Raw genomic sequence first — 69810 nt, 5'->3', positions numbered from 1 at the left:
AAACCCTAACTAAGACACAGTAAATCAAGCACCGCATATGGTTACCATCACAGGACCCAACACTGGGGCACAAGTCCACTTCCCCAGAATCAGAGTCCCAAAGTACCCACTTGTCCTCGGAGGCAGCACACAAACATGAAGAATGTTTTGATGAACTGGAAATTGCCAAAATGGGGCGTTTATCTGCCAGCACTTTTGGAGGCAGGATCATGGCAGCCAGAGGGGCCATCATATGTCCCAAGAGATGTGTGGGTGACTGAGCAGATGCAGTGGCATTTACCCGTGGTTCCTGCTAGTGAGGTTAAGGTGGGAGAATTATCTGAGCCTGGGGGTTGAATCCTAGGAAACGTAATGAAATCCTGTTCTAACCCACAAAATGAAGCCCAGGGTGAGCAAGGTTGGTAACACAACAAGAAAATGCCACCAAGGTGCTTGTGAGATGCTGTCCAGAGCCTGGGCCATCTTGGCTCATCAGGGAGGCTGATGTGAGGGATGGAGGGGACCTGCTAAGGTCAGAAGGTTGAGAGAGAGAAAGAGAGAGAGAGACTGACCGACCCTCAGGCCTCTGAAACCAAAGGAACCTACTTTCTCCTTAAACATTAAAAATATATATATATTTACTTATTGTAGTGATTTGAATATGCTTGGCCCAGGAAGTGGCACTGTTAGGAGGTATGGCGTTATTAGGGGGTGGGCTTTGAGACTCTCCTCCTAGCTACCTGGAAGACATACTGCTCTTGACTGCCTTTGGATCAAGATGTAGAACTCTTAGCTCTCCTGGACCATGCCTGCTCAGATACTGCCATGCTTCCTGCCATGATGATAAATGGGTTGAACCTTAGAATCAGTAAGGCAGCCCTAATTAAATGTTGTCCTTATAAGAGTTGCCTTGGTCATAGTGTCTCTTCACACTTAGTTAGGAAACCCTAAGACTCGTGTGTGTGTGTGCAGGTTCATCTGAGCCATAGCGTGCATGTGTAAGTGGAAATCAGGTGACAACTCTTGGGAGTGTCTCCTGGCACCTTGTATGATCTGGGATTAAACTCTGGTCACCTAGAGATATGTAGGGGACCTGTTCCAGCTCCTGCATGTTCCCTGGTTGGTAGCCTAGCCTCTCTGAGCCCCATGGTCCCAGGTTAGTTGACTCTGTGGGTCTTCTTGTGGTGTCCTTGACTCCTCCGAGTTGCTCAGTTCTATCCCCACTCTTCCACAAGACTGTCCAGATTCAGTAGGAAAGAATGTGCCTAGACCTGCTAGGACTAGATGCCCCAGGGTGGCATGGTACTTAAGGTAGGCCCCATTCTCTGAGGAAAAGGGGTGGGGGCAATGTGGGGAGGGTGGGACTGGGAAGAGAGGAGGGACAGGTGCTGTGACTGGGATGTAAAATGAATAAAAATGTTAAATAAAAAGAAAATAAGTTAATAACAACAATATAAACAAAAAAACCTCTGGTCATCAAGCTTCTGCTAGCTGGGCTATGTCATCCCAGGACCAGCTTTCTTGAGGCCCCATCTTAGTCAGAATTACTACTGCTATGATGAACACCACAACCAAACAAAGACAGGGAGGAAAGGGTTAACTTAGCTTACATGTTCACATCATAGTCCACCAGTAAAAGAAGTCAGACAGGAACTGGAGGCAGGAGCTGATCCAGAGGCCTGGAGGCTGCTCTTACTGCCTCGCTCCCCTTGCCTTGTTCAGCCTGCTTTCTTACAGAACCCAGGACCACCAGCCCAGGGATGGCGCCACCCACAAGGGGCAGGGTCCTCCCCTTAATGATCGCTAATTAAGAAAATGTTCTTCGGGCTTGCCTGCCGATGGATTTTCTAGAGACATTGACTCAACTGAAATTTCCTCCTTTAGGAAGACTATAGCTTGTGTAAAGCTGACATAAAAACTAAATATCACAGGCCAGGATGATGGAGGCAGTTCAGAGAGAGCAGCCAACTCTGGCTTCCCCCATCAGACAATCCCACAGGTATCAGAGAGACCCTGCATTTGACCTAATTCCTGCTGCCTCCGACTTTAAACCCTACGATTTAATCCTGACTTGTGTCCTGAGACTGGGGCAAGCTGGACGGACGGTAGGTGCTGAGCGGCAGAAGAGGCTCATGCTATACGTATATTCTCAGGGGAGGGTGGGTGGACTTCTTGGGCCCATGAGCCCAGGTCTGAGTACTCCTCTGTGGGTGCACAATGCGCCTGCTAATGAGTTTCTTTGTTCTCTCTCTAACCTGTCCGCTTTGCAGATCTTACCAAGGATGCTGGATGAATAGGCACGAAGGAAAACATTACCTTGCCTGCACAGGGATGTTCTAGCTAGGGATGGGAAACAGGAGCTTGTGCCCTAGTGACCAGCTGTCCACTGAACCACCTCAGGACAGATGACAGAGGGGAGAGGCAGGAGACAGCCACTCTCTTTTCCTTCCTCTGCTACCTGCCTCCCACAGCCTCCACAGGTCCTGCTTCATTAGCACACTGACTGAGGTTTCAGGGAAAGCTGACTCCTGCAAGCACCTTGAAACCACCGGGACATGGGGGCACTTGACACTTTCCCCAGTGGCACTGCTGACGCTGGGCTGTTCTCATCAAGAGAAGGAGACCAGGACGAGCCTCACAGACTGAGCCTTTCGCAGGCCCTCATGATGACAAGCCTAGGGTCACACTAAGCTGAGTTTATAAAGGTAAAACCAGAAGTTTGGAAGTTCCTGTTGATGTAGTCACAATGGCTGTTACCAAGCATGACAGGACATGACTGTTTTAATAAGGATAGGGCACAGGAGTTTCACACGGTGTTTGATCGGGGAATAGAAAGCCTTGTGGTTACAGGAGCAGAACGATGCAGGTTAGGAAAAGTTTCTATAAGAACTGCGTGTGCCCCAACATCAGGCTGAGCTCAGTTTTAGCCTGGGATTGGGTCAGGATTTAGCGACCTCAGTTGACTTGTAGCCTGGGGAGAAAGGTCCCCATCCTCTTCATCATTAGCCAGATGTGGGACCTTGGAAGCTGTATCGAGCCTTCCTGAGCTCTGGCTTCTTGTTCTAAAGATGGCACCAGTGCCGGCGCTGCCACCTCAGTGCAGAGTTGCAGCATCTGCACCAGGCATGCAGGCAACAAGGGCAGAGGACGCCCACTGTAGGCCGCTTATGCAATCTACCTCTAGCAGGAGCATTCCCTTCACACCTGCCCTGGTTTGAACTGTGACCTGTCCCCCACAGGTTCCTGTGTCAGAACATTTGATCCCCCTTCTGGTGGCACTGTTTCGAAAGCTTATGAAATCTTTGGGAGGCGAGGCCCGGCTGGAGGAAGTGGGTGGAGTTTTATAGACCAGCTTCCTGTTACTCTCTGCTTCCTGACTGAGGATGAGACCAGCTGTCGACGCTATGGTTCGGTCATCATGGTGGCTGGTAGCAGCAGGGAAAAGTCTCTAAGACAGCTCCTTAGAGAGGAGCGTCTCCAGCCAGATGAGAAGGAAAAGTCACATCCATGGTACCACCTGCGGTCACAGCAGAAGCACTAAGACCAACCAGGCCCTGGTTCCTACTGCCACACCATGGAAACCCCCAAGCTGGAGCCCGTGAGTTTGTTCAGGGCCTTGGGAGAACCGAGGGGAAGATGTCAAGCATCTGGGCTGCCGGCCATACCCCAAAGGTTGCAGAAGCAAGGCACAGGGAGTGCTCAGTGTCTGAGATTCCTGTTGGGCCGGTTGAGCTTGTCACCTGCCACCTCCTCCTCACCCCAGTCTCTCCAAGGATCAAGGTCATCCCAAGAATGAGAAACTTGACTCAGAACCCCACTGGGTGTTCTGGCCTGCGGAGATCAGCTCGGCCATGCCTCCAGGAAGTCAGCAGAGGGCACCCGGAAGACATCTTCCTGGCACCGGCTGGAACTGGATAGGTGATTTACTGCCATATCAGCACCAATGTGGCCAGGTGTGCCTTGACAGTGAGGCCACGCCTGGCTTTGTGTTCAACGCACACAAACTTCCTACAACTGGTTTCCTCCTGGCCATGCCTCTCTCTCCCTGTCACAGCTCACACTGGAGCCCGTGGGATGCCCTGCCCTCAAAGCCCATGACATACTGTCCTTGGGAAGTTTGCCGTTCTAATCTTTATTTGTTTAGATGTGTCCACACAAAACCATAGCTCTCATCTTAATGGAAATAAGAGTTTACTCAGGGGTCATTTTGAGTGGCTATGGGTCCCAGGAACACAGATTGAAGTCACCCCAAATTCCATGTCCCAGTGAGGAAGCAGTTTCAAAGTTTTACAGAACGAAGTCATAAATCAAGGCAAGTTTAAAATGGGTTGCTAGTTATTTCAGAAGCGGGTTCAGAAAGATGTGGGCAGACTTTATAGATCCGGGATACTACCTGAGCGCTTAGGTTAGTGGAAGCTAGGGATCTGCTAAGTTAATAGATTGATTTTTTTTCCTTTAGTTGCAAGATGTTAGTTCCAACTTTGAGGTGGGTAAGGGATAGTTCTGAGGGTTAGAACTAGCAGCTCTAATCAGTCCCCAGTGTGTGTGTAGACACCAGGGTGAACCCTGCAAGTATCTAGGCAGGGAAGTGAATCTCGAAGAGACGAGAACAAAATCCTGGTGCAGATTGACTTTGTCAACGTGGATCAGACTTGGGAGTCTGATGTCAGGTGTTTCACTGTCTGCATATTGAAAACATGGTGCAGTCAGTCTGGGAAAAGGTTTCTAGGCTACAATCATTCCTGTTCCAGAAGCAAGATAAAGCTTAAGGTGTGACCACATAGTGAGTCCTTTGGAAAGTACATGTGACCGTGACGGTGGAGCTATAGCTAAAAGGTCTAGAACCCAGTGTGGTCTCTGGTCAAGAGACTATAGAGGTCAGCAGGCTGTAGAATACTCGTGACATCTCTCCTAAGGATGGGCTCTGTTAACTGGGAGATAAAGGTGAGGGTAGGGAAAGAGAGTCTGGGATAGAGAGAGTTCCAGGGAATGGGTGAGGTCTGTCTCTATAGCAAAAGGTGGATGAGGCATTTATGCATCTAAAGAGAGTAAAAAGTCATCAGGTCATTAACAATATCCACTCCCAACCCTTTGGTTGGAAAATAGGTATTTTATCTCCTCCTTTGAGGAGGACCCTTGTATGTTTAACATTCCTGGTTCCCTAGTGCTCTCTGAGTGCAAGGACCTTTGTGTCCCCCGTAGACAAAAGAAGAGGTTTTGTGACATTTTCATACATGTTTTGTTGTGAGGTGGGTTTTTTTCCTAAGAATACTCAGACATGGGTATTCTTAGAAATAGAATACCAATAGAAAGTCTATTATCCAGCTAGTGACTATACTTGGTGTTTGGTATCCCAGTGTAGCCCCAGGCTTTTCTCGGGGTGAGCTATTAAGCACAGAAAAGGCTATTCTGAGATTACATATTTCAGTTAACAAGAACAGTTAGCCAGAAGCAGAACTACAGAAGCCAAAAGGCAAGGGTAGGACATTCAGACACTTCCCCACAACTACGGCTTTGATGAATAAGGTCTTTGTTTTTATTTTGGCATATGGTGTTATCTGCATGCTGAGTTTCATAGCCCGAATGGTGCTTCCATCGTGGAGTCAGTTCTATTAAGGTCTGGGAAATTGTTACAGTATGTAATAATCTTGCCCTGTGTAGCCCTCTCTCTGTTGCCCTTCCTGTTCTTCCCCAATGGTTGCACTCATGCTTTCCCATAGCCCTTATGTGATAGCTACTCCCTGGTTTTGCTTAATAGGATGATCTCCAAGTGCCATTCATTCTTCGCTGTGGTTTAAGGAAACTCCACTTGTAATAGGCCACATTTTCATTATCAACCGTTGCACTTCCATATCTAGGCTGCTTCTATAATTTGGCTACAGTGTAGCCAGTGAACAGTGTAGCAATAGACCCTGTGTGCAGGTGGCTCTACAAAAAGCAGACTTTGACTCCTGGGGTATAGACCCAGAAATGCAATACAATAGCTCAGGGTTAGTAGTTCAGACATTGGCACCTGCTCCCACAGTGGCTCCACTAATTTACCCTTACACCAGAGTGTTTATTGTCCCTTCCCTACATCCTCATTGATCTTTCGTTTTCTTGATGGTAGAGTCATTCCAACTGGGATGATAGCCTCTCGATAGATAACATTTGATTTCATTTTCCCAGTTTCTAAAGATGTTGGACCCCTTTGTGCATTGATTGCTTCTTCTGAAAAGTGTTTGCTTAGTTTATTTGACCATGTACTGGTGGAATGGTTTGTCTTTTTGGTAGTTATTTAGTTCCTTATGTAGTCTGGACATTAGGCACCCTCCGAGTGCACACACACATGAATTCTTCAGTTCTGTCGCCACCTCCTTACTCCAGTGTTTTGGCTCCTGTGCAGTCCCATAGCTGATGTCGTGATTTCTGTATCTGTTTATATCCTCCTCAGAAAGTCATGGCATATGCCAAGGTCTCTACCCCTTTCGTCTGCCTTCCTGCAGGGTTTGGTTTGGGTCTTACATGAAGTTGCTTGGTCCATTTTGAGTTGATGCTGTATAGGATGAGGACTGAGTCTCCATCTGAATCCAGCTTTCCCTCCCTGAACTTGAAGAAGCCATATCTACTCCAGCATCCACTTTTTGCCATCTTTGCCAAGAATCAGACAGCTGCCGCTCTGTAGATTTATTTCAGGGTCTTCTTTTCTACTCCATTGGTCTACACACCTGTCTTTGTGTCAGTACCATGCTGGTAGTTTTACTGTGGTTCTGTCATAGAATTTAAAGTCAGGAATTAAGTTGCCTTCAATAGCGCTGTGCGCACAGGATTGCTTTGTGTGTGCACTGGATTGCTTTGAGTGTGTACAGGATTGCTTTGTGTGTGCACAGGATTGCTTTATGTGCAAAGGATTGCTGTGTGTGCAAAGGATTGCTGTGTGTGCACAGGATTGCTTTGTGGACTATTTAGCATTGTTTGTGTTTTCATATGAACTTTAAGTTTGGATTTTTGTTGTTGTTTTGTTTTTCTAGTTTCCTGAAGCACGTCATTGGAATTCTGGTCAAGACTACATTGAAATTAAAGATGACTTTTTTTGTAGCGGAGCCATTTTCATGGTTAATTCTGCCAACCTGTGAGCATGAGAGGTCTTTGCATATTCTAGTATCTTCATTTTCTCTTCTTAGTGTTTTCCTTGTAGAGGCTTTCTGGTTCTTGGGCATGCTTGCTCCTAGGTTTTATTTTGATAATATTGTTAAAGGGATTGCTTTTCTGACGTTTCTAGTGATTTTCTTCTTCTTGTTGTTCTTCTTGTTTAGTTTTTCAAGACATGGTTTCTCTCTGTGTATCCTTGGCTGCCCCTTGGAGACCAGGCTGGCCTCAAACTCACAGAGATCCACCTGCCTCTGCCTCTGCTTCTGCCTCCTGAGTGCTGGGATTAAAGGCATGCACTGCTCCTGCCTGGCTTCTGATTTTTTAAATTGTGTATAAATAGATGATTTTTTTTCCAATTCTTGCTACTTTGCTGGCAGTGTTTATTAGATCTCAGAGTCTCTGACAAAGTCTCCATGGTCTTCAAAGTCTAAGATCAGTAAACAGATGACGTCTTAGTTTGGGATCATTGGTGTGAAGGGACAACAAAACCAAGGTCCTTCTTATAAAGACAAATGTTTAACTGGGGCTGGCTTACAGTGTCAGAGGTTCCATGCATCATCACCACGGTGGGGAGCATGGCAGCATCCAGGCTGACATGGTGCTGGAGGAGCCAAGAGTTCTATATCTCAACTGAAGGAAGCCAGGAGACTGTCTTCTGCAGGTAGCCAGGAGGAGGGTCGGGGTCACACTGGCCAGATTTGAGACTATATATGAAACCTCAAAGCCCTACCTCCACAGTGAAATCCTTCCTCTAACAAGGCTCTACATCCTCTAATAGGACCACGGCTCCTACTGGTGCCACTTCCCATGGGCCAAACATATTCAGACCACCACAGATGGTGGGATTTATCTTACTTGCATCTTTCTTATATTTCTTTCTCTTGATTTATGGATCTAGCTATGAATTCAAGCAATGTATTGAACAAAAGTGGAGATGGTGGACACCCTTGTCCCATTCCCAGTTTGGGAGGAAATGCTCCCACTCTCCCACTCAGTGTAATGTACTGTACATTTGTCATATGCCACCCTTGTTATGTTGAGGGGTGATCCTTCTGCTCCTAGATTCTCACAGGCTTTTGTCCAGTTCTGATGATGGTACCATGTTCCCTTTGCTTTTGAATGTTGTGCTCCTCTTTACTATTCAACTCATGAGTCATCTTCCTTTTGATTTGGACCCAAGTGGACTTCTCTGAGACTTGGGGAGAGATCAGCAAGAATTAGCCTGGGTACAGCAAGTTTGGGAAGAACATAGTATAGGCTTCAAACAACAGAACATTTCTTTATGTTACTAAAAGCAAGACTTGCCCTGGGCAGAAATATGGGTAGCTCTTGGGGCTGTTGATGTGAGAAGCTCTGCCCTGTCATATCCTGGTCAGCAGTGTAACCAAGTGCCTTACAGATAGATCTGTGCTTCCCACTGTTCTGGTGGCCAAGCTCTGGGCAGATACTCCTCCGGTTTGCAGATATCTGTCTTCTTGCTGTATCCTTACAGCACAAAGCGATCCCTCTGGGACCCCTTTTATAAGGGCATGGATCTCACCACGAAGCTCTCATCTACTCAACATAGTCCTTCCTGTGGTAGATTGGATGAGAACGGTCCCCAGAGGCTCACATATTTGAATGCTTGGTCACTGGGGAGAGGCACGATTTGAAACATTTAGGAGTTGTAGTCTTGTTGGAGGAAATGTGCCACTGGGGGATGGATTTTGAAGTTTAGAAATCCCAAGGCAAGCCTAGCACCTCCCACTTCCTGCTGCCTGCACATCTGGATCTAGAACTCTCAGCTGCTTCTCCAGCATCATGTCTTCCTGCATGTTGCCATATTCCCCCTCCATGATGAAAATGGGCTGAACCTATGAAAATATAAGCAAGCCCCAATTAAATGCTCTCTCTCTCTCTCTCTCTCTCTCTCTCTCTCTCTCTCTCTCTTTTAAATAAGAGTTGCTGTGGTTATGGCATCTCTTCACATCAATAGGTCACTGGCTAAGACACTCCCCTAAACCTGAACTTCCAAATAGCATTGACTTGGGGGTAATGACTTCAGCATGAATTTGAGGCACAGAAGCAGGCAAACTCAGGCTAGTAGTTTGACATTCTTTGGGCTTTACATCTTAACCAAAGCAGAATGGAGCAACTCTCCAGTCACTTGGAAGGGTGACTTGGAAGGGTGACTAGCAGGGAGGCAGATGCCACTCAGGAAGAGCTACAGCAGACAAGTGAACTCCCCCGAGATGTCCCACTGTCTTGCTCAGCCGCAGTGGGTGCAGCCCCAGGAGCCTTGCCTCAGCATTGCTTCTTGCTACTGATGTGTTTTCTCCTGCAGGTGACAGCCACACTCCTCCTTTATTTGACGTGGTGTGAATGGACACTGGGAGACCCTCACTGCCTAGAGTCTGGTGTGGTTGCTTCCTGGGTGATATCCCACTCCGTTTGGGCAAGTTTCCTGCAGATCAGCATGAAGATGAACGTTCTTGAGATGATGCTGTTCAGATGAATTAATGACTTCATGGAATTCTTGATTTGATTTAAGTAGGTTTTTTTTTAAGATTTACTTATTTCATGTATGTGAATACACTGTTGCTGTCTTCAGACACACCATAAGAGGGTACCAGATCCCCATTATAGATGGTTGTGAGTCACCATGTGGTTGCTGGGAATTGAACTCAGAACCTCTGGAAGAGCAGTCAGTGCTCTTAACCGCTAAGCCATCTCTCCAGCCCAGATTTAAGTAGTTTTAGGAAGTTAGCTTGAGTTAAGTAATTTGGGAAGTTAGGGTAGTTGATAGAAAATTTAGCTGGAATCAAGAATAGAATGTGCCCCTTCCTCATACAACGGCAAGAGCTGCATGAGTTACAGAGAGGAACACAGGGAGCGTTCATGCATTGCAAGCACATAATCTCCGTAGCAAGAAAAATAAGCTTGGGACAAGTTAATGATCTGAGGAAACATTCACTGCAGGTGGGGCCTGAGTTCCTTCATCTTGTAATCTAGGGATGAGGTAACAGATAAATGACCGAGTTACAATAAAGAGCATACAGCTCTCCGATGAGTATAAGAACAGAGAACAGATGATTACTCAGCCTAGCTGATCAAGACGTCAAAAATAAGACATAAGACAGATGACCTGTTCCTTAGCAAAGGCAAACTGTCCTCAGCAAACTACAAGAAGAAATGTACTTCTATAGACTTGCCCTGCTTAAACTTTGTTAACCTATAACAAGAGAATTATTGCCTTTGGGTTAAAATGAGCTTGGGGAAAGAAAGAGAGACAAGAATTGCTTAGTTAACATAAGTTCCAAAAAATAAATACATAATCAATAATCCTGTTGTAAAAGTAAGAGGGAACTTGTGTAATGGTTTTAATCTGTTCTCTAAAAATATTTTTTGTGGGGATTGTTTTTAGAAAATGTGTAACTTGTGGCTATGAGGTAATTGTCTTTCTAATAGAAAAACTTCAACTTAAGGGGTATAAAAAGGGATTGAAAGGAAAAAAAGGTGGAGTCTGCTTTTGCTTCAACTGAAAGACTCTGAGAGGAGCCCCTTGCTCAGGCCTCGGGACAATAGAGGACACCCAAGAACTCAAGACCAAACTTGATGTAAACCACATGAGGCTTTATTGGGGAAAGCCAGAGCTCTGGGGACGACTCATATCCCACACAGGGGTAGAGGAGTCGACCTCGAGGGGAAAGAGGTCCCAGTTTTTATAGGCCCTCAGTGGGGGGAAGAGAAGGGGAGAGTAGGGGATTTCCAGATCTAAGCAATGCCTATTCTCAAGAAATGGGTATGGGAGGGGTACAAGGAAAGAGTCTGGTGCAGGTGTAGCAACTCAGGATTGGCCGGGCTGTGGTTGCTGGGGAGATTTTCTGACTCTTTCTCAGCAACCAATATCACAAATACCTGGCAATGGGCTTCATCAGTGGGCACACACATGGGTTCAAGGAACGGTCAAAACATTGGCAGACACACAGGTTCAAGGAGTGGCCAGAGCATTGTGCACCTCTATTTTTCTAAGTCAGTGAAGCTAGTTCTGCTAACAGTGACATCTATCTTGCCAATTTCAGGGCTTCTGTGACCTTTTACATTCTGTCAGGATCTTTTACAACCACTGTGTGTGTGTGTGTGTGTGTGTGTGTGTGTGTGTGTGTGTGTGTGTGTGTGTGTGTGTGAAATGTAAGGTCAGTAGAAGCCAACAGTGTTTCAGGAAGCTGTGGTTTGGTTCAGTCTCAAGGTCCCCTTATATGGGAGTGTATGGGTGTCTGAAGTCCAGTTCAGAAGGTCAGCTGGAGCTGTTTGACGTCTTACCAGCAATGGCCTCTTGATTCCACCCATTTTAATCTATTCTGTTCTGTTCTGTGTTTGCTTTTTTTTCCTTGACAAATAAAAACATGAGCAGACCGGTGAAAGGCACATACTAGACGGTCAGGCTGTCACATGTGCTCACATGTCATTGCTCACATGTGTTCATGTGCTCACGTGTGCTCACGAGCTCTTTGCTGGTGCCGTCTCATTTCTGTAGTAGGTTGTGGTTTTCCCTTCTGGGTCAGGCAGTGGAGGGGGTGTTATGACCTCACATGGGGAATTTATACTGCTTGCTCAGGCCTATGGGGAGTGTATGAGTGTTCCAAGTTATGGTTAAATGGAAGGTTTTATTTGTAGATATGAGGGAGAGACCAGCCAGAGGCACCTGGAAGAGTGCAGAGCAGAGAGAGAAAGTAGACTGAACATGGCCAGTAGACTGGACTTGACCATGAGGGGAGAGAAAGAGAAGACCAGGGGAGAGGGGAAAGGCAGGAAGACAAAAATTAGAACCCAGCCAAAACAGCAGGGTCATAAGAAGGAGACGCTGTGGGGAGAGAAGCTTCTGGGCTGAAGAAGTTGAGAGTGGGAGGGGCTGCTGTGTGGAGCCAGGATGCCAGGATGGACTCTGAAATGTGTAACAGGCACTTGTGATTCCAAGGAAGCCTAGAGACCAACATACACTTTGGTATGTTAGTAGGCACCACGGACAGCCTTTTGTCCCCTCTGCCAGTAGTAAGAAGATGGCTCCTATGGTAGAGGGGAACCAGTGCCACAAATTCCTAAGGAATGCTGACTTTAGTCTAGCCACTAGAGTTTGACCACGACAGAGAGGAGCAGAGATCGCTCCCTTGTTAGGTCGTTTCAATTGTCACCAGTTCAAAATAACCCCATGTCAGAGTGCCAGATGCCAAGATGAGGTATTCCAGTCTCACAGTAACAGCAGGTTCCCACAGTGAGCACAGTGCTGTCGGTTCTCGCCGCAACACGCACGAGCAACTTAAGTATTCACCACAAGACCTTACTACCTTCTGAGAGTGAACCCAAAGTCAGGAGGCGAACAGCCAGAGTCGGTGCATGGCTCCCAGGTGTCACCAGGGACTAGGAATCCTCCCTCTTCTCTTGTTCCAGGATCCGGTCCATCTTAGCTTACAGTTGGGAAGAAGTGAAAGAACAAGTGTCAAAGGTCACAGGTCAAAAGTCACATCATCCTTCATAAGGCTTTCTGGGTTTATGGGCACAACTACCCTTGGCTGCGGGACAGCGGAGAACAGTGCAGTCTCGGGTAGGCTGCCTGCCTGCCTCAGTTCTGAATTTCGGCTGCTGTGGCTGGAGCTGCTCTCTGCGGAAAGAGAAGGGCCACAGTGAAAACGCAAGCCGCTCACACACGCTGCAGTGAGAACAGACACCGGGATTAGAGGATGATCATGGGCGAACACAGCAAGGCGTGGAACTCTGAGGGGAATAAGAGGCTCCGTAACTGGATGTGAGATAGCAAAGCTAAACAATGAAGACTGGGGCTCTGAGGCAGCAGCTCTACCCAACGCCTCTGAGGAATAGGTAAGGCATTTTTACATAGCCTTATGTCTCACACAGGTAAATGTAACAGACAGCTGTAGCTAAGGACGGCTTCTACCTATTCTACCTATTTCAGGAGAATCTTCTACCTATTTCAGGAGACCACCCAGACCACCTCAAATTATGCGGTAACCAAGAAAGATTGCAGCTACGTCTTGGTGGCTGTGTTAGAGTTAACTCTCTGCCATGGTGCAGGCTGCTCATGCAACTGTGAGAATGACCAGAGCTTAGTACAATTAGCAGCGCTTGAGACACTTGAGGCACTGAGTGACTAAACAGCAGATATTTGAGGTCAGCGGCTAACAAGTCACAAGGCAGGATGGACAGGGCTTCAACACCCCAACTAGGTGGGCCCAGAGAGTAACCAGCCTTTGTCCAGTTTCTGCCATAGTCCCACAAAAGTCCCCAGACAAGGAAGTTCATGGCTTTTCCTCTCTTAGAACCCCCTGCCCTCAGACTTTCTCTCACTTCCCCTAATTTTGTCTTTCCTCGGTTGTCCATTTTCCTGTAATAACTCTTGATGCAGCTTACTTCTGTTTTGCATACCACCACAAGACTACACCTTTAATCTTCTGTCTCAGCTCACCCTTTGGTAACTCTGAGTTCCTGCATGATCATGGGTCATCCACCAATAGATCTCAAAACCTCTGTGCCATTAGGGAGGGAGGGAGGGAGGGAGGGAGGGAGGGAGGGAGGGAGGGAGGGAGGGAGGGAGGGAGGAAGGACGGTGCTTTCCCTGCATACTCATGGGAAGGGTACTCTCACAATGACCACAGTGGCTGCTAGGCTCCAGCTCTTTCCAGGGGCAAACTTTACTGTGCCCTCATGGTGACAGTCCTAGGGTGTCTGAGTCATCCAGACCCTATGTGTCTGTGGAGCAGCCTTGTGTGCAGGGACCTGGGTGCTGCTCTTAAAAACTAAGGCCCACTCGAGGGAGGCACTATTTGGTCTCCCGTTTCTTCAGCCTTGCGCAGTAGCATTGGGCTTCCCATCTACTGGCAAAGGACCCAGGACTTGTTTGTCCTGGAACTCACTACTAGACAATTTGAAAGCAGCTCCTGTGCCCCCTCTACTCCCCGCGAGGCTCTGAGGCACAGCTTGTCCTGCCCTCCTATGCATTCGCAAGATTTTCTTAGAATACTATTGCAGGTGTTTCTGCTCCATTTCCAAGTTTCAGAAAGGGAGAAAAGAAAAATCCCGCTAGTGTCGGCTCTAGAATTTGGATTGTCAGCAATGGGGGAGAATTTTGAGTGCCCATGTCCAAGAAGAAAAGGACTGTGTGGCCACCAAGGAGTGACTGATGAGGGCTAGGGCTCCAGTTCATTAAAGGAGACACTGGAGGGAGGCTCTGTGTTGTGCCTTTGGTGGGAGACAGTGAATCACTCTGTCCCAGCGATAGTGCAAAGGCTTCCTGATGACCTTCAGAGCGGTCTTTGAACATTTGGATGACAAACCCTCCCCCCTCCCTCTCTCCCTCCCTCCCTCCTTCCCTCCCTCCCTCAATTCTTCTCCTTTCTTTTCTCCTTCTCTCCCCACCTCTCATTCTTTTTCCTGCTAAGGACTGAGTCCAGGGCGTTGTGCATGCTAGACAAAGGCTCTACCAGTGAACTATTTCCAAGCCCTTCTTTTAATCTTTCAAATTTGAGGCAGGATCGCACTAACTTGCTGAGACTGGCCTTGAACTCACTCTGTAGTGCAGGCTGGCCTTGGACTTTCCCAGTGTCCGGAACTGTGGGTGTGTACTGCCGCACCTCAGCCCTGTTTCTTTTCTGTATTGTATGCGAACAGAATTATACAACGGCCAATGGAAGTCCTATCCTCAGAGCTGTAACCTTCAGGAAAGCCGCCCTTGTGATTAGCAGAGGCTTTCTGTTTTGTTTTGGGTCAGACTGTTCCATTTTGTGAGAAAGGATCTTATATTGCTCTGACTGTACTAGAACTAACTCTCTATAGACAGGCTGGCCTCTAACTCACAGAGATCTGCAAGGCTCTCCTTCTCAAGTGCTAGGAGAAAACATGGTAGAAGTAGAAAAAAATCTCTTATGATGTCCTCTATGAATGAAAATTGTGAAAAGTTCCTGATTAGATAGAAACCTTTCCGTCTCCAAGAGAGAATACGCAGTTTAACTGTGGCTTCATAGAATGAACTGGGTAGTGTTCCTTCTGTTCCTATTTTCTGGAATAGCTTGAAGAGTATTGGTATTAGGTCTTCTTCAAAGGTCTGATAGTATTCTGCACTAAAACCATCTAGAAAATTGTGCATTTCATCCAGATTTTCCAGAATATCGGCTTTTGTAGGATCTGATGATTTTTTTAAAAAATTTCCTCAGTTTCTGTTGTTATGTCTCCCTTTTCCTTTCTGATTTTGTTAATTTGGATACTGTCTCTGTGCCCTCTGGTTAGCCTGGCTAAGAGTTTATCTATCTTGTTGATTTTCTCAAAGAACCAGCTCCTGGTTTGGTTGATTCTTTGTATAGTTCTTTTTGTTTCTACTTGGTTGATTTTAGTCCCAAGTTTGATTATTTTCTGCCGTCTACTCCTCTTGGGTGAATTTGCTTCTTTTTGTTCTAGAGCTTTCAGATATGCTGTCAAGCTGCTAGTGTAAGCTCTCTCCAGTTTCTTTTTGGAGGCACTCAGAGCTTTGAGTTTTCCTCTTAGCATTGCTTTCATTGTGTCCCATAAGTTTGAGTATGTTGTGCCTTCATTTTCATTAAATTCTAAAAGTCTTTAATGTCTTTATTTCTTCCTTCACCAAGTTACCATTGAGTAGGGCATTGTTCAGCTTTCATGTGTATGTGGGCTTTCTGTTGTTTTTGTTGCAATTGAAGACCAGCCTTAATCTGTGGTGATCTGATAGGATGCATGAGATTATTTCAGTCTTGTATTTGTTGAGGCCTGTTTTGTGACTGATTCTATGGTCAGTTTTGGAGAAAATACCATGATGTGCTGTGAAGAAGGTGTATTCTTCTGTTTTAGGATGAGATGTTCTATAGATATCTGTTAAATCCATTTGGTCCATGACTTCTGTTAGTTGCACTGTGTCTCTGTTTAGTTTGTGTTTCCAGGATCTGTCCATTGCTGAGAGTGGGGTGTTGCAGTCTCCCACTATTACTGTGTGAGGTGCAGTGTGTGCTTTGAGTTTTAGTAGAGTCTCTTTTATGAATGTGGGTGCCCTTGCGTTTGGAACGTAGATATTCAGAATTGAGTTCTTCTTGGTAGATTTTTCCTTTGATGAGTATGAAGTGTTCTTCCTTATCCTTTTTGATAACTTTTGGTTGAAAGTTGATTTTATTCAATATTAGAATGGCCACCCATTTACTTTACTCTGAGGTAGTGTCTGTCTTTGACACTGAGGTGCATTTCCTGTATGCAGCAAAATGCTGGGTCCTGTTTACATATCCAGTCTGTTATTCTTTGTCTTTTTATTGGGGAATTGAGTCCATTGCTATTAAGAGATATTAATGAATAGTGATTGTTGCTTCCTGTCATTTTTATGTTATTTCTATATTTATGTGTCTATCTTTTGGGGGGGTTGTTGAAAGAGGGTTATTTTCTTGCTTTTTCTAGGGTGTATTTCCCTCCTTGTGCTTGAGTTTTCCATCTATTATCCTTTGTAGTGCTGGATTAGTGGAAAGATATTGTGCAAATTTGGTTTTGTCATGGCATATCTTGGTTTCTCCATCTATTGTAAATGAGAGTTCTGCTGGGTGTAGTAGCCTAGGCTGGCATTTGTGTTCTCTTAGGGTCTATATAACATCTGTCCAGGATCTTCTGGCTTTCATAGTCTCTGGTGAGAAGTCTGGTGTAATTCTGATAGGTCTGCCTTCATATATTACCTGACCTTTTTCCCTTACTGCTTTTAATATTCTTTCTTGGTTTTGTGCATTTGGTGTTTTGACTATTATGTGAGGGGAGGGATTTCTTTTCTGGTCCAATATATTTGGAGTTCTGTAGGCCTCTTGGATGGTATGGGCATCTCTTTCTTTACGTTAGGGAAGTTTTCTTCTATTACTTTGTTGAAGATATTTACTTGCCCTTTAAGTTGGGAATCTTTACTCTCTTCTATACCTATTATCCTTAGGTTTGGTCATCTCATTGTGTCCTGGATTTCCTGGATGTTTTGGGTTAGGAGCTTTTTGCTTTTTACATTTTCTTTGACTGTTGTGTCAATGTTTTCTGTGGTATCTTCTGCACCTGAGATTCTCACTTCTATCTCTTGTATTCTGTTGGTGATGCTTGCATCTATGACTCCTGACTTCTTTCCTAGGTTTTCTATCTCCAAGGTTGTCTCCCTTTTTGATTTCTTTATTGTTTCTATTTCCATTTTTAGATCTTGGATGGTTTTGTTCAATTCCTTCACCTGTTTGGTTGTGTTTTCCTGTAATTCTTTAAGGGATTTTCGTGTTTCCTCTTTAAGGGCTTTAAGCTGTTTACCTGTGATCTCCTGTATTTCTTTAAGGGAGTTATTTATGTCCTTCTTAAAGTTCTCTATAACCATCATGAGATGTGATTTTAAATCAGAGTCTTGCTTTTCTGGTGTGTTGGGGTTTCCAGTGTTCGCTGTGGTGGGAGAACTGGGTTCTGGTGATGCCAAGGAGCCTTGGTTTCTATTGCTTATGTTCTTGCTCTTGCCTCTTGCTACCTGGATATCTCTAGTGTTAGTTGGTCTTGCAGTCTCTGACTGTGGCTTGTCCCTCCTGCAAGCCTGTGTGTCAGTACTCCTGGGAGACCAGTTCTCTCTTGGAGGAATTTGGGTATAGACATCTTTGGCACAGGGTCAGATCCGGGGTGCAGACAGAAACCAGAAGGATCCTGTCCCCGGCTGTTCCTTGGTTCCTGTGCCCTGATGGCTCTGGGTGGGTCCCTCTTGCGCCAGAAATTTGAGCAGAAGTGGTGGACTTACCTGTGCTCACAGGTGAGTCTGCACTCCTGGGACACCAGTTCTCTCCAGAAGGAATTTGGGAATGGACAGTTGTGGCACAGGATCAGCTCCGGGCGCAGACAGAAACAGTAAGGATCCTGTCTCAGGCCGCTCCTAGGTTCCTGTGACCTGAGGGCTCCGGGTGGGTCCCTCTGAGCAGAAGTGGTGGACTTACCTGTGCTCACAGGCTTGTCAACACTCCTGAGAAACCTGCTCTCTCCCAGTGGTATTTGGGTATAGAGCGCTGTGGCACAGGATCAGCCCTGTCTTAGTTTGTTATCTGTTGCTGTGATACAACCTTCTGACCTAAAGCAGCTTGGGGAAGACAGGGTTTATTTCAGCTCACACTGGTACCACAGCCCATCATTAAGAGAAGTCAGGGCAGGAACCACGGAGGGTCACTGACTTGCTCTCTAGATCATATTTATGTTCTCTCTCTGCTTCTCTCTGTCACTCTCCATCTCTGTGTGTCTCTGTCACTCTCTCTCCGTGTGTGTGTGTGCTCACCTGCTATCCTGGCATTCACAGGGATCCACCTGCTGCTACCCCCACCAGGCAACAATAAGACTACCACCACAATTTTTGAACCATATTTGCACAAGCTTTATTCAGTACTGGCCAGGATGATAGACACTGGCCAGATCCATTCCTGGGATGCCCAGAAAATGGCTGGAGATCATGTTAGTGAAGTGCTTATATAGGCATAGCCTATAAAGCTATAGACTTCCTCCATCCCTTTTCCAATGGGGGCAAGCATACAGCCTGAAATGCCTCCTGCCTGCATACCTCCCACCTACATTTGATCAAGCCCATCTTATGCAGTTGGGGCAACCAACATTATTTACATTTCTGTTTTGATCTCTTAAGCACAGTCATTTAGCCTTAAAGCATGACTTCAGCCCTCATACTGCCTCAGCTTTCAGAGTGCTGGTATTAAAGGTGTGTGCCACTGTGAGAAGTTTTCTGTTGTTATTGTTTATTTGTTTCTATTTTGTTGTAATTTTTTATTTCTATCAAAGGTAGCTAGCCCACCAGGGGGCCGCTATTGCATAATTTCACCCTGTAAAACTTTTATGCAGGTATTAAAATCTCCCCCAACTAAGAAGATGTTTTTGTATAAAGACCCCACTGCATTCCCAGAGCTTGGTGGTCCTACTCAGGCCATTCCAACCTTCCTTCATTTCTTTTGTACCATTCATTTGAAACTAGCAGCTGAGAAAGATTGTGAGGTCAGCTCACAGCCAATGGGGGAAAAGATAGTGTCACCACGTGGGCTAGAACCGAACCACTTGCGCTTCCTGTCCCACCCTCACCCATGCTTGCTGGTCCTGTTTGGTTTCTGCAGCACACTAGCACACTTGTTTTTTTGTTTGTTTGTTTGTTTGCTTGTTTTGTTTTTTTTGAGACAGGGTTTCTCTGTGTAGCCCTGGCTATCCTGGATTTCACTCTGTAGACCAGGCTGGCCTCGAACTCAGAACTCTGCTTGCCTCTACCTCCCGAGTGCTTTGGTTTAAATAAAGCACACTTCTTACAAAAAGAAATTGCCTTGCTGGGTTGCTTTAAGTGTGTGTGACCTTTGCTTCCAATGGCACTGTGCCCAGCACAGCTGCCTTACTCAGGCAGCCCAGGCCCACCTGCCAGGGAGCCAATTTATTGTTCTCAACATTATCTTTTTTGAGGTAGGGTCTTTCACTGAGCCTGGAGCTCACTGGCTAGGCTAGCTGGCTGGCAAGCCACAAGAATCCTGTCTGTGTCCCGAAGTGCTGGGATTACAGGCCAGCTTCTGTGCCAAGCTTTTTATACGATTTTTGGGGATCTGAACTCAGGTCCTCAAGATTGCATGGCGAGCACTTTATGCCCAGCCTTTCATGTCATGTGTTTTTGTTTTGTTTAGGTTTTTTTTTTACTTTATTTGATCAACATGAAATAATACAATAAGCTATGTCTTCTAACCAGCAGGCAGCCAGCCAGGAGCCATGCGTAGCAGTGTTAGAAGCTGCAGCAGGCATGTGGGTAATTGTGGGGAGCTTTTAGGAACAGCTAGGGAGCTGTGCGGAGCTGCAGAGATGCAGAGGAGCCTGGAGGAACAGACCAGTGCTGTGGGCTGGGAGGAGCCCCCCTCACAGGTACTTGCTCAGCGGCTCCACGACCATAAGCCTTGACTAAGTTACATGGACATTTTACAAATGGCACAGGATTGATTATGTCTGCTGCCAGAAGCCTCATGTCGATAAGGAGAGAGCTGGCCAAAAGGTAAAGTATGCTAGCTCCATACAGTGCAATAGCCACGTAGTCTCACAGAGAAAGAGGCAGGCCTGCATCATATCCAAATATGGCCAAGAATTTTATTAAATTAAAATGCAAACAGCAGAAAAGGTATAGAACAATCTGACTACTATTATAAACAGGCGAACCTGTCCATGAGTTAAGAGGCAAACAGCCCGTCAGACAGAGGTCAGTACCACAAAATACAGCCTTGGCCTTCGGCCTGTCTGCAAATGTCAGTGGAACACAAACTCTCCCTGCCTCCCAGGCTTCAGCCACAGGGTGCTGGCTGATTTTCTAGTCTCTCATCTGACACACCCTCACCACTACTGCCATCATCCAGGCTTGCTGGGAGTCCCAGGCTCTCTCAGATTGTTTCAGTGACTTGAAACATCCTTCAAGTTCAAACCTAGATACCAGTTCTCCAGACCAAGTCCAGATCCTTCTGCAGGAACAACCAAAGCTGTAAGCCTTGTGGTAAGGAGATGCAGACCACAGCACCGGCCCTGTTAACACTGCCTCCCATCAGTGGGAAGTCTGTGAAACCAAAGATCAAGACGATCCACATTTTGTCTCTGGCCTCTTGCCACAACACTGGCGCCTAATACCAATGTGTGCGCAAAGAAAGCATTCAGGGAAGAAGGCCAATGCAGGGAAACAAGGGTCCCACAGAGAAGCCCTCGCGACAGAAAGGAATTGCTGCAGCAGCTTGCGCCAGCATCCCTGGTAGAAGCCCAACACAGTACAGATTTTGTGTTTTATGGCTTTAAAATATATTCTGCAAACGTGACTCCAGTAGTACAAACTGGTTTCAGGTGATGGATGAACATGGGCTTCTGATCAAAGTCTGTGAACTGAGTGTGTGGTCTTTGAATGAGCTGAAAGATGTTATGGGCATACTGAGTGTGATAGAGTACTAAGTCTGGTGGGAGTAGTGAGTGTGATGGGGTACTGAGTGTGTGACAGTACTCAGTCTGGTGGGAGTACTGAGTGTATTGAGTATTGAGTGAGTATAATGGGAGTACTGTGTCTGGTGGGAGTACTGAGTATGATAGAGTACTAAGTGTATGGGAGTACTGAGTGGGATAAGAGTACTGAGTATGAGGAAGTACTGAGGAAGACAGAATCTGTTGATCATTACAGGCAGCCTTCTACATACCACAGATTTATGGAGTGAGTTAATACTGTGTTTTCAGAGTTTCCTGGCTCTCCCTTCCTCTGAGTGGCTAGTGACAATGGAGTAGACACAGTGGGCAGTCCCTCTGAGCTAGTGCACATAGTATGGCTCCTCTGGCAGGGGAAGCCTGACCCTTGGGTCCCACCTGGAAGGAGCTTGGCACGTTAGACTTTCCCCACCCTGCAGCCCCCATGGCTGGTACAGGCACCTTGCTCTCGCACATGTCAGGCCTGGCCTGTCCACAGGCACAGGTCTGGTGTTATGTGACTCTTCTCTGAACACCCTGCCTGGGGGGACTTTCCTCTGTGGCTGGATGTACGGCTCAGACTGACGCTCTTCTTCATCACTCCTTCCCTCCCAGAGTTTGGGAACGTTTTGTTTAAGGATAGAATTGGGGAGAGGGAAAGTAGACTTTGTTTTTTAGATTTGGTGGTGATTGGAAAGAAAGCTGGTCCTGGTGACACCTACCAGTGACTTAAGTCTGAACTTCCTGTCTTATCAACAGAAAGGAGAAACGCCTCTCCCCCACAGCACAGAACCATCATCAATGGAAACATGGCAGATTGGTTTCTCTGGGCTCAGTCCAGGAGCAATCAAGCTGCAGCCTGGAGCTTCCCACTGAAGATGACATTTTTGAAATTGCTTAGTCTTCTTCCGAGGAGCCTAGGGAGGTTGTTTCTCCAGAAGGAGCCCTGGAGGTCACACCCACCCTTAGAGCCTTCCCGTGAATGAAGCCCAGGGGCCATCCATGACCTCACTAGTCTTAGCCCTTATTAGCTCTTATTGCCTCAGTGTTATTGAGAGATACGACTGGCTAAACGTACTTTGGACAGCAGGCATTTGGCACCCAGCACCAGAACGAAGTCCCAGGGTGCTGTGTCCCTCCAAGGACATCAAAGGTGGGCTCTAGGGTCTGGAGGGAGGTATATAGAGGACCTGGGGCTCCACAAAACACTACAACCTTGTAGTTGCTGAGGGAGACGGGCAAGCCATGGTGTGACTGAAGTGGGGGCTGTCTAGGATACATAGAGACAGATTTCTGCTTCCCATGGGCAAGTGTTCTTTCCCAGCCAGGGCTGGACCTGACACACAGAAAGCAATAGTCTCCCTTCCTACTAAGACTTAGGAAGCTCACTGTCATTTCTCAGTCTCCTGTGAATGTGTGTGGGATATCACAGGCAAAACCAACCTGTCAGGTGATAACGGATCTGTTAGGGAGAAGCCTGAATGGCAATGGCCAGCATTGGTTGTGACCTCGCCTGGGCCCTCCGTGAGAAACAAAGGCTGTGGAGGGGTGAATCAGAGGTAGGGACATCAGGGACCTGGCTTTAGACCTTTAAAAGTCCACGGGATGGCAGACAGGCAGAGAGAGTAGGTTAGAGCTGGGGATGGCTCCATCTACATGCTGACCTGGAAGTGTTTTTCTCTAGGTCCTGGTACTTTCAGAGGTCAAACGGTTGTAATCTCAGCGGCCAACCCTGTGCGTGACTCCATCCCTAGTGAATCAGGGGCCACCTGTGATCTGAGGGTAGCAGAACACCTGGATATTAAACCTCACCTGAGCAGCATGGGGTGCGGCGGCATAGGCTGTGTAGGGGTGTGTAGTTGGTGGTGAGGCTGCTCTTTCAACACAAAAGGGGGAAGAGTTGAGACTGAGACAGCATATCCATCACTGTTTCCTTGGAGCCTGGGTGCAGCAGAAGTCAGCGGGGCAGTGAGGGAAAGCATAATCTTCATACATGTTCAAGGACAGCAGGCTTCCATCTCAGCTGTGGCTCTTCTTGTCTCTCAATTATCAGCAAAGGAGTGAATCTGGCACATGGAAGGAGAGGGTGAAAGGTAAGAGAATGAGGGCGGGTGGAAGACTTTCTGGAGCCACTGGGGGATGGACCAAACCCTGGGAACTCAACCCCTTCCTCCTTTGCACCGAGAGCTGTATGTGCAGGTACATGTAGAGATTCATAAGATCTATACACACACATGCACACAGACACACATAGACACACTCATACATGCACATACACACAGATGAACATGCACAGAGATACACAGATAAACACACAAGGACACAGGCACACAGACTAACACACAGTGGCTACTCAATCAAGAGAGGGGGCATGAGTTCAGAAGCTCAGCTCATACAACCTAAAAGACTTAAAGATCAGGGAAAGCTGGAAACATTTGAAACAGGCTGCGTATAGGTGAGGACTACATAGAGAGAAATGGCCGGTGCACGGGGCTGGTGGCCTCACTGTGATCTGAGCCCCGTTCTCATTCTGTTTCCCAAAGCTGACTTTCAATCTCTTCTTGGGAAGTGCAATAGCTTATTGTGCCACAGAGGCGGTCTTATCAATGCCAGCTATAAGCTAACCCCGCCCCCCCCGGGGGGGGGGGGTAAAAGTGCCATCTGGCTTACTTGAAGTCACATGACTGAGTCCACAATGTCCAACACATACCCAGGACTCCTGCCCAGTCCAGACACAGACTATCCAGGGCTGGTGTGAAGAATGATCCCTGACTCATCATAAACGCACTGGAGACCCAGACTACTCCAAGCCAGGGGGATTTACTTAGTTTTGGTTTCTCAGAAGTCATGACAAGAAGCAAAAATGTCTGGTGTACCAATTGGGCACAAACCCGTCTAACATAAACACATATCCTTGTTTGTCTAAATGCCTCATTGGCTGAATTCTTCATGGAGGAACAATCTCTCCTGTATTGCCAACAAAGCCCTCACCTCCCAAGCTCCCATTCTCCTGGGGCTTGGAATCCCTTTTCCTTTTTCTGCTGGGTGGGCCGAGCCACACAGCAGATTGTAATAGAGTTACAATGTAACACTAAGACAAACTAAAATGTGCCTAAACGAGCAGGTACCAGCTGCTGGCTCAGGAAGACAGGGGCCTAATATCTCCTACTTATTTGTGATTCTTTGGTGATACTGAAAATGGACCATAATGATTTAATTTCTACAGCTGTTTGAGAGCCCATGGGGTGTGTGTGTCTCATCTGGGGGCTCTGACATCACCTGTGGGGTGATGCACACCCTCTGTAGATGACATCCAGATGTGAAAGCCAGTCCCTCCCACAGCCCCTGCAGTGAGAGCAGAGCTCCTGCCTTCCCTTGTGACTCACAATCCTGCCTGCTCTCAATGCACAGCCTCAGCCTGACTTCTTCCTCAGCTGAGTTCAGTGTCCAGCCTGACTTTTTTCCTCCGCTGAGTGGATGCTCGCCTCCTTGTGCTGTCTCGGCCATCTCAGCCTTGGGAATCTGCTAGGCAGTACGACGAAAAGGGACAGAGTAAATGGGATGGGCAGGTATGGCCAGGTATGTGTTTGTTAGCCTTAGAGGAGGCAGTTGATGAGCTAGTCCTGCTGGCCACCCAAGCACAAGCCCCAAACCACAAGTTCAGGCTGGGAGGAGGGGTCTGGCTTGGTGGAAGTGGCAGACCATTTCCATATCTAAGGTACAGAATTCAGGAGACATTTGCTAACCAACAAAGCTGTCTACCAGAGTTCACCTGGGCTCCAGGAGGGACCTGGGGATCATGGTAAATAGCCCAACCAAAAGGTGTTTCCCATCCACCTGCCCCAAGCAGATAACCCAGGGCCTGCAGGAAGGAGAATTGGTAGAGGAGGCCCAGGCTGCACAAGCTGGCCCTTCCACTTCAGTGTTTCTGTACCTGGGCTGGTGCGTTCTTTCCCGGCATCTGGGTAAATCCCTGGGCGGTGGTGTGGACAGATGCCTTCGAGAATCAGGGCGAACATAGATCGTGAACGCAGGTGAGCCATAAAAATGAGGTAACTCCTCTGACTTGGCCTGTGTCTGATGGTTGGAAGGAGGCCAGACATGTGACCTAAGACAGGACCCTGGCCAATTCCCCACCGACCAGTGCAGAAGGGGACTGCTCACACTCAGGGGGCTGTCTCAGTTTATTTTGCAAAATTCTTCCTAAGAAAACTTACTTTTGAAGTATTGTCTCCTTAAGAACATTTTTCTTTGTAAAACTAGATGATCTTAGAGGATAGACTAGTATACAGCTCCATCAGACATAGACAAGTTTGCGCCTTTTCCTATGGAAGTTCAGCTGCTCAGAGGAGAACTTGATGAGTCAGACCTTAGAGCCACTGTATGTGGGTATGTGCACACAGTAGGTGGACACAGACATGTGCACCTATATAAAGTGAATATGCAATGCAATATGCTTTGCAGATGCATATATTTATAATATATCCATGTGTACATATGGAAATTAACTTTTCCCATGTTTTTCAAACCAGGTACTATTTATTTCCTTGTTAATTTTATGTGTATGGGTGTTTTGCCCTTATGTATATCTGTGTGTCATGTACATATGTAGAACCCTTGAGGCCAGAAGTGTGTATTGGATCCCCTGGAACTGGAGTTGCAGTCTGTCCCGAGCCATGGGTGCTGGGAATCAAGCCCTGATCCTCTGGAAGAGCAGCAAATGGTCTTAACCACTGACTATCTCCCCAGCCGTAGACACTACGTTTTAGTAGGAGCCTCTATAACTGGCCTTAACAACATTGGGTGGTTCCCCTGCCTGTCTCTGGAATCTGCCCCCAGAATCTTCCCCATGACTGGCTGATTCCGTAGCTCTGACCATGGCCAGCCAGGAGGCACCTTACAGACAGGCTTTGCTACTTGCTCATAGAAAAACAAGTGTTGCCCAACCCTGCTTTCCCAATGCACCCTGGCAAAAACACAACAGTTCTGAACAGTGCATTAGAGTTTTATCCTGGAAACCGCACTGACATCTGAAGATCAAAGTAGCCCTGTGCCAGGTAGTGACAGGAAGCAAGAAGGTCACAAAGGTAGGTAAGTAGACACAGGGTGACACTTATCTAGCACGGGGACGGAGTACCAGTTTTATGGGTGTGTGTGTGCGTGTGTGTGCTGTGGGAGCAATTCAAACTTGTCCTTTGAGCTCTTCCAGAATAACTTAATAGTACTTGGCTTTGCTTGTGGGGACAGAGCAATCAATTACATGCACATGCAGGACACACCAGCTCAATGACCGCTTGTGTGAACCTTGCCTGAGTGCTGTGGACACACGTGAAAGTGTTCCTCAGCTGTCCAGCTCTTGGCCTCTAATTGCGGGTTGTTAGACCACGGTGAGCTGCCCGCTTCACTGAACTGACAAGCTGTGGAGGCCACAGAACCAGGCTTTACTGTCCAGATGGCAGATGATCTTCCCCTGGGGCATTTATGAATAAGAGCTGCCATGGGTGGTGGGTTTACTCTGCTGCCCCGGTGGGGATGGATTTGTATGTGTGTTTTCTGCCCTAACTGAGTTTTGGTGCCTGCTCTGCCTTATAGTCATGTGAGTTTGCTTGATTGACTTCTGATTTTGCTTGGCTGTTTGGTTTGTATCTGTTTCCTCCCCTGGACCTTGGCCCATGAGCACAGGCTGCTGGCCACCCTGTCAGAGGTCAGCTCCAGCTTTGTAATAACATCCATTCCTGGTATCTGTGGCTAGATGAAGAGGAAGAGCTGTGTCTACAGCACTGGAGACATTTATGTGTGTCGGCACGTATGCATTTAGGTATATCCTAAAACAGAGCCTGGTGTCATTATGCTTTAGAGTGTGGGGGTGTGGCAGTGAGTGACTCCCTGAGCTCTGGTTACCTGGGCATTGCTACAGCAGCAGGGAGTATCAGGAAGGGCTGAGCCCCAGACTCCAATCTGGCCTCCTTCTGTACAGGGTGTCAGTACCTTAGCCAGACTGGATGCCATGGTCATTGGCTCTGCAGGCTGCGAAGTCAGGAGTGACTGGTTCATCAGGTCACTCAAATGTCAACAGTAGAAGGGTGTTCTAGAACCTCTGAAAGGCAGCAAGACCCAGATTCCCAGGTGATCATAGTCTCTGCTGACCTGGGGCTCCATAGGATTCATCAGTAGTAGGAGGGTGAGGGCAGTTTCTACTGTCTGTTGTAAGACGGGCTCTCTGGAAACTAGTGGAAAATAGCATGGATACAAATTGCTAAGGGGGGTTGAAGGGGAGGCATGGAATATGAGTATTCCTAGAACGTAAGAGTTCCAGAATTCCAAAAGGGAGTGGTAACCCCCAGTCTCTGAGTATGCGTGTTTTATTTCCCTGCAGAAAATTAGTAGAATCAATGCCCATTCACTTGGTGCTGCTTTTAGATTTCAGATGTAAATGCCAAGAAAACTAATAGTAGCTTGCTCACATGAGCATGTTTCCTAAAAGAGCAGGCTATTGCTTAAGCGTCTCAATGGGGGAGTTTACTGATTTATGTGACTGTGAATCTCAGAGTCCCTGCTTTGGGCAGTGGTAGAGCAGAGGTCCTCGGTGGCTGGTGAGTTACGTGATCCAGAGCCCTAAGGTTAAAGGACATTTCCCACCTGGGGTCCTTGTGAAGCACTCGGTCTTCATTTGCTCTCTGCTAAGTGGTCTCCTCTCTGAGCTCATGTGCAGGACCATGGCTTCTCTTTAGCCCCATGTGCGTGCTTTTCTGGTTGTTGTGGTTTTATTGGTTTATCAAGTTGACATAAACCAGAGTCACATGAGACAGGGGAATCTTAAATGAGGAGACACTGTCATAAGATTGGCCCGGAGGCAGGTCTGTGGGCTATCATCTTGATTGATGACCAACGTGGGAGTGCTCAGCCTACTGTGGTGTTGCCGCCACTGGAAAGTTGGTCCTGAGATGTACAAGAAAGCAAACTGAGCAAGTCAGAAGGAAAGTCAGTCTGCCAAGTGTTCCTCTATGGCTCTGCTTCAGCTCCTACCTCCAGGTTCCGGCACTGACTTCCCTCAGTGTCAGAATGTGACCTGAGAGCTGTAAGATTAACTAAATCATCTGTAGTCAGTGTTCCATGGCTGTGAAGAGACACCATGACCATGGCAGCATTTAATTGGGGGCTGGCTCACAGTTAGTCCATTATTCTCAAAGTGGGGAGCATGGAGGCATGCAGACAGACATATGCTGAAGAAGTAGCTGAAAAATTCCAGAGAGAGAGAGAATGAGAAAGAGAGAGAGAGAAAGAGAGAGAGAGAGAGAGAGAGAGAGAGAGAGAGAGAGAGAGAGAGATTGTGCCCTGGATTGGGTTTTTGAAAACTCAAAGCCCACCCCTAATGATACACCTCCTCCAACAAGGCCACACCTCCCCTAACAAGGCCACACCCACTAATCTTTATCAAGTAGTGCCACTCCCTGGTGACTAAGCATTAAAATATGTGAGTCTATGGGGGGGGGGGGGGCGTTCTTATTCAAAACACCAAATTTGAAGTTGCTTTTGGTCATGGTGTTTTATCATAACAATGGAAACCCCAAGACAGATGCTGAGAGTGTGGCATGATGACCAGTATGGTGTCTAAGTGCTTCAGCCTAGGAGCTTAGCCCTGGGTCGGGGTCTTGTTCACAGTCAGATCTGTTTCCAATACACAGCCTGGACTTCTCTCCTCTCATCCAAGTGCAGGTCTGCAGGGTGTGTCAGCCAGTGAGGGTAGCAGTCCGAATCTGGGACAGTAAGAGCACCCTTGATTCTGGCCTCAAGAAGACTGTACCTAAAACTCATCTCTTATAGACTTTGAACAATATTTCCCATTTCAAAATTCCCCCTTAACACAGATAAGGAGACTATCATCTAAAGCATCGCCCAAAAGATTCACTAAGTGAAGCTAAAATTTCATTAGCTGGTAGCAAGGTTAGTGTGTGAGCGTCTACGTGATGCTAAGTATTTCTCTCCTTCATATGTTCCTCCCGCTCACCCTGTCTTATTGGCATTTGCTGGGGATCACTGAGTTAGGGTGGTTCCACAGTTCTCTATGCTGTTAGCCTCTTGGTCTTTCACAGCCTCCAGTCAGAGCCAGAGGACAGCTTCAGGCATATTGTCTAATGCTTTTGAGACAGGCTGTCTCATTGGTTTGGAGTTCACTCGGACTGGCTGGCCAAGGAGTCCCAGGGACTCTCTCTCCTCTTTCCACCTCCCTATCCTTGGCATTATAACTACTCACCATACCTGGTATTTTAACATGGGCTGGGATCGAACTCAGGTCCCTATGCTTGTGACTTGAGTGCTTCACTGCCTGGACCATCTCCTCCTGCCCCCATTAGAATATCCTGCTAGTGTATAGTGTTGTTCTCATGTGCTTATCCGTGTAATAACCCATGTTTAGTAACTATGTAAACCAATGACTTCCACAAGGTTTGTCTTTTCACAGAAACTGACTAAGCTATAAGAGCCTTATCTCCATTATGGGAGGTCAGGCCAGTTACCAAGGCTGTACGGCTCACTTGCTTGGTCCACACTAAACAGAAATGACCAAAGACCCAGCACCTTGGGAACAGTCTAAGAACAGTTAGGTTTACTAACAACTGGATAGAAGGTTGCTGTTTGGAGACAAGGTCTCACTGTGTAGCCTTGCCTGGCCTGCAATTCTATGTGAACCAGGTTGGCCTCAAACTCATAGAGATTTGCCTGCCTCTGCCTTTATAGTGCTGGAATTATAAGCACTTACCAATATATCCAGCATGCAGTGTTTCTTCTTTTACTTATACTTGGTGTGCAGAACACTCTGACACTCTGGATCTGGCCTGTCCAACACTTGCCCACTTGAATATTTAATGTTAATCAACTAAATGCGATCCAAATTCAATTCCACAGTGAGTGCCAGCTATCCCTCAAGAACTCGGTGGCCACACATGATTGGCAGCTGCTGAGTTAACGGGCACAGCTCTGGGCTGAAATCCTGGGCTTTGCTGTCTTATGATGGGTCTACAATTTCAAATGCAAATTGCTACACATGAAATGGTACCTATAAAATTGCTCTCTGCATGTGATGAATTACCATGCCCTATCACTTGAAACATCATCGCAACATTGTGAAATCACCCGTCTTTGCACTTCTAAGGCCCTGCATAGTATCACATTAAATGTTTTTCAGAAGTTGGATGGGCATTCTAAAAGTTAGTGGTTTCTGCTTTGTTCTTCAGGACAGAAGAACATTCCATGTTCTGCACCACTGGCAACTTCTCTGGACATATGAGGTACTGTCAAATCAAATGTACAAGAGTGTGGCATTCCTCTCTGAAAGTAACATGGAGAAACATGCAGAGGAGCTGATAAGAGCCATAACCTTTCCTAGAGATCGAGCATAAGGTGGACTCTGGCTTGCAAAAGCTAGCGCACTATCTAATGGCCAACGTACTCCTAACTCAGAGATGATGCTTGGTACCTGTGCCATTTCCCATGCTCCAATTGGTTTCTCTTAGGGAGCTGGACGGGTACTCACTTTCTGACATCCACTGGTACTGACAATCCGTCTGCATAATGGAGAGGAGTCTGAAGAATGTTCTGGTGGTTTCTTGTGGCTTCCTCCTGCTCTTCACTGCCTACGGGGGCCTGCAGAATCTGCAGGTGAGATGCACCCCTCATGTTATCCAGTTCACACTACCATATCCCACACACTGGCACACAGCTCCCTGGAACAGTTTTCATTTTCAAATGAAGCCAAACAAGGTTTAGTCTTGCTCACATTCCTCCAGAGTGACTCCAGAGCTCCACAGCCCAGGAGTATGTGGCCCTGGGGCAAGAAGGAGGTTGCTGAGGGCTGACAGGACACTGCCTTGAGTGGCTTTGTGGTTGGGCAGATATGTGACCCTGTTGATCCTCACTTGACCTTACAAAAGCTTTAAGCGAATCATGAGCTTCGGCAAAATCGTCTGCATTTTGAACATTTATGGAATCCCTTCCAGCTCACGTCTGTGAGTCTGTGTGAAAACCAAGCAGTCATCTCCAAGAGGCGTGTGGTCATGAGCTTCTAGGTCATGTGGGCCTGGGGATGATCTGAAAGCTTTCCCTGTGTAATTACAGTAAAAGTAGATTAATCTCTTCCTCCTTCCCACCCTCCCTACCTCTCTCTCCTTTCCTCCCCCTCCCCTCTTCCTTCTTCTCTTTCTTTCTTTCTTTCTTTCTTTCTTTCTTTCTTTCTTTCTTTCTTTCTTTCTTTCTTTCTCTCTACAAGCTTTGTTTTTATTTTATTTTTAAGGATTTATTTGTTATTTATATGAGTACACTGCAGCTGCCTTCAGACACACCAGAAGAGTGTATCAGATCCCATGATAGATGGTTGTGAGTCACCATGTGGTTGCTGGGAATTGAACTCAGGACCTCTGGAAGAGCAGTCAGTGCTCTTAACCACTGAGTCATCTCTCCAGCCCCCCTTTCCCTCCCTCCCTCCCTTCCTCCTTTCCCCTCTCTTTTGTCTGTATCTCTCCGTCTCTTTCTCTGCCTCCCCCCTCCTCCCTTCCTCTCTGTCTCTGTCTTTCTGTTTTCGCTCCCCTGTTTCCTTCCTTCTTTCTTTTCTCTCTTTCAAGACAGGGTTTCATGCAGCACTGGTGTTCAGTGCTGCTGCCTGCTCTGTGTTTTCTGACAGCTCCTGTGAGTTCACCAGCTGAAGGTAGCAGGTGCTTTGACTTTTGTGCTAACGCAGCCCTGCGTGGCCCTCTAGTGGAAAGCACATCCCAGCCTTTCCCTGGCCAGATAGAAAGGCTATTGTAATGTTTATGTAATGAGGTCTAATAGTGCAACACCCATGTGCTTATTTGTATATGTATATTCCATGGGTGAACTTGTCTAGCATATGCTGGTCCAGGCACTTGAGCATAGGTATTCATGTGAAAAAAGTCATTAGCTTCTAAAATTCTGGCCCTATTTTAGATGTTGATGAGTGCCTGCATTTTCAGTGGTCTGCAGTCAGAAGCAATCATAAGTCACAAATTGTCCCTCCCCTAGTGTGGGTGGCAGAGATATCCCAAGATTGACAGGTACTGTCAGAATTTCACTAGAAATGCAAAGCAGGCAAGCTCACGGGTACAAGTGAAGCACCCAGGGCAAAAGTGCTTTTAAAAGGGCCAGGCTGCACAGTGCTTCTAGCTACTTGAAGTCTCCAGGTAACACTACTTTAGAGGAAGGTGATTGATTCAGATTCCATCTGTCAGGATTCCATTTGTAAGGATCTTAGGGACTGGCTGGAGTGTATGTTGGGTGCAGCTGACCCATTTGTGCACAGAACATGGGAGAGGACAGGTAGGATGATGCAGGGAGTGGAGGCAGCGCTTGTTTGTCCCCTCCTCCCTCCTCTCCTCCCTCACTGTGTAGTGAGGGCTCTGGCTGGTGAATGCTCTGTCTCTGCTTTGAGGCTTCCAGGCTTCCCTCCCACCTTCCCATAAACTCCTCCCACCTTCCCACTGGCTCCTCCCACCTTCCCACTGACTCCTCCCACCTTCCCATGGACTCCTCCCATACTGCCTCCTCCCTTCAGTCAGAAGCTGAAGCTGGTTTTATTTACCTTTACTGCACTGTCCTTGTGTGAGAAGGCCTAGTGGCTCAAGGGTTGAGGTGGCCCTGAGCCTGGGGCCAGCACTCAGACATATCTTGTCTCCTCACCCCACCCAGTTCCCTCAACTGTCCCCTCCTCTGATGGCTTGCCTTTCATCCACAGAGCAGCCTCTACAGTGAGCAGGGCCTGGGGGTGGCGACACTCAGCACACTCTATGCCTCTGTGCTGCTGTCCTCCATGTTCCTCCCACCTATCCTCATCAAGAAGTGTGGCTGCAAGTGGACCATCGTGGGCTCCATGTGCTGCTATGTGGTCTTCTCCCTGGGCAACTTCCATGCCAACTGGTACAGCCCCTCTAGCCGGCCCTTCCCAGTGTGTGTGCCTTCCTCTCTGGCTCCTGACCCTGGTGGTAACCCTTTCCTTGATTTGGGATCTCTCCTGGGGCCCTGCCCTCACACACACGGGTGTCTTCATGGCTATAGAGTATCTGATGTAGATGATGCTCAGGGAGATTCAGCCAGCAAGGGACCAACGACCCATTCCCTGTACCCTCAGTTTTTGAGAGTAGGACAGAGGGAATCACTGGCCTGGGTGGGTGCACACTGATCCCTTTCTCCATCTTTGCTGGGTCTTTCTGCAGGTACACCCTGATCCCTACCTCCATCTTGCTGGGCCTGGGTGCAGCCCCTCTGTGGTCGGCTCAGGGTACCTACCTCACCACCATGGGAAATCTGCAAGCGGAAAAGGTGGGGAAGCTTGGCAAAGATGTGGTGAACCAGTATTTTGGCATCTTTTTCCTGGTATTCCAATCTTCTGGAGTGTGGGGCAACCTGATTTCCTCACTGGTGTTCGGCAAGATGTCCATGCAAGGTAAAGGGTGAGGGCCGAATGGCCTTAGGAATAGCCAGGTTTCCATGGGAGCTACGTGCGGTCCCAATTCCATCTAAATGCCTGTCCTTACTGTGGAGGCAGGCGGCCCTGCACCTCTGGGGAGCAGCCAGGAGGCTGAGTAGTTGTCTTTTCCACAGGTACCCTGTGAAGGTTGGGAAACTCTTTGGGAAAGGGTGTGGTAGGGAACCTCAGAGTCACCTAAGACACCCCCCCAAACCATGCTCACAACACAAAGATTTGCCCCAGAAGGACAGACAGCAGGGATAAGGGACAAAGCGGTAGAGGGAGAAGGGGAAGAGAGCAAGGGAGAGGTGAGGAAAGAGGCAAGGGAGAGGGGAAGGGGTGTTTGTCCCAGAGTGAGGGATGTCACAAAGGCCTGACTCTAGATAGAGAGGAGACACATGTGGCCCATAGGCAAATGGCGGTTTATAAAGCTAAAATGGGAAACCCCATGTTAGGATGAGATGATTGGGCATGTTAACTGGGTGAGCCACAGGAGGCTTTTGGTTGCTGGACTTCAACACTTTGATAACTGGACCTTGGAAGTCAGCCTCAGTAGGAGGAAGTGGCCAAATAAGGGAATAGACCTTGGAGCCTATCTTTAAGAATGTGGTCTAATGTTTTTTTTTTTTTTTTTTTAGCAAGGTAGAAGGAATTGGGGAGAAGGGCAAGGCCTTCCAGAGACACGTTTGAGACCTGGCTAGAGTCCCTTTAGCTGTCATGGGGAAACTGAGCACTCCCAACTTCCACATAGGTAGTAGGGATACACAGAGTTGCTAAGAAGAATTTACCTGGCTCATCTTCCTATAAAACTGAGCCACAGGCCAATGTTATGTCCATCTGCCCAACTCCTTATCCCCTGACTTGGGGAAATGTTCCAGGCCAGTCTTCCCTCAACCCCACCCACCGGAGGCAGAGCCAGCATCTCCTTCATGCCACATTCTGGCTGGAGGATGTCAGCCTTTCATTCTTACAGCAGAACTTTCTGGAAGTGACAGGCTCTGGATCGGAATGATTTCCTCCCTCCACCCTGGTTCTGATGACAGGAAGCTCAGAAGTCACCCACCCACCTCCTTCCCTCAAGATGACCGAGTGTCCCAGGCAGGGAAGACACAAGGCATGTGGTCCTGTGCGTGATCACGGTCACTCAGCCAAACTGAGGACAAACCTAGTCTCTGTATCACATCAGGTGAAAGAAAGGCCACGGACTTCACTTAGATACAGCCAGGCCACCATGTCCCTCAGTAATGAGATAATCCCCCACTGGCATGCCCAGAGACTGCCCTAACCTAGACGATAGTCCCTCACTCCCCAGAGATGGGCCTACAGGCTTGTCTCTTACATGACTCTAGATCTTGAGAAGGGACAACCATTCATAGTAGCTCCAATTGTGTGTGTGTGTGTGTGTGTGTGTGTGTGTGTGTGTGTGTGTTTGTGAGAGAGAGAGAGAGAGAGAGAGAGAGAGAGAGAGAGAGAGAGGTGTTAGGCATGTATTTATCACTGAACCATGTGCATTTAGTGCCTTTAGATCCCGGAGCAGACATGAGATTCTCCGGAACTGCAGTTAGAGACAGTTGTGTGCTAGCATGGGTGCAGGGAACCAATCCTCTGCAAGAGTAGCCAGTGCTCGTAACCTCTGAGCCAGCTCTCCAGCCCCCCACCCACACACACACACATTGTCTTTTTTTTTTTTAACACATAGAGGAACTAACATTCATTTTCTGAAAAAAAAAAAAAAGTATCATGAAATCACCTGCCACAGGTCACCATACTTTGACCGCTGACTTCGGCCTTAGGTCTTTAGAATTCTTACCTCATCGTCTTTATTCCAACTTTGTAGAGGCCATCCCAGAGGAACAGCTCATGTCCTGTGGAGCCAAAGACTGCCTGATGGGTCCAGCGGCCACCAACAGCACTCATCACCCCTCACAGCAGCTGATCTACACACTGCTGGGCATCTACACCGGTATGTACAAGTGCCCAACCTCTTAGTGTGCCCGTAAACTGACATTCTCCATAGAAACCCCTGCCACCCTTACCTGGCACGAGAGACGCCTCGATCACGAAGGCAGTTACCCAGGACAATGGTTTCTCATTGCACTCTGGGTGTGTCAGCCCTTGTGATTTTTCCCAAACGTGCAGAATGCACTGTATAATTTGCAATAATGGGAGGCTATGTTTGTGCTTGTCCTTTAATAAATAAAGCCCTACCAGTTATAGGACTAGGCCAATCTCGGGTGCTGATCTCTGACAGCTAAGTCAGTGGCCAGGGCCATCCAACAAAGCCCCATGTAATATGCATTGTTCTAGGATGAGGATGAGGTGGGAGAGCGAGAAGGAGGTGGGAAGTGGGTACCACAAGTGGCCTTTGTGTTTCTACCTTCTTTGATCACCTGAAATCTACACATGTGCTCAGTCAATATCCTGCTTACATTGCTGTGGCAATGAGGAGAGCAAGGGATCCTAGCTTGGGCTTTCTCATGTCCACCCCAGCTGTGGTGGGGGAGCCAGATGCTTATGGAACCTACTGGGCTAAACTGGTGTCCCTGTCTGCTCCTACTGTTCTTAGACAGTCATAGAGAACCTGGGCTTGTGAAATGGCAGTGTTGTACAACTGGGGCAGTAGATAATTCTACTGGTTTAGGTAAGGAGACCATGCCCAAGCTGGGTGGAGACATCGTCTTATTCTGATACCTGGAGATTGTCTATGACTCTTTTTTTTTTTAAACATATCACCATAAACAAATAAGAAGAGATAAAAATGGACTATAATGTCCATAGTGGCATCCCTGGAGTGGTGACCTGGGGTTTCAAAGCATTGCATCCATAATGAAGTCTCTTGTGGTGTGTCTTTAGAGTCTGTGTCACCAGCTCACACCCTGGAAGGTCCTGGACCTCTGGCACGGGGTACATACACCTCTGATTAGAGGATATGGCTTCTGAGTCCATGACCCTGTCACTCGCAGACTCTCCCTGTTTCTTGTTAGAGATGGCATTCTCTGTGCCACTCCAAACTTGAAGTCCCTGGCTGCAAAGTGGCCCATGAAGAGGGAGCTTCCCACCATCAGTGGAGAAGAGACGCTTGTTTTCTAAGCTCTACCCACAGCCGACATCTGGATGGTTAGAAAAGCACAGGGTGTCCCCCGTGTCCAGGCACCTGTTCACTTAAAGGGTGACCGAAGAATGCTCATGGCGGGAGCTGTCCAGCCTGCTCCGCACCTAATCAGCACCACCGAAATATTGCATTAGAGGGAATGCTGTGTAGTCAGGAGAGAACGTGGCTGAGTTACTGAAAGCTTTGAAGGGATCTGGACTTTTCTGAGTGTAAGCGTGTTAATGAGGAGGTTTTTGTGATGGGCACTGAGACTGAGTAGACCATCTCAGCAAACATTAGTCAGAAGAGGTGGCTTCGTAAATCCCACGGTTCAGTAAGGCTGGAGCACAAAGACATAGTCGAGCTATATCGGTGTCCACAGAAGTGCCTGTGGCTGAGATGGGAAAAGGTATTGGTAAGACAGACAAGATAAAGCCATGTCATTTTTAGGAGTGCCAGGATTTAGCTGTTGGTGCTGGGAGCGAAAGGGAAGAAACACACACCCCGGCTGAGTCTGACCCTCGCTCCCAGAGTGAATCTCACACCTGGAGTTTGGACACTTCCATTCCTGGGGAACTGCCCTTGTCAGAAAGGAGAATATCAGTGTTCAAAAGAAGTCACAAAAAACACCTCTCACCACTAGGGGCTAGAGGGGTCTCTGTATGAATCAAAACACCCACTTGAATGTCTGTTTCCTGTGCAGGAGGATGGAGCTGACTGGAGAAGTAGGGTGGGCTGAGCATGAAGAAAGATTTATTGACTCTGTGCATTTCGGTTGTGGATATACAGAATGTTCAGGGTGAAATGAATACTTTTAGGTTCTTGTTTCGTCCCACCCCACCCCAGATAGCCTATTTACATGGTTCCATTCCAAATGTGACAAAAGGTCCCAGGACCCTTGGTGCCCTCTGTTAACTGTCCCATAAGCACATCCCTCTCGGAGGCCTGCCTGATGGGACAGCACATACCTGCCGGGTGTTTAATGCACGAAGAGATTTCTGTATCCCTCTTTGACAGACACAAAGCTCTCACCATCTGTCTTGGGAGACTTTTGTCTTTTCTTTAAAAACATGCTCTTCCTCTGTGGGTGACGGCAATGCTGACCTACTGTGGTAGGCTTCAAGTGAAAGCGAGCCACAAGTCAGCTAGAGACCTAGCACATATGAGATCTAGAGCAGCTTGTCACTAGTTACCCGGTGGCTAGCTGTCCCATGGAGATGAGGAGGGGTGGAACACGTGTGACCCAGGTATCACTGACACCCGCCCATGTGTCCTTCTAGGCTGTGGTGTCCTGGCCATCCTGCTGGTAGCTGTGTTTCTGGAGTCCTTGGAAGATAAGCTTGAGAATGAAGGAGAGAGGAGGCCCAGACCACCACCTCTTTGGTCCACATTACTGTCAACCTTCATGCTGTTTAGAGACAAGCGTTTGTGTCTCCTGATGTTCCTGCCACTGTACAGTGGGTTTCAACAAGAGTTCCTCTCTGGAGAGTACACAAAGGTAGAGAAGCCCAGGGCTCATGCTGTGCACCTGGGCTCTACTTAAAGGGACCTTAGGGTGTCCCAGCACCAGTGGCCCAGGATCCTTGAGTGGATTCAAATTCATGGTTTTCCCAGTCCTACAGTAGCTGAATCTATGATTTGAGACATTCGTCCCTGACTTCTTATCTGACTTCTTCTTATTCCTTGCTAGACAGCTGTCTTCTCTAGAAAGAACAAGGCTGGCAGAAAGTAGCTGTTCCTAGCTGTGTGTGACACCCATGTCCTTTCTGCTAACCTGGAGCCCTCCCTGTATTCTCACAGCTGTTAAACACAGGGGAAGGAGTTAAATCTACGAGCAGTGCTGGAATTCTTCCCCACGCCCGCTTTCACACCATGTATTCCAGGCAAGAAACCTGTGTGGCCTGCTGCTCTCTTGCTCATACCCCACCTGGTTTCTCTGTGCTTACAGAAGTCCCCTCACCTGGGGCAGTACAGGCAGTGTGGACACGCAGAGTGGGCCGTTCCTAGTGGCAGACACAATCACAACTACTGTCTTCTATAGGGGCCTGTCCCCAGGTTCTATTGTTCTGAGGAGCCCTGGTGCTTCAGGAGGGAGGGAGGGAGCCACCTGTGCCAGGTAGTCCCTGGCTGAGACTTCTTTATGCAGGAGGCAAGGCAAGGCTGGGATCACTGCTGTATCCCCTAGCCCTAGCCCTAAGCCTTGCCTCCTCATCACGCTAGGAATATTCCTACCTTATCCCCACCCGTAGGTCTCCCTCCAGAATAGCAAGACAGTACCCACCCAACCTAACCTGGATTTTTATAAGCTGCAACTATCTCTGGATAAATGTGCCTCGTGCAATATTGAGGTGTCCTGGGTTTATCGAGCAACACTACTCTTTTAACTGGGGGAGGGGATCAGTCTTCTGTCTTTATTAAAGAAGATTAGCAACCAAAGAGCTGTGTTCTTGATTCATCCAGTAATGGAGGCCAAGTGTTGAGGCTGCCTTATGGCCCTCCCTGCTGCCTAGCGATGTCCCATCTCCTTCACGGGGCCTTAGGCCCGATAGGAAGTGATGAGACCTGTCAATGTTCTTGTGAACTGTGTAAAATAGTGTGTGTATCACACCTGTAGCAAAGAATGTATAGGAAGAGACTTTCCCAGATGCCTGTCCATTCTGGTCGAACAAGACACTCTCCCACATGCCAGTGTGAATACAGGTCCTGGGCCATATCCGCATGTCTGCTGTCACATGGCAGAGTCAGACTGGAACCATAGTGGAACCTATAAGCATAACTCATTGAGCTCTTTGCTTCCCCCTAGTCTTATGTGACCTGTGCCCTGGGCATCCACTTTGTGGGCTACGTGATGATCTGCTTCTCAGCCATGACTGCACTGTGCTCCCTGCTGTATGGGAAGATCTCCAAGTACACGGGCAGGGCTGCGCTCTATGCACTGGGTAAGTAGACACTTGTCAAGGAAGCATACACAAACACGGGGCAGGGAAGGCTGTAGAGGAACCTTGAAAAGGGAAGCCCTGTGAGTGTGCTTTCCTGCCTCCCTTCTGTTCTTCCTGTGCCCCCGACACCTCCTGCCTTCCTCCAACAAAAGGAGGTGCATGCTTCCCTCTCACAGGGATCTGCCGTAGAAGTCATAGCTCAAGGAACAATTCCAGACATGTCACTGCTCTGATTTCTCCCGGTCTTCTCTTATTGTTTCTATACTGGTTAGATGCCTAGCTCACATTGTAGGGACACAAACTACGGGCCTCCCAGCCACACAGCAGGGACTGTGGTCCTCACAGCATAGAGGCCTCCCTCAGAGTCAGTCATACACTCACACACCAGAGCTTTCTCTCACCATCCTGCTTCCGAGCATTGCGTGAAAGCGTTAGAAAGACTGAAAGCACAGGGGTTCTGATGGTAGGTGCTAGTGCAGGCTCCCCGAGGTCCACCTCAGGCAGAAGGAACAGCCAATTGCTGCTCTGTCTTGTTTCCTCTGACCAGGAGCAGCCATTCACTTCTCTTGCGTTGTGGTCTTCCTGCTGTGGCACCCAAACACCAACCAACTGCCTGTCTTCTTCGTCCTCTCTGGCCTGTGGGGAATGTCTGACGCTGTCTGGCAGACACAGAACAATGGTAAGTGCCCAGCACAGGCTAACAAGGCCTCCATCTCCCTCAGTCAGCTGTCCTTGAGGGTAGCAAGGTCAGGAGGCAGCCACCAGGGTGCAATCCCGGCTCTCTTTGTGTGGATAGTAGAATCCTCCAGTAGATGGCAGGTCTGGAGCCCAGAGAGTGAGAGAGACAGATAGGTCTCGAGGACCATGCTATGGATCTGAAGCGAGTTCTTATCCCTGATCTTGCATGACATAGAAGTTGGGTCCAGTTTGAACAGAGGCTCCATGCAGCAGAAGATGGTTCCTGAAGTGCTCACAGGTGTGCACAGATGCAGAACCAGAGGAAGAGATGGCACGAAGGGCCAAAGAGCATCCCGATAGGGGCCACAGGACACTAGAATGCATGCCACTGTGTTCTGTAGACATGAGGCCATAGCAGATGGAGAAAAGGATGCAAAGGAGAAAGACACCTGTGGGCAGAGGTTTATGGTCCTGATAGACAGGTGAGATGATCTGATGACCCCCCAAGAGAACCACAGGCAGGGAGTGTGACCCCTTTAACCCGAGAGGACTGACTGGTGGTTGGCAGTTGAAATGACTGTGAAGAAGCGGAGGTAGATGTCACCTGAGGAAGACCTTGCCTAGTCAGAATGCATGACCAAGAGGTCAGGAGGACTAGCAAGTGAGGGGCATAGCTAGACACAGGAAAATGCACGTGTTTGGAATGTTGCTGTCCCGATGGGCTGTGGAATGGGGGTACTAGACCCAGGGGCTCACCAGGGAGGCTCCAAGAGAGTCAGTGGGTAGGGGGTGTGTCAATGCTGTGTCAAGGTTGGGGAAATGCCAGGGTATTTGCACTGGATTTGCTAGAGGCTCTTGATTCTACCCCAGGAGCAGTCAGAGGGCTTCAAGGCTGAGAAGGATGTAGGATGCTGTGTGGCTGATACCTCTGGGCAGCTGACAGGGTGTGCACTTGGGTGCCAGTTATAAATAACATAGTAAGCTGGGCGCTCTCAACCTTAAGTCCTGCACTAACACCCAAGGTCCTAGAGTGCCTAAGGATCAGGTAGGGAAGGGCTCTGTGTCTGGAAGGTCTTAATGACCCCAAGGGAGTTCTGAGACAGATGTGGTTCATAAATGACCCCTTTCCCACTCTGTTCCATCGGCAGTCAAGACACTTTCAGGCTTAGACACTTGCTAAAGGAAACCCACAACAGGGTTGCCAGGAACAGGAGGCCCGGCTACTGTCTGTGTATCTGCATGTGATCATACCACGTTACTGAAGATGGCGGACCACATCCCCCAGAGCTCGTCCTTGCTGCAATCCCAATGTGCTGTCTGTTTACAAAGCTGGAAAAAAAACACCCTAGGGAAACCTAAAATAGCCAGGTATAGAGGCCCGGCTGGGACCATAGCTCTGTTGGCTTTAGTGGAGACTGAACCTAATGACAGGCTGTGTGTGGTTGGTACCCTGTATCCAGTTGTTTTTGACCAAAATCAGTAACTAGGAACAAACAGCTAGACTATTCATGGGCTGAACTGGGCTACTGTTGGTAGGAATGTATGGGTTCAGTGTGTGTGTGTGTGTGTGTGTGTGTGTGTGTGTGTGTGTGTGTGTGTGTGTTGGGGTTGGGTAATCAGAAACTCGCTTTAGCTTTTATTGGAAGTCCAGAACTATAAACTAGTGTCATGGCAGATCATGTAGGAATTTTAGACACCTTACACTGTCAGCACCAGAGAGAAATTGCATCGAACCCCGTACAGGTCTAACAGAGTTCACTGAAACATACATGGAGTCTGCATGCTGGTGTCCTGAGCTCACTGCAGTTGCAGAAGCAGTATTTATGGATGCAAGGAAGACACTGGGACAGACAGCCTGCTTTATGTCCCATCCCAGTATCACAGAGATTTCAGCAAAAACAGTTTTTCTCTTTGACATATATGGATAATTACCTTAACTCTTCCTTTCTTTATATGGACTTGAAATATTCACAAAGAGTATCTTTGTTAAACTTTGCAAATTACTCAAGACTGTACACACACATGTACACACACACACACGTGAACACTCAAATCCAGTGAGTAACTTGAGCGACTCTGTTGAACAAGGAATGATAATTTAAATTGAGATAATTTCATTAAGACCTTCCTTGAGATAATTTGGAAGAGGTAAGAGCATAATTTTTGTTAAAAGATAAACCAGCTTCTTGGGGAGTAGTTTCTTTGAAAGCCTGTGCCTGCAGCCACCCCAGTGGGGAGTGTTGAGAGTAGAGTCCCTGCAGCTGGCTCCCGCCCAGGTCTCCAGAGCACAGCACATCCACACAAAGGCATCCAAATGGACGTCTGTTCCTTTACAACATGGAAAGTTGCATGTAGCTTTGGCCACATGTCAAGAACAGTGCTGTGTGAGGCTGGGGAGATGGGATAGTGGGTAAATCCACTTGCTGCACGAACAGTATGTGACCTGAGCCTAGATCCCCAAGTCAGAGCATGTAAACCCAGCACTGGGGAAAGGGAGAGGAGGCTGGCTGGCCAGGCAGTCAGCCGAAAACCAGAAAGCTCAAGCTCTAGTGAGAGACTCATCTTAACGGTTCAGACTGCTAGAGAAGAATGTTCAATGTCCTCCCTGGCCTCCGACTGCACTTAAGCACATAAGGGACAGATGTGGCAATATGGGTCACCATTTTTATCCTCCCTCAGTTTAACAATCTGTCACAGGACACTCGCTCCTCCTGCTGGGGCTAGGTACCCCGAGGGCTCTAGGAATCTCTTCAATCTCCCAGCAGTGAATCTCTGCCTAACTGCTCATTCAGTCTGACAGCTGAGGGAGGATGGATGCAGTTGCTATAGCAACCCTCACATGCCATGGCAGTGCATTTAAGACATAGCATGTCTCATCTAAAAATACACTTTGCCCTGTTAGCTGCTTGAAGGGTTTTTTTTTTTTTTTCAAGTTCATAAGTGCATGAAGTCTGACTCCTTCTGGGTGCTCCATTTATTTAACCTGCTTTCCCAACAGATGAGATGCCTGTTCGCTCCTCACATAATCTCATCTAAGGACTAGAATCAGCGTGTAAGTCACTTCAACCTTGAGTGCCTTGAATAGATGAGGCAGAGAGGTCAGGCTGAGGTTGAGAGCAAAACAAATCTCTTTGTAAACAAACAGGTTAGTTAACAATAGTCTTATGTTTCTAGACAAGCTGCAGAGGCAGTACCAAGTCTGCACAGAGCAGGTGTCCAATCCCCCAGTACTGAGCATCTTTCACAACCAGGGAGATCTGGCTGCTCTCAGGAAATGGATTCACTGTGGCTCACAAAGGGCAGATATTGTGGGATTCCCCCAGTTTACAACAAGCCTCCATTTCCAGCTGTAGGATCCTGTGTTGGATGCCACCTTGCACTTGACATTCATGTCTGTGAGTTAATACAGGATGGTCACCTGCTTGCCATGCCCCCTTGTCATCCATCTAGACATTACTGATGTGGACACCTGTTTTCCCATGTGACTTCCCTTGTCTGTCTGGTTGTTAGTAATGTGACAAACGGACATCCCTTCCCCTCCGTTGTCTGTCTAGATTTAGCTCACATGGACAACTCTCCCTCAGGGCTGGTTTGATTAACAGGCATTCTTGAAGGGAAGGTGGCAGTTCTGGCTATGCATCCAAACCCTTAGCTTCTTTGGCTGTTTGATGACCTGGCTTCTTCTGATGGAACTGTCTGTGTTGGCAGAGAGGAAGGAACAGGGCCATTTCTGCTGGTCCAGTTGCCAGATAGATCACCCTGACTCTCCACAGTTATCAGCTCTGGAGTTCTTTTTCTCCCAGCCTGGCACCCTCCAGCCCAGGGTCCTCCATGTTGAACCTTTCTACCCAGGATCCTTCACTCTGGGCACCCCATCCTGTGTCATCCATCCCAGGGCCCTCCCTCCCGGCATGCTCTATTCCAGATTCTCCATCTTAGAGCCCTTCATCCCGGGTCATGCTGGGAAGTCAAGCAGGGTTTCTCAGGCAATGTGGGGCCTGAGAAGAAGGGTTGTGTGAGTAGGAGCTGGGTGGAGCTGGATCAGCAGTCTGTGGCGTGGACAGACCGTGGAAGTTCACCTGGTCTGTCACTGTCTCATTGAGTCCTTCCCTGACGTGCCTGCTACTCATCCATGCCATGCAATGGAGTCCTAGCTCTCATACACACCTATCTAAACTGTCCCGTCCCAGCACAGGAAGCAAAGGAAGCAGTTTTCAGGCTGTGTGAGTTTTACATTTGCTGTGACCAACAAAAAATACCATGGGTGGGGGACTAAGATAATCACAGATTCTCGCACCCTGGGGTGAGATTCCCTCTGCCAGACTGACAGACTCTTCTACTCAGAAAGGTTCAGGAATGAAGACACATGCATACACAAACACACACACACGCTCACATATATACACATGCACACATATACACACATGCACACACTCATACACATATGAACACAGGCACACACATACACGCACATGCAAACAGACATGTGCTATGTGTCAATTTAAAACTAAAAAAAAAATCAAAACGGCTGATGACATTAACAAATAGAAGTCACAGAACTAGTAGTAGAAGTTTGAGAAATTTCCAGAGGCCTTGGCTCCACCTTTAAGCACTTGGGGGTGGGCGTCGCCCACTGGAATACTACTACCCAAGTTTTGGTGGCACACCCTGAGAGGACAAATGTAGGTCCCATGAGTATAGCTGACTTCTGTTTCGTCCTGGGTGCTGGGGAGGAGCTGCACTCCACCTTGCACAGTGACGCCTTAACCACTTGGCAAAACAGATCAACTGTTGCTTGCTTGAGTAGATACTGAAGGTCTTCTCATGGTTTTCCCCTTTAAACGTCTTTCCCTCAACCCCCTTCTCGTGGGAATCTCAAATTTGGCCCAGTGGTTGTTCTTTCTGCTAGCAGCTAAACAGTAAATCGTTGGTGATAATTGGATTGAGTCTACGGTCTTTCCTGGGGGTCACAAACTCCACAACAGCACACACTCAACTCTTTGCTCTTTTCTTCATCGTTAGAGGACTGAACAGCTCCCTGCAGTATCTAGTGCTCTGGGACTTTCATGTATCTCCTCCCATGCTGCCCACTGCCAGGTATCATCTGACTTGTCAGCATACTTCTGTGCTTTTACTATTTTTTAGTAAGAAAAACATCCAGATATTTTCAAGAAAACTGGCAGAGACAAAGCCTGTGTTCAGGACACTAATGGACCATGTTTGAGGTCTTTGTGTATGTCTGTGTGTCTATGGGTGGTGTGCATATATGTGTTTGTGTTCTTGTGATATCTGTACGGTAACTGGATGCATATGCGCATGTATGCACATGTATATGCATGTGTGTGAACGTCAGAAGTCAACATTGTCTTAGTCATTCTTCGTCTTATTTTTTGAGACAGATTCTCTCTGACCCAGCTGGGTCAGCTGGTGAGCACACCCTGGAAGACCTCCCTTCTGTCCCAGCACTGGGGTTGCAGGCCAGCACCTGGCCTTTTCTGTGAATACTGGGAGTCTGAACTCAGGCTCTCCTGCTTACCCACGAACACTTAACCCACAGAGCCATCTCTCCAGCCCTGTCTGAGGTCTTGCACAACACTTCATTCTGGTCTCTCCTCCACAGCTCTTTTCGGTGTCCTGTTTGAGGAGAACAAAGAACCTGCTTTTGCCAACTACCGCCTTGGAGAAGCCATAGGGTTTGTCATTGCCTTTGGCTACAGCTCATTTCTGTGTGTGAGTACCAAGCTCTACATCCTCTTGGGTGTCTTGAGTCTGGCCATGGTTGGTTACGGGACAGTTGAGTACCTGGAAGTCAAGGCTGCTTCCAAGGTCCTTGGTGCAGAAAAGAAAAACCAGGCAGAAGAGGAAGAAATGAAAACAAAAATGTAAATGTGGACAAGTGATGGCTGAGAACCCAGCCTGGGTCAGCAGAGGCGGTCCACGTAGCAGCGCTCAGGCGATAGACTCGACCCTCCACAACTGTTTCGTCAATATGTGGACATTCTAAAGATCATCTATAGTTTTTTTTTCCTGTATTTTCCTCAATTTAACAAATTTCTAGTTTTCTACTCATGGAGATCAAAAGGATACGCAAAGGGCTGTCATTATAGTCCAGTGCTATTGTGCATCCTTAGCAAACACAAGGCCACACGATCAGCCCACAACACTACCAAAAGGAAGCCGTAGCTAGGTACTGGGGTGGAGGAAGTGGCTCTGTCATTAAAGCACTTTCTAGGCTGAGCACGAGGACCCCAGTTTGAACCCTCAACCCATGTTTTTTTGTTGTTTTCTGTTTTGTTTTGTTTTGTTGTTTTGTTTTTTTTTAAATCAGGGAAAGGTAATGTGCATGTATAATTCCTGTACTGGGGAGGCAGAGGCAGAGGCAGAGGCAGAAAGATCCGTGGAGCCATTGGCTAGTAGCCAGGAGGGCCAGGACCATGAGCTCCGGGTTCAGTCCCGAGATCTTGGTCCCAAGAACTAAGGTTAGTAGCAACCAAGGACACATAATGTCTACCTCCTACACAGACAGACAGACAGACAGACACACACACACACACACACACACACACACACACACACACACCCCACTACACATGGAAGTATCTACTAATTTAATGGTAGATATGAATGCAATCTCAAAAATTTCCAGAATATGTTTACCTTAGCTTTTTGTTGTGCTTAATAGTTGGAAGAACCATCATATTATAAAATATAAACACCATAATTGTACAAATGGGTGAACACCTAATATCACAAATTTTACAAACGGGTACAAGAAGTCACCTGAACAAAGACACTGGGCAGTTTTGCGCCTCTTAAAAGTTCCCGGGGGATTTTCTAAATAAACAGTGAAATTGTTTTATGGATCTACGTCTTGCCCAAATATGTTTTCTAAAAGCTCATGCAGATCATAAATCATACAGCACATATACACAACACATACATGTACACTTGTGCATGCATACTTGCCATGTTGGAGACTATACGTGTTAGAGGCCGTTGGAGGGTTTCTAGATGGGATGCTGGAAACACAGTTCTCACTCTGGTCAAAGTCAAACACACCTCACACATCGTACCTGCCAGCTGCTCACACTATGGTCACGGTGGAGTCAGACATGGCATGTGTGTTACATGCCACATGCCCACTCTATAGTCATGACCACAGTGGTGCCTTCATTTTGCTTCATCTTGAATAGCTCTATCAATGGCACAGCTGCCAGTTTTTCCACCCATGCTTTTTTCTCTAAGTCTTTTGTTGGAGATGGTGGCTACTCCGCATACCTTGGTCTTCCTACACGGAGCACAGTACTCCCTGGAGAACAATTCTATCTTCTTCCAGTGAGTTTTTCTTCTCTCCAACCAGTGCCCTGAGGGGTCATTGACAGAGGTGGGGAGATTTAAAATAGGACACAGGAGCTGGAAATATCTGCCTGTATTATGCAGAAGTGTACCTGTGGCCTAAGGTGTTTCATGCATGCAAATCCCTGTATCCTGAATGACATTCTGAGGATGGCATGGAGTCCTTAGGAGAGGCAAGTCTGGAGGTATTGACAGTGTGGATCTCACTCACACTTGGCTGATGGGAACCGGATGCCTGCTGGTCCTGCTTTGGAAGGCCTTCCTACCTGGGACCTCTCATGTCTCTCCCTGGTTTTCTTCCCCCTCTCTATCATTCCCACTCTGCCCCACACTGGCTGACTTCAATGGCCCAGCTTCACAGACAGTGGCTCCTCTGAGGTGTAAGCCTGTTTTCTCCTAGTCCATCCTTCATGCTGAGAATGGAAAACAGGCTCATGTGTCACACAGACCCGTACCACATGAACAAATTATGAGGGCTTCGTCTCTTCACTTGACAGGTGTTTAGTTAGCACTGTCTTAGCTCCAGCCAGCAAGGCAGTGGCAAGACAATGCGGTAAGACCATGTGCTTCCACTGTGGAGAAATTTTTTACACAGTGCAATGAGTCAGTAGTCAGCCACTGACACTAGCAACGAGACAGGGAAGACAAGATGTCTGGGTCAGCACTAGAGCAGGAGAAGAAAGGTTAGGAAGGCATTAATGAGGGCAGCACTTGCCCTGAGGGTTAAAGTAAGAAGTGTTCAGGTTTGGAGTGCACTCTCTATATAGAGTCTGCAGGATGTGATGGTGTAGAGAAGGGGAGCCAAGAAAACTCCAGAAGGGTGACCTAGCAAAGACTGGTCACCTCCTTACTGGAGAATGTCTTACATTATGGTACTGGGCATGTGACATGTAAACTCTTGCATGCATATTATCAATAATGAGGCTGGGATTCACAGGAGAGAGGACATGTTGGTTGTTCCCATCACAGACATGACGGATTGCACATAGGCATTTGCTATCTGTCATGCTGGAATGAGGCATGAACACAGCGAGATTTTCTGGAACTTGTCCAAGCAGCTCTTCTCCTTGGGGAGATAGTAGGGAGGGAGGCCTTGGGGATCTGGTGTGGGGTGCATTGGTGATGTATGTTCAGAAGTGGACATTAGGGGTGGATTCGGGCCTCGATGGTGGGCACACCAGGATTGTTAGCAGAGGCTGAGGTGACCCTGGACCATGGAACAAGCCAACGTTTCTCTGGGGCTGCTCAGTACCACAAAGCCCAGCCTCAGTATGGCTGTTACCGGAATACCACATTCTCTCAAACCGTCCCATGAGATCCTGTGGGCATGCAGCCTAGAAGAGAACCAAGCCATAATGAAACCCAGTGGGAACCTGAAGAGAGTTGGCTCCCAGCCGGGCAGCCTAGGATGTGTGAAACTGGGCTCAGAAGGTGTGGATGTCTGTGTTCAAGTGTTCTTGGCAATGGCTGATACCCTGGGTGACCCCTCTCCCTTAGTGTGGATGTTCAAACACAAAGTGACACAAATCCTGGAAGCTTATTCCTCTCAAATGGAGGGAAAATTAAAAACGGTTAAATTTAGGATTGCCAAGTAACTAAAATAGCTAACCCAGGCCCAGAAATGGCCATTCTCTGATATCTCTCTGAGTTGGATACACTATCCAAATAGAATACATGTCAAACCCAGCCTCCAGTTTATGCTCATAAAGAACATAAACTTAATTATATTTATTTTTAAAAAAAAACAAAATATACCAACACCTAGATCTGGAAGGTAGTGAATAAATTAACCAAGAAAGCAAAATGTCTGTGGATTGCATACCAACAGCCTTGGCTTGCTGGCCCAGAAGCACAGCTTGGGTTGGGTTGTTTTGTTTGCCTGGCAGAGTGAGACTTCTTGTACTTGCAGCATGTCAATGGTTAATCACCAGTCAGTGATGCTGGTGATGCAGGGGGCTGATCAAAAGGGTCTCTGGCTCAGAAACAAATAGATGAGTCCTCTGGCTCCAACCGAGATTCACTGTACAGGCAGGGCTCAGGTCCCTGCTGTGGACACCGGAAGCAGTAAGAACGCCTTATTATCTCTGGAGATGGCAAAATAGTAAAGATTTGAAAAACTCATCTGCTTTCCAGAAAGTGAGGTCTCATCTCCACAGGAATCTGGTAGGCCTCAGAGTCCCCATGCACTGTAACACACAGTACATGAAGTCAAGTCCCCAAGGCACAAGCAACACAGCCCCCCCTCCCGCCCCGCCCCCTGGGCACTCACTTGCTAGGGTACTGACTGCCAGTCTTCTCTGAGGTAGGGAAGTCCCTCCCTTTGTGAGGACAGCGGGCTGTGCATTGCTAAGCAACAAGCATTTCTGTCATCCTGCCGTATCCACTTAGCTGCACAGGGGACAACACCCACTCTTGGCATCTCTGACCCAAAGAGAGGCCATTCCTATACATTAGGCTGGGGACAGATCTGCAGAAGTGACATGTAGAGTCCAGCACCTTCTGAAGAGGGCACAGGCTATTCAGTGAGTACATACTGGCCTGGCCTACCACAGGACCTGCTTCAAGGGGCTTAGCAACAGAGCTAGTCCTAGCCACCCAAGCTGTGTACCTACAACCCAAGTGTGTACCTACAACATACTTCAACCCAAAAGATGCATTTCTAGGATACCCTATGTGCCGGGTGCTGATCGTACAGAGAAAATGGTATTAGCATTCGTGTCTGTGGTAAAGGTGGTAATGGAAGGGCACTCCTCTCTCTCTACCTGGCATCTCATGGGTAGAGGAGAGTCTACTGAGTTGAGTGTGTGACTGAGCAAGATGACCTGCTGGGGCATCTCACTGTTCCAGGAACACAGGAAGTACCATGAATCCTGATAGGGAATAGGGGGAACCTTTGAGTAAAAGGGGGGCCTAGCATTGACCTAATCAATGTTTCCTTCCATCCGGGGTGGATTTGACACTTAAATAAAATATTGGGAAATGGAGACTCAGGAGGGCTGAGCCTAGTTGGAGGAAGCTGGTCGATGGGGTCAACCTTTGAAAGGCACAGCTGGCCCTGGCCTTTTCTTATCTGTTTCCTTATGCTTTCTGGCCACAATGGGACAAGCAGCTTTGCCTCACACAGAGCCTGCTATGATATCCTGTCTCGCTTTTAAACCAAGGGATCCATCCGACCTGGGATGGAGACATCATACACTGGAAGCTAACGCGAACTTTCCCTCCTTTCAACGGTGTCTTCCGAGTGTTTGTTACAGGACTGAAAAAGTAAGTGTGGAGGCCTGCCACTGCTGTGTGTCCCTGACTTAGAGAGGTGAACCTTTCCGATGGCTAAAAGGCTGGTGCTTAGAGTTAAGGCTGGCCGAGCTAAGCTGTGTGAGGTAGTCATGTGTTCCTGGGGTTTTCAGAGCAGCAGACCCCCGCAGTAGACACGGGGTAAAGGCACTAACCAGAAGGTGAGGAACTACGCACCAGCAAGAGGCACATGCCATATGGGTAAATGCTGAGAGCCCAGAAAAGGTAGCTAATTCAATTTAAAAAAAAACCAAAAAACAAAACACTGAATACAAATTAACTTTTAGGTAGCAAGGGACAGGCCTTTAGTACCAGCATTCAGGAGGCAGGATGATCTCTGTTGAGTATGAGGCCAGCCTGGTCTACATAATGTGTTCCAGGACAGACAAAGCTATGTAGAGACCTTGTCTCAAAAAAAAAAAAAAAAAAAAAAGGAAAGCAAAATGAAGTGTGGCTTTCTGTTTCCAGTTTTGCACTTGCTGGATTCCAGCATTCCCCCAGGGAAACTCACTGTCTGCAGCGGTGGAAACTGCTTTTGTAGATCTGGTAACATGGTCCCCTAAAAGGGCACCTCTGTTTGACAACCAAATATCTGACTTTCCCTCTCAGTCCCTACATGACTGAAGTTCATAGGATTTGGTTACATGGACTTGCACTTGGGCTTGATTGTGGCCAGGTGGAGAGGCACCTAGTACGGCCTGTCATTTAAGCAGAGACTGTGTCAAGGAGATAAAACACAAGCAAAGAGACTCCTAGTTCTGACTTGAGAGCCTGTTGGGACAGGACAAGTGGCTGAGAACCTGTGGCTACTGTGGCAGTCTCTGGCTTCTGGGTGTGTAGGCCTTTGCACTTAGTCTTTTCTCGTGGGACCCCATCTGCCCAGGATTACATCAAAGTGTGGGAAAGAGGGACCCCTTCTCTTTACCTGAGGCTGGAGAGCTTATACGCAGGGCTGAACTGGACTCAGAGATCACAAAACCTATCACTTTAACAGAGTTCTGGAAACGAAGCCTCCCTATGGTTTCTACAGAATTGGGGGTTGGTTTTCATTAGGTGATGTTTCTGTTCCGATGACATTAGTGTGCTTGAGGGTGAGCAGCAAGCAAGCTCTGCATATTTTAAAACGTGTCTGTCTGTTGGCGGCCCACTTGAGGGTTCCGGTGCCTTTACTGGCTCTCATTACCGTGCAGTTACGTGTTATTTGGTATTTTCTTTGACATGAGAGCTCAGAGCTTGCTAATATCCCACGGCTGGCATTCCATGGTACCAGGACCCCAAGCACACAGTGGAATGCACCTGCATTGCTGCTCCTGAAGGCAGTAACACGTGACTATCCTGGTTAATCCCCAAGATCTGGGTTGACTTTGTGCTGCTTTGAGGTGGGTCTTCAAGCGAGGATTCCTGGTAGAGACATTCCCCAGTGAAACACCATGGTGACTCCCAGTTCCTTGTCTTCCTGTATCTTATCTAGGCAGATAGCCAGGTTCCCTTAGGCAGTTTTTCTGTGGTAGTCTGGCCTTGGCCTCTGGGGATGCCCGCATATGAAGTTTTGATGCCAAGTGAGCTCTTAGCAGTGTGTGCTGGTAACAAAGAGGCCAAAACTCCTGTAGTCGCACACCTGTTAGACCTCCTAAGGGGCTGCCCCAAGAGGAATCTTCTAGAAATGCCTGCTGGGAATCATGACACCCTGCCTTTTGTGGTCAGCTTTGGTAGTTTGCTGTCCTAGTGAGAAAACTACAGTTGGAGTTAGTGGAGTTGCCAACCAAGCTGGAAACTGTGACTCCAAATGAATTTCTAAGTTTGCAAAGAATGCTGAGTGGTGTTCCTGTGACCAACACACTTGACAGAATCGCCTTAAGAGGGGAGGATTTACTGTAGCTCACGCTTTGGGAGGGATTCCAGTCCACCACGAAGGGAAGGCATAGTGGCTGGAAGGCGGGGTGGTGGAAGTGTGAGCCCTAGGCAAGATGTCAAGACCACTACTCCGGTGGGCGTGGCTTTCATTGCCACACTAAAGGCTCCGTGGTCTTCAAAATAGCACTTCAAATTGGGGAGAGCCTGTGAGGGGTGCTTCAAATGTAAACAATGACTGTTCAGAGTAAAGCTGTTGCCCCAGGAGTTCTGCTGATGCCCATCGAAGCTAAGGTACAAGATGAAGGGGCCAAAATGACTCTTTCTTCCCCAAGACATGGTGGGAACGGTTAGTTAACCATGTCCTGTTGTCTCTGTGATGACAAATTTGCAGGTCACACGCTCATCATAGCATAGCATGGTTTTTCAGTCTGAGTAAGATGCATTCAGTTTAATCTCGTATTTATATCAGTGCCACATGATATAAGCTGAAGCCGTTGGGCCTCTTGCAGGACCCTCTGCCTCTGCATCCAAGTGCCCCAGCATGCATGACTTTTAGCGTATTTGTGGTTTTCATTACAATTCTGTCTGTAACATCATCTTGCCAATTTTCCCATCTTGTGGGTTATAGGCTAGAAGTCTAAATAAACTACTACATGTTACGCACCTACCAGCACTCACATCTATACACTCACATATGTACACCATCTCCGGAGGGCTCTCCCATATTCCACCCCCAACACACAAATACATATCAGACTTCACACCCCCACAACCACCCACATACACACCAACTCCCATCCCTACTCAGGCCATCTCCACACATCACACACACACACACACACACACACACACACACACACGCACACACAAATTTACCCCATCCCCAAATCTCCCCTCCACACACATGCACACACCTCAACCCCACCTACCCACCTCATATCCACCCACATCCACATCCACATATCCACTTTTACCCACATCCTTCCACACACTGAGACATACATACACAGATATTGCCACCCCCACATACTTAATGACTTAAGAGTGAGGTGAAGGTCTGGGGTGTGCTCTTTGTAAATGTTAGCATCTGTGATACCTCTTTGTCTTGGAACAAAATTTTCTTCTGAGCTTTGGGTTTAGGGGTTCGCTTTGGTGCCAGACTCCTGGCCTCTGACCTAGGTAAGGAGATGCTGGGAGCAGAAATGAGCAGTGGGTGAGAGTCTCACAGATGTCTGGTCCCCAGAGTATCTACTCATGTTTGATATGGGAAAATGTGCAGGGGCTGGGGATACGACTCAGTGAGTCAAGTGCCTGTCACAGAAGCACCAGGATCAGAGTTTGTATCCAGAGCCCATGTAAAAGCATGATGTGGGAGGCCACCTGTAAATCTAATGCATTGGAGGGGAGCCAGAGAGACCCCAGAGCAAGCTGGCCAATCAGACTAGCTAAAGCTAAGTTCTGGGCTTAGTGAAAGAGCCAGCCTCAGTAAGAGAGCCAGCCTTAGTATCTAAGAGAGAGAGCAATGGAGGGAGATATGGCACCAACCTCAGGTCTCCACACACATGCAGGCACACATGCATACACACTTGCACACACACATGTACTCATGCACACACAGACATGTACACACATATGCATATACACATGTACATATATGTGCATACACTCATATGCACACACATGCATATACACAAGCACATATATATGCACATACTCACATGCACACACATGCACTCACAAGCACACATATGCACACACATCACTCACATACACATGCACTCACATGTACACACACATGCACATACACACAGAGGACTATAACACCTATGTCCTTCCCTCCTCATTCTTTGGCTTGCTGGCCCCCCATTTACTCTATCATGTGCAGGGTGCCTGATACAGGAACAAACAGACTTACCTCATGTGGGCCCAAGGGCCTTTCCTAAGCCTCTGGATCTGGAGAGGACAGAGAGGGACCATGCAGAGATACCCAGAACACCTGGAGGGACAATCTGCAACCTTTCCACTGGAGGGGACCTGCAGCACTAAGCTATACTTGCCCCGCAGTGCCACCTGCATGGCCTCCAGTGGAACCCAGCAGACTGCCCAGCCTGTCTGGGGAATTGGGTCAGGAGACTTAGTGTGTTTCTTTCTCTACTCTGGTTGAGGGGGTCGGTGAAGATGGGCATGACCTCTGGAGCTGTGCTGCTGAACTAGAGCTCGTCCCACAGAGAATAAAATCAAATTAAAGGGTGGTTTTCCCACGGCAGAGGGTGTAAGATGTTATCACACAGTGTCCCCGATTTTCCCCGCATGTGGGGATGTGTTGGGCCAGACCAGATTGCTCTTGTTGCCAGGCCCTGGCTCTGACTGATAGGATCATGATGGCACTTTGAGACATTGGCAGCAATCAAAACTGGGCAAACCCCTTGCTCAGCTTCCTGGGAAGCTGATAAAAACAAAGCAAATTTCCACTACTAGGAGGATACACACCAAGAGTGAGCCGTTCCCATCAGAGAGAGGTGCACACCTGCTCTACTGGTGGGCCCTTTTCATCAGGTCCCATGGTTCATCTGAGTGAATGGATCTCTTTCTGAAAGGTTGGAGGCTTCTGTTACCAGCTCTTGTGCTCCACGGTGGAACCCCTGGTCTGGACAATATCAAGGGGCAATCCAATGACTGCAACATAGCCATGACCCACTGTATGGTCTATAGTATAGTCTGTGCTACAGCCACATATCATAGCCTATGCTATGGCCCTTTACATCATGGACTTCACAACAGCCCCTGTATGAGAACATGAATGTTTTGGACTGCTCATTAACTTATGAGCAGCTGAGAGTCTTGCTTCTGTGGGAGACGGGAACATTAATGTGCAAATGTATACAGCCTAGCTAGGCAGTCTGGCCACCACCCCTCCAGGGGAGGCATAGCCACAGCAGATCACTGTCTTCTTTTTCAGCCTCAAAAGCGTTCTGCACAAGAGTGGGGAGACACTGGAGATGGCCATTGGTCTTTATGAATCCATTTTCCTGCCCATGCTGTTTATGAAATCCTCACAGGCGCCACAGTACTTATGACCAAGTAAGCTTAGGAGACATGAGTAGTTCTTACAGGTAGACGATAGCGTGGTGAGATGGTGGTGCCAAAGCAAGAGCTTTCCCATTCTAAGGAAATGTTCGACCCTGGAGCCACACCTCTGCCAAAGAAAAGCACTTTTAATGTAAAAGTAACTGACTGTGGCCCCTCAGTACCTGCACAAACAATTTACAACACAGTCACATATCACACCACACCACACCTAACACTTACACAAACAACCACACGTCACTTAGACACACACCACGTACACACATACCCACAGACATACATCACATACACAAAGACATGCATACCACATACACATACATCGACATACATACCACACACATACGACATACACAGAGACACACAGATCACATACACCATACACATCACACACAGAAACCCCTCCCCACATACATAGTGCACACAACACAGACACACATACTACATATACATACATACATACATACATACATACATACACACATACACACATACACACATACACACACATACACACACACCATATATACATACTCCACACATACCATACACAACATATGCACATAGACATACATCACAGACACACATACACACCACATACACAGTGACACACAGATCACATACACCATACACATCACATACAGAGACCCCCCATACACATAGTGCACACAACACAAACATAGACATACACACCATATATAATACATGCATACATACACACACCACACATACATAAACAAATATACTACATACACACACACACAACTTGAAACGCTTATTGATATCATTAAGCTCAGTTTGAAAATACACTATAAATGCAGGTCTCTTATTCAGCCCCTTGACCAAGGTTGTAGCAATGAACATGTGTCATTTGGTTGAGTCAGTCCTAGCCCAGTATGCCCAGAATCACAGCTGCAAGCTGTATGTGACAGTGGCTCTCACATTTGGAAACACATGGTTGAGGAAACTCAGGAATTGCACGGCATTCACTCTTGTGTGTGAGTCGAGTGGGTGTTAGCCTGTATGCACACAGGCTATGCAGGTGTGCATGCCCTCGTGTGAGTGGAGACAAGAGGCTGATATTAGATGTCTTCTTCTTTCACATCCTACCCTATCATTTGAGACACGGTCTCTTGCACACCTGGAACTAACTCAGCAAGCTAAGTTGACTGGCCAGCAAGCTCTACCAGTGTTTGGCCTTTTATGTGGGTGTCAGGGGTCCAAACTCATGCTTGTGTGACAAGTACTTTACCCAGTGACCCATCTCTCCAACCTCTCAATCTTTTTCAAAAGATGTGTTTAAATTTGCTTATGTATTAAAAAGTTAATATTTTTTGTTTTCACTAATTACCCTTATTCTTTCCAATACAGTGCTGATCCCAGAGGCAGGACTACAATGGATGGTCTGCAGAGTTTGGGTGATGTGACTGCAGAGATTTTTGGACTGCCACTAGAGGGACATTCTGTACAGGTAAGCAGACAAATGTCAGGCCTAGGCGGAGGTGGGTTTGTCGGCAGAGGTGGCAGGGAGGGCTCTGGCGCACAGAAGCCGAAGCTTGGGGGAGGGAGAGAGGGAACCATGTCACCTCTCATTGGAAGCTCTGTTGTCTCATCCTTCCTGTCTGGATGATCAATGTTTAGGAAAGCAAGCCTTTGAAGACAGAAGATGAACCCCAAGGGGCCCCCTTGAAGCCACTGGTGTTCCGAGTGGATGAGAGCACCCCTGGGCTCGTACAGAGTGTCCTCCTGGAGCGTGGGTGGGACAAGTTTGATGAGCAACGTCAGGATGTGGAGGACTGGAATCTGTACTGGAGGTCGTCCTCCTTCCGGAGGGCGGAATATGTCAATGTCAAACCCTGGCAGAGGCTCAACCATCACCCAGGGATGACCAATCTCACCAGGAAGGACTGCCTGGCCAAACACCTGGCGCGCATGAGAAGTCGCTATGGTGAGTCTCTCTATGAGTTCACACCCCTGACATTCATCATGCCCACTGACTACACCAAGTTTGTGGCCAAGTACTTCAAGGAAAAGCAGGATTTGGGTACCAAGCCAAGCTACTGGATCTGCAAGCCAGCAGAGCTGTCTCGAGGGAGGGGGATAATCATTTTCAGTGACATCCGAGACCTCATGTTCAAGGGCACGTATGTAGTACAGAAGTACATCTGTAACCCCTTACTCGTGGGTAGGTACAAATGCGACCTCCGCATCTATGTCTGCATCACTGGCTTTAAGCCTTTGACCATTTACATGTACCAGGAAGGGTTAGTGCGGTTTGCCACGGAGAAGTTTGATCTCAGGAATTTGGAAGACTATTATTCCCATTTGACCAACAGCAGCATCAACAAATTGGGGGCCTCGTATCAGAAGATCAAAGAGGTGGTGGGTCAAGGCTGCAAGTGGACCCTCAGCAGGTTCTTCTCTTACCTCCGCAACTGGGATGTGGATGACCTGTTACTGAGGCAGAAGATCAGCCACATGGTGATTCTCACAGTCCTGGCCATGGCTCCCTCAGTCCCCGTCACCTACAACTGCTTCGAGCTTTTTGGATTTGACATCCTTATTGATGATAACCTGAAACCGTGGCTTTTGGAAGTCAACTACAACCCTGCTTTGACCTTGGACTGTTCCACGGATGAGTCGGTCAAGAGAAGCCTTGTCCATGATGTTATTGAGCTATTATACTTAAACGGCCTCAGAAGTGAGGAGAAAAAGTGTGGGAGAACTTCTCCAGGAAACTCCGTGGTCTCCCTTGCCAGGAGCCATCACCATGAGTTTTGTGCGACCCCCAATTCCTCTTCCTATGCATCTCTCATAGAGTTTACGACGGGCAGTAAAAGCGACCCAGCTGTCCAGAACATCTGTCCCAAGCACACTCGAACCTCCCAGTTGAGAGAAATGATGAGCAGGCGGGACAGACTTCTGACAAAAGAGGCAGCCAAAAGCAAGCCAAGGCACAAGGCTTGGCACTTGCCTCGCAAGATGGTCTTCCCGTATGCGTCTCAGTCACAGCCTCACAAGATGAAGGGGCCTGCGGGCGACCTCCCGGAAGCTGGAAGCACACCAAACGACCACGCCGGCAACTTTGTCCTCATCTTCCCGTTCAACAAGGCTACTTTCAGAGCCTCCAGGAATGGGTTAAATGTCAAAAGAATCATTCAAGAGCTCCAGAAGCTAATGAATAAATAACTCTTTAAGTGATAAAAGCTAAAATGAAGAAGTGAGGTGAATTTTTGAAAAGTAAAGATTTCTGTAGCCAGGGGAAGCCATAGGGCCAAGGCCCTGACCCGCACCTTTAGCACACACATTGTTACTGGGTGCAGAGGCACAGGGTGGATGGTCAGACACCGGTCACACTGCTACTGTCTCGAATGCTACCCATTACCACAATCAAACAGTGTGTTCCTTATAACGTAAGGGGGGAAAAAGAACAAAAACAAAAAATATAACATCTTAAAGGGATTTCTTAGGTAAAATAGTACTAAACTGCCAGGAATTATTTATTTATTCATTTATTTATTATTTATTTGGTTTTCCAAGACAGGGTTTCTCTGTGTAGCCCTGGCTATCCTGGAACTCACTCTGTAGACCAGCCTGGCCTCGAACTCAGAAATCCACCTGCCTCTGCCTCCCAAGTGCTAGGATTAAAGGCGTGCACCACCACTGCCATTGTTGGTCAAAATGATTTTGGGGGAGCTGAGGAGATGGCCTAGTTGGTGAAGTATTTGCCATGACACATGAGGACTCACACCTAATCTCCCCCCACCCCCGCCTGCACTCAAACAAGGAGCCAGCTATGCTGGCACAGGATTGGGATCCCCACACTGGGAAGGTGCTCAGGCAGATACCTGGGGCTCCCTGCTCAGCCAGCATAGCTGAATCAGTGAGCTCCAGTCAGTCTCAGAAAACACGGTGGTTGGTTTGGGACGAATAACACTTGAGGTTGATTTCTAGCTTCCACTGACATGTGTGAGTGTGTGTACTCACACAGACACACACAGACACACAGACACACACACACACACACACACACACACACACACACACACACACATGTCATCAGCATAAAGCCATTTAGAGTGCAGTGGATTATAGAAAGCCAATTGTTTAGAGATTCTGGGTCCTAAATCAGATCTCCTGGAGATAGCTACCTGGAGGGTGGATCATTAGCCATACATATTGAGAAGTGTTCCTCCTGGCTGCACCTGTCGCCTGCCCCCATCCAGCACCTGATGACAGAGCCTCTCACACTTAGGCAAGTTATGGTCCTGGCAGATGAAAAGGCTACAGATCCCAGACATCCTTAGAACACCATTAAGTGTGGCAGCCAGTGACGAGGCTGAGTGCACAGTTCGCCAAGAAGCAAGTTATCACCCATCTTGTTACTGGGACAGAGCACCTGATAAAAACAACTTAGTGAAGGGTTTATTGGGGTCCACTGTCCAAGGGTACAGTTGGTTTTGGGAAGGCAGCAGGCCACTGGTCACACTGTGTTCACAGCCAGGGAGCAGTGAGAAACAAGGGGCTTGGTACTCAGCTCTCTTCCTCCTTTTCATCCTGTCTAAGACTCCAGGCCAGGGAGTAGCACCTCCCAGTTTAGGTAGGGTCTTCCCACATCGATAAACCCAGTCTAGGAACTCATGCAGATGCACTCAGAGATTTGTCTCCTAGATTCTGCGGAGTCGATACAACATTAACCATCACGCAGAAGGTGAGTTCCCAGGGCTGGGGGTGTGGTGGGGTGGGGGGAGCAGTGAGTGGGGTGGGGACTAAGGGAAGGGAGGAGGTATTCCTTTTGGGGTGATGAGCACACTCTAGAACAGGGTAGCTGTGACAGCCACACGGCTTCACGAATGGGTCAAGAGTAATGCTTATGTTATGTGCATTTTATAACAACAACAACAACAAAACCATTAGGTAATAGAATAAGGGGGTCCCTGCTGATACGTTTTTTCAAACATTTGTGGACAAATGTGCTTTTGTGGGATGCTGGGATTCACACAGGTGCTTGTGAGACACTGCTGGAGGGAACCAAGACTCAGGAGGACGATTGTGACTGTAGCTCACACTCCAGCCTCCCAAACTGCCCCACTCCACAAAGGCTGTAGCTCCATCTGTCCATGGCTTGTTGCCATCAGCACTGCTAGGGTTCCACAATCATTGTATCATTGTGCCCACTGGTGTTCCAGAAGGCAGCCCGGCTCACAGGGAAACCTATGCAGCCAACAGGTGTGTGAAACTCCACCAGCAGGTGTTAAAGGGACCCTGGATTGGCTCCAGGCTTTGTTGACTGCAGTCTGTCTTGGGAATCATTCTGACACCACAGACAACTCCTGAGAGACTCGTTTGTGTGCTTCTGGGACAGTATTGCAGACTATGCGCACGTGCACACACACACACACCCCAGGCTCTGAAAGGGCCTCAGTACTAGGCACTCACTATTCACTACTCTGAAAGTAGCTCAGCTCCAGTCCCTCCAGGTTGTTCAGTAGCAGTCCTCCTATGTAAAGAACTGCGCAGAGTTTCACCTCCCAGGGGACCCAGTGTGGGCTTCCTGAACTGGATCCCTGTTAGTTATGGCCTGAGTTTGCCAGGAGTACTCAAGCACCCAGCCTGAGTCTCTGCACAGGCTTGCCAACCTCTGTCCCATGTCTGCCAATGGCCTGAGACTTCAGACCCAATTTCTCTCTTAAGTTGAAGAATAAGCAGCTCTGCTAGAGGACTGGAAGGAGGTGACTTTCGCAGTGTCTCTGACATTTCCCTTTAATCATTCTTGGAGTCTTAGAATGTTTCTATAAATTGGCTTTTGCTATTCTCAATCGGCTTAAAGCGAGCATGTCAATCCAGGAACCACGTGGACACATGCCCATTCATGGCTCTGAAGCAACGTCTGTCTCAGTATCATAGAGTGGTCCTCTTTTTAGTACCAGACCCATAGACCAAGGTCCCGGAGAGTGTTTAATCCACTCCGTGGCCAAACGGAACTTAGAGAGCCCTTGGTAATGGGTCTGCAAGAAGCAGTCTCCAATATAGCCCCCAACGACAGCCGTGTCATCCAGACCCCAACCACGTGCATGTGGCCCTGAGCACAGAAGCAATTCCATCTTCTCAGACCTAACCTGAGATCAACTGGCTAAAACCAGTGTGTGAGGGGAGGGATCAAGGGAGACTGTGACTCCTTTGAAAGCAAAGTACATGCAGACAGCAAGAAAACCGATGGGGTTAGGGAAGCAGCGCGTGGCAGGGACTGTGGGAAAGTAGCTGGAGATAGGTCAGTCCAGACTGTCATCTGAGGCTCTTCAAACAAGGTCTGGGATGAGATACCAAGGTGTGTGACCCAAGGATGGAAAAGCTCTCCCTGTGGGCTCCTGAGTGCTGTTTGTCCACCCTCAACCCCAGGTTCATCCAACAGCAGGTTAAAAATATTTTTCAATGGTGTGAAATAAAGCAGCATATGAATTAGAGACTGGATATTATAATAGAAAACATTGAAAAGAACCAGCCAAGAAAAGCATCCACAGGAAAAGTGACCAGGAGAAAGATTAGTAAGTCCTAAGACAGGGCCACTGGAATTATTCAGTCAGAAAAACAAAAAGAAAGAAGGTGAAAAAGCAGGGGACAGAGTCGGGGAACATGTGACCCATCACATGATAGCACCAGATGGAGAAGTGAAGGGAGCATGGGGACTCATCAGCCTTCAAGGTGGGATACCCCCAGTTTCACTTCCCTGGTGTGGTGGCAGGACACTTCACAGGAGCAGAGAAAAGGAGGGAGGGAGGACTGTGGCTCACAGTCTCAGGACATTTCGGTCTGTGATGGCAGGGAAGTTATGGCACTGGCCATAGGTGTGGACGGGCCCACACAACCTGGGCTCCTCACACCACAGCAGATCAGGAAGCAGAAGGAGCACTGGACCAAAGGTAAGGCTGAACCTTTAAGGTTCTATCAATCCACTTTTTTACCAATCTAGACCCATTCCTTAAACATTCCACAGCCACTCCCAGAAGTAGTGTTCAAACACGGGAACGGGTAGTGACCCAAGCCCTTTGAGGGATTCCAGAAGATCGTGAGTGGGTCTCAGTTATGGGATGCTGAGTTATTTATACTGTTGGCTTGGCTTTGCTCAGATTGTGACTGGGCCCCAGTTCTTCCCTCTCAAAGTATGGAAGGATTTAAGTTATTTTTGATTTTACGAGATCTCACCATTTAAAGACTAAATTTTAAGAGATTTTGCGTTTTAAAAGAGTAATTTTTTTAAGGAACTAGATTTTAAAGTGTTTGAATTTGGAAAATTTAAAATTTATAAACTGTTTTGTATTGTGATGTTGATGCGAATGTATGACTATGGGGATGGATAAGAAAGGAAAGATAACAGTGCTGTGTTTATGTGTCAAGTTGAAAAGGGATCCAGGGAGGTATAGGGGAAGAGATGAGTCAAATAACCTTAAACTTCAGCCACCTGTCCAGAGCTCTATAATGTTCTGTTTCATCTGCAGTCCAAGCAAGTCACTTTGCTTAGATTTGACCCAAGCTGGGTATGAAAGTTCCAGCAACCTGGCTCACACTAGGGACTTACACCACAGCTACAGAGCTAGCTTTGTGATGGCAGAAGACAGTCTGGACAGGGTTTTGGATCCTAGACCTTTGTGAACCTTGTTTCTAGCACCTCCTATCAGTTTTCATGATAATTTGAGGACATCATCAACTGCTTACAAACTGCGAATCCCATGCAGAGGCTAACAGTGAGAGAGCGTGGCACAGCCACGGTCACACAAACAATGAGGATTTAACAGCTCACCTCAATGAGGCAGAACCTAGTTTTGAAGACCCTACCCAAGGCATATAAGACTCTAGTGGACAGGACATAAGGAAACAAGGGCATCTTACTGTCTGTTCCAGTGTCTGGTATAACAGCAGAATGACTGCACAGCCCAAGAAGAGTCCAGAGATAGAGGATTTTTTTCCCTACCTCGCAGATCCTCTGCCATCAAGAAGGCAAGCATGCTTGCCCTTTGGGACTTCTTATCATTGACTTCAGAAGGTGAACCAGGGCAAAGGCATGACAGGTGCTGCTGCCAGCCACTCCTCTCCAATGGACACCATTGGCTAACACACAGTGAGTTCTTCCCCAATCTACTCACTTTAGCAATATGGAGGACACAGAAAACAAAAGCAAAACAAAAACACAAAACAAACAAACAAACAAACACCCACATTCTCAGAACTCCTCATCAGTGTAAGGACTGGAAGATTGAGATTGGTGGCTGCCTAGTAGCTAGGGAGGAATCTCTCCTACAGCATGGCAGAGTGCTCCCAGGAAATGAGGGGGCAGCAGGGCAGACTCACAGGAACAGGTAGGAGGTGTGGCCCACTATGTTTCTGTCTTTGTTTTCATCTGTGCTTTTACTCATCTCCTTGTTGATTGACAGATCAAAATTGTGTGAATTTATGGGATAGAATGCCACATGAGGTTCTGTCTAGACACTTCAGGATGGTTAAATCAAGTCTATTCATACATCAGGCACCAGTGAAGATACATCCCCCTGGATCCCATTGATGAGGACTCTAAAAGGGGATAGAAGTAGATGCAGGCAGGTGTTGGCCAAGCAAAAACACGGAGCCAGCTGTTGTTAACGGCTGCTCCCAGGAACTAGCTGGCAGTGGTCACGTTGCTCCCATTGTACCCTCTGCTCTAGGGCCAGACTCCGACAGAAGGCATGGTCTGGACAAGGCCACAGAAGCCATGTCCAGGACCTCATTTCTGGCTACTGCTTCTCTGACCTCTCTCCCAAGATGGTGGTGGCTACATGGTCTCTTTCTTTACAATTTTTGGATGTCTCTTTACTCCTCATGTGCAGGGGATCTCCAGGATTGTCAAGGGAATCGTGAGTCGCTTTGTCTGTTTTGGTCAAAACTATATTTGGAGATTGGAGCCTACTGCCTGGCCTTGAGTCTGTTGGATGCACTACTTCCAGTCCAGGATGACAGTTCCCTTCTCATCTTTGACCCTGACCCTCCCTGAGGCATACTTAGTCTCCTGGCAGCCATTGCAATACACAGTCTTGGTGGTGCCATCTGGGAATTCCTTCCGCTTGAACCTGGCCGTGTGGATTTCTTTCTCTCCGTTGCTGAACATGATGGTTTTGTCTCCGTTCCTGTAGAATAGAGACACTCTGGTAAGTGGAGCCATGCAAAAGCCAACTACGTGAGTGTGGAAGAACTGGGAAAGATCAAAGCCATAGGACCACCCAGATCCCCAAGTCTCCCCTTGGGGAGTAAGCTGAGGCTCTCCAGGGCAAGAGTAGGGAAAGCATTTGAGGTTTAAAGGACAGGAGAAGCTCAGACTATCTGGGCATAGAAAGGTGGAGGGGCAGGGGAGCTGAGACCTGAGACCTGAGCCTATACTCTGAGATGGGTGAGCAGAGTCAGCGAGACTGCTCAGTTCATGACAGAAATGCAACAGAAAGAGTCCTGGGTTCTATGCACTCAGCTGAGACCACCAGAAGAGCTATGGAAGCTCTGGGTGTGGGATGAGAATCCTGAGCACACTGGAGGAGCTGCTAAGGTCAAGATCATGGAGGAAACATGCCTAGAACACACCAGAGTCAGGGGATATTGGGAACATTTAAGGTGGGTTTACTAAACTCTTGCCCAGGCTATTGGGCATATGATGGCCAAAGGCCCTGTGAACTTCACTGTCTGCACACACCAGCACCGACACAGTGACTTATCACATTCTTGTCATAGTTTAGATTCTTTGCTTATGCGTGCTGCAATAGATTCATGCTTCTATCCAGCATGGCTTTGAGGAGGTGGACACTGACTGCACTCAGGGTTGGCCAGCTTCAGTCACCTATTGACTGTGTCTACAACCTGTGTTGACATGTCACCTAACAGCAATGGCACACTTGAGAAAGACAGAATAGGATTCTTCTGACGTCAAGCTAGATGACGACAGCTGATGCTGTAAACTGTGGGGTGACCTTTGTCCCTGAAGTCAATTATGGCACAACCTTGGAGACACGCGACGGCCCCAAAATTCTATGTCTAAGCTCATGTTTTCTATAAACAGATTTGAACTGAGGTCACACAAAAAATTTCTTGTAGGACCAATGGTGTCATATATTTTCTGGTGTCATTTTTGTATTTTTTTTGAATATTTATTTATCGTTATTCCCGTGAGTGTCTGTATGTATATCTGTGAACCACATGAGTCCCTGGTGCCCATGGAGGTCAGAGGTGGCCATTGGGTTCCCAAAGAACTGGAGTTACAGACAGCTGCAAGCTGTCATGTGGGTGCTGGGGACTGAACCTGTGCCCTCTCTAAAAGCAGCCAGTGTTGCTAACCACTGGGCCATCTCCCCAGGCTCTGTTGTTATATTTATATGAATGATTTAACTTTTGCATACATGTAAATGAGTACAGATGTATTATAGATCTGTAGTCTTCTATAGCCCAGGGTTGAAGTATGGGTTCACACCGTCTGGTGGGCTGTTGTGGGGGGCAGTTTGGGGTAGTGTGCTGACCTCTTCACTGTCACAAATGTCCCATCAGGGAACACCGTCTCTTCACATCCATCCTTAAGCCGTTTCACTGTCCCATCAGGAAACACGGTTTCCTTGGAGCCATCCGGGTAGAATTTTTCTGCAGGACACATTTGTTTAAAGTACATGTTATAATGAATGCATTTGGAAGCCACGTCATATCTAAATGACCTATGTTAAATATTAATGTGAAAGACATTTTTTTAACCATATGAGCTTGTAGTCAGAATTGGCAGATATTACACCCACTGCCCTGTTGATCCAATTTTGGGTGAGTAAGGCTCAGCCATAGTATGGATGGTCTCTGGTGTGTATAAGTGTGGCTGGTCTCTAGTGTGTATAAGTGTGGGTAGTCTCTAGTGTATCTAAGTGTGGATGGATGGTCTCTGATGTGTCTAAGTGTGGGTGGTCTCTAGTGTGTATATGTGTGGCTGGTCTCTAGTGTGTATAAGTGTGAATGGTCTCTAGTGTATGTATAATGCTCAGCAGGAGTGTGGATGGTCTCTAGTGTGTCTAAGTGTGGGTGGTCTCTAGTGTATATAAGTGTGGGTGGTCTCTAGTGTATATAAGTGTGGGTGGTCTCTAGTGTGTAACAGTTCATGGGGTTTCTACTTGGTGATGATGAACAAGTGATAGACACACCTTTAATAGAAACTAAATTCAAGTTTCAATGTCTGACATTTTTCTGTGCTGTGGATTTGTGGTAAAAAATCCTTTATTGGTGCCAGGTAGTGCTAGGTGATGAAGTTCCAGACTGAATTAAAATGGGAATGCAAGAGGCACCAGCGTTCATGATTCTCTTCCAGACCGCAGTGTGATCGGCCACCTCATGGTCCTGCCACCACACCCCCGATACATGGGACTATGTCCCTCTGAACTGTAAACCAAAGTAAAGTCTCCCTCCCTCTCTTGCCTTTGGTCAAATATATGGCCATAACAATGAAGCAAGTAGCCAAGACAGTGTTAAAAATACTTTTACTGTTCTAAATTGATTTTCAAAGGCAACCTAGATTATTAGCAATCACAGTGACATCTGCTTTATTCAGGGACAATTTCCCACTGTGGAGTGTGCTTGAAGCTCAACAGCACCCAAGGTTGTCACCCAGGGCCTGAAAACAGTGCATAGTCATAGCACAGAGAACTTGCCAATGTGCATTTACAGAAAATGCAAAGGGCTTCTGAGCAAAATGGCAGCGATAGATTTCCCCCTGTTCTTCTGATGTCCCTGTGCTTTGTGCACATGTTGGTCAATCTTTGGCAGTTGTTGTCAGACAAAAAGGAGCGTGAACTATACTTAGGAAAAATAATGTGTTGTGGAACCTAACACCCAAGGAATAACTCCATGCAGTAACTATTTGTTAGCATAAAAATCTGAAAAGCTCAGAGGCAAGTTGGTGCGATGCCCTGAGGAACTATGGGTTCTCTTAGATTCGATAGTTTGAGAATCTCAGAATCGTGCTGTGGTGAATATTGTTTGGGGGGTTTCCATCCCACCTTAGGCCATTTGGTTCCCAAATAAAAGACACAATACCATAACATCTATTATAAGCCTTAAAAACACTAGAGCTGGGCAGATATCAACTCCCTCCCCCCATGCTAATTATCTACTTCCCTATCAATAATCCCATCTTCCACCATGATTCTATTCCAACAGGCTGACTCTCATGACCCCATGGTGTCTTTTTCCTTCCTCTTCTCCTCTCCCTCATGGTATCTGCCTCAGACCTCAAGTCCAGGAACCAAAATTCCACATATCTCTCCCAGCTATGAGCTGTTGGCATCTTTATTAACCAATAGCTTTAAACTAAGGCACAAAGTTTGCACAACAGAAGCTGGCACACAAGAGAATTCACTCATTTTGAGGCACGTAGACTTGGGTTATAGAATTGAGCATTACAGCACATAGCAACCGACAAAACCTCAACAATCCTGTGACTGCCTGGTGCAGAATCAATGCAAAATGGTCTTTGCTGAACTTTGCTGAACACCCAGATACACAGGTGCACCCAGAAATGGCAAGAGGGGACTGTGACGTTTTCTTTTCGAACTTTCACGTGAGGGTGCTCTGGAGAATGTGAGCTGTACATACGGACAGTGATAGAACTCAGAAACTGATATACAGTTAAGTGATGCATTTCAGATACATTCCGCACAGACCAGCCAAGATTCAAAGACCACATCTGCCTATCAAACCCTTTTATGTTTTTCATCAGACCTGGCTACCATCCACCAACAACCCCATAGGGCACTTGTGAACAAGCAAGTGTAATTTTTCAATGCAGAGTGTATGCCAAAAGTTACTGAAGGAGTAATTTCTCTCCTGTCCACACCTGTGCTCGCTAGCCTATAAAAACTTCAGGGGTAGAACAAAGACCATAATAGCACTGGCTTGCATATGAAGACTCAGCTAGATTCAGCAGGCCTGTGGCTGGGCCAGGGTCCACACAGCCAAGAGAGAAGCCTGAGCAGCAATGGATTCATTATGTCTGGGTATTGTCCTATATTACAATTTATGAATTCTCTCATCAGCAATGGATTCATTATGTCTGGGCATTGTCCTATATTACAATTTATGAATTCTCTCACTAATGCAAAATAAGATCACTCACACACACACTCACACACACACACACACACACACACCACACACAAACACACACACCTATTTCAGACCCAGTAGCATGGGGAGGACTCCAAATATCAGATGTCACTAAAATCAGATCAGAACTGACGCTTCCAATGCTCTGGTACTGTTTGATGATCATAGCGTCCACAAGGCTCATCTTTATAGATACACTGATACAGGATCAACATCTGTGTCTACAGATTGCGCCTGAGCGTGGGCTCAAAATACCAGTCTCAAAGAAGGGTGAACCAGAAACAAAAACAGAAACAGACAAACAAACAACCCTCCAAAACCTAGCAAAACCAAACTACCTGTTGTCAGCTGCTGATCACCAAGGATACTCCTACTTTCTCTGAGTTCTCTCTCGAGAATCTGTAGCAATGGCCCTGAAGTGGGTTCGGCATAGCCAATCTCCTTACCTGCTGGGTCTAGGATACTCTACATTAGAAAACTAACATGATCTGGGGATCCATCCCATAATCAGTTTCCAAACGCTGACACCATTGCATACACTAGCAAGATTTTGCTGAAAGGACCCAGATAGAGCTGTCTCTTATGAGACTATGCCGGGGCCTAGCAAATACAGAAGTGGATGCTTACAATCAGCTATTGGATGGATCACAGGGCCCCCAATGGAGGAGCTAGAGAAAGTACCCAAGGAGCTAAAGGGATCTGCAACCCTGTAGGTTCAACATTATGAACTAACCAGTACCCCGGAGCTCTTGACTCTAGCTGCATATGTATCAAAAGATGGCCTAGTCGGCCATCACTGGAAAGAG

At 47.5% G+C, this 69810-nt stretch overlaps 3 protein-coding genes and 1 non-coding gene across 18 annotated transcripts in view; 3 read left to right on the top strand and 1 right to left on the bottom strand.

The window, feature by feature from the left end:
* Positions 1-12631: 12631 nt before the first annotated feature.
* Unc93a2 (unc-93 homolog A2) lies at positions 12632-46308 on the top strand. Of its 8 annotated transcripts, none has more exons than XM_006523242.3 (10): positions 12632-12966; positions 30327-30380; positions 30606-30750; positions 32837-33018; positions 33315-33544; positions 35406-35531; positions 37940-38157; positions 39463-39598; positions 40146-40277; positions 45897-46308. In XM_006523242.3, exons 3-10 carry the CDS (start codon positions 30664-30666, stop codon positions 46160-46162), a joined length of 1377 nt encoding a protein of 458 aa, XP_006523305.1. In that variant the 5' UTR covers positions 12632-12966; positions 30327-30380; positions 30606-30663; the 3' UTR covers positions 46163-46308. The 8 variants fall into 8 exon arrangements, with proteins under 8 accessions (XP_006523305.1, XP_011244481.1, XP_030105853.1 ...); XM_011246179.3 differs by lacking the exon at positions 12632-12966 and adding an exon at positions 22173-22246; XM_030249993.1 differs by lacking the exon at positions 12632-12966 and adding an exon at positions 24445-24662 and having other exon boundaries at positions 32842-33018.
* Gm26057 lies at positions 35597-35759 on the top strand. The gene has a single exon (XR_003952454.1). It is a non-coding gene; the product is annotated as a U1 spliceosomal RNA (small nuclear RNA).
* On the top strand, positions 45919-59327 carry Ttll2 (tubulin tyrosine ligase-like family, member 2). 6 transcript variants are annotated; one of them, XM_011246172.3, is made up of 4 exons: positions 49838-50154; positions 50794-50896; positions 57233-57332; positions 57503-59327. In XM_011246172.3, the coding sequence occupies exons 3-4, from the start codon at positions 57258-57260 to the stop codon at positions 59048-59050; spliced, it is 1623 nt and encodes a 540-aa protein (XP_011244474.1). In that variant the 5' UTR covers positions 49838-50154; positions 50794-50896; positions 57233-57257; the 3' UTR covers positions 59051-59327. The 6 variants fall into 6 exon arrangements, 5 of the variants coding, with proteins under 5 accessions (XP_011244476.1, XP_011244474.1, XP_011244477.1 ...); XM_011246174.3 differs by lacking the exons at positions 49838-50154; positions 50794-50896 and adding an exon at positions 45919-46006; XR_876321.2 differs by lacking the exons at positions 57233-57332; positions 57503-59327 and adding an exon at positions 55737-55784 and having other exon boundaries at positions 49792-50154.
* A 4766-nt stretch (positions 59328-64093) lies between these two features.
* Tcp10a (t-complex protein 10a) overlaps positions 64094-69810 on the bottom strand; it is a 21205-nt gene continuing 15488 nt past the window's right edge. For 2 of the 3 annotated variants that reach the window (NR_046291.1, NM_011553.4), the window contains exons 11-12: positions 66388-66505; positions 64094-65016 (exon numbers count right to left, since the gene is read on the bottom strand). Coding sequence is in view for 2 of the 3 variants with exons in the window: in NM_011553.4 (NP_035683.2) it covers positions 64827-65016; positions 66388-66505 (308 nt within the window). In the remaining variant the exon portion in view is untranslated. The remainder of the gene's footprint in view (positions 65017-66387; positions 66506-69810) is intronic. The other variant, XM_006523213.3, reaches the window with a different exon arrangement.

This window comes from Mus musculus, chromosome 17 (genome assembly GCF_000001635.26).
Source record: "Mus musculus strain C57BL/6J chromosome 17, GRCm38.p6 C57BL/6J".
Lineage (NCBI taxonomy): Eukaryota > Metazoa > Chordata > Mammalia > Rodentia > Muridae > Mus > Mus musculus.
Note: the sequence above shows the minus strand (reverse complement) of the source record. Positions and strands in the feature narration are given on the sequence as shown.

What these genes read in the sequence shown, in the direction of transcription:
- Unc93a2 (XM_006523242.3), top strand. Translation starts at nt 30,664, where the DNA reads ATGGAGAGGAGTCTGAAGAATGTTCTGGTGGTTTCTTGTGGCTTCCTC. An exon ending in CGGCAAGATGTCCATGCAAG is followed by an intron (nt 33,545 to 35,405) that starts GTAAAGGGTGAG and finishes CCAACTTTGTAG; the next exon opens with AGGCCATCCCAGAGGAACAG. An exon ending in ACTGCTGGGCATCTACACCG is followed by an intron (nt 35,532 to 37,939) that starts GTATGTACAAGT and finishes GTGTCCTTCTAG; the next exon opens with GCTGTGGTGTCCTGGCCATC.
- Ttll2 (XM_011246171.3), top strand. An exon ending in TAGAGGGACATTCTGTACAG is followed by an intron (nt 57,333 to 57,502) that starts GTAAGCAGACAA and finishes ATCAATGTTTAG; the next exon opens with GAAAGCAAGCCTTTGAAGAC.